This window comes from Ailuropoda melanoleuca, chromosome 16 (genome assembly GCF_002007445.2).
Source record: "Ailuropoda melanoleuca isolate Jingjing chromosome 16, ASM200744v2, whole genome shotgun sequence".
NCBI classification, from domain to species: Eukaryota; Metazoa; Chordata; class Mammalia; order Carnivora; family Ursidae; genus Ailuropoda; species Ailuropoda melanoleuca.
The window spans coordinates 38,641,989-38,714,077 of NC_048233.1; the positions used below are offsets into that span (position 1 = coordinate 38,641,989).

Sequence of the window (72,089 nt, forward strand, 5' to 3'; positions counted from 1 at the left end):
ACTAGGTATTTACCCAAAGAATACAAAAAGTATTGATTAAAAGAGATACATGCCCTCTGATGTTTACAGCAGCATTATCTACCATAGCCAAATTATGGAAAGAGCCCAAGTGTCCAGACACTGATGAATGGATAAAGAAGATGTAGCATATAAATACGATGGAAAATTATTTAGCCATAAAAAAGAATTAAATCTTGCCATTTGCAATGGCATGGATGGAGCTAGACAGAGTATTATGCTAAGCAAAATAAGTCAGTCAGAGAAGGACAAATAGCATATGATTTCACTCATATTTGGAATTTAAGAAACAAAACAAATGAGCAAAGGAAATAGAAAGAGAGAGAGAAGCAAACCGAGAAACAGACTCTTAACTATAGAGAACAAACTGATGGCTACCAGAAGGGAGTTGGGCATGGGGACAGATTAAATAGGTGATGGGCAATAAGGAGTGCACTTGTGATGAGCACATAGTGTTGTATGGAAGTGTTGCATCACTACATTGTACACCCCAAACTAATGTTACACTGCATGTTAACTAACCAGAATTTAAATTAAAACTTTAATAAAATGGAAAAAATCCCCCCTCTGGTTTCTGGTCCTAATTCCAACAGCAGTTGGTTTAGCTTAAGAACAGTGGACTAGTCAGTTCACTACTTTTATCACACTGTTGGAAAAAATAGAGATAATAACATACCCTTAATGGAGTAAGGTTAATTGCAAAACAAAAGTAATTTGTTTGTGTACGAATTCCGTATATCTGATAGGAACTAGCTTAACTAGCTTATGATCTGTAACAAGTCAATTGATTCTTCTTGGTTTAGTCTAAACAAGATGCTGAGCACAGGGTAGTCTCCCAGATTTCTCCCAAACATATTTTGTTACTCTTTTGTCTCTTCATTATTTTAAAAATTTCTTCTTTTAATAATCTTCTACAGTATTTATGCTTTGGAATCATCATCTATCATTCAATGATTCCAGAGCCTTATTAGTGGCTTTTCTGTATGCAATTTTTCCCCTTTTGCGATGACTTGCAGCTGCTATACTTCCTTGAGCAAAATTAAAGTGGTGCCAGGAATAGCCTGAAATCCTATGCATGTAGGATAAATAGATGATGATAGATGATAGATAGATAGATAGATAGATAGATAGATAGATATAGATGATAGAGATGAAAAATCTCCACTCTACTTATAATCAAAGACTTGCAAGCTAAAACCAGATGATGATACTACTCTACACCTATTTATATGGAGATAAACTATGTTAAACTGTAATAACCAGTGCTGGCAAGATTTGGTGAGACTTATATGCCCTTTTACATTGTTGGTAGCATTATATGTTGGTACAATACTTTTGGGAATATGAAATACAAAATCTCTCTTTTGGAAATTTATCTTAAACCATGCTTCAAAAGAAGAGAAAAAAACTATGTGTGAAAATGTATATTCCAGGGTAGTTTTCAAGACGCTAGCACTAGGATCAACCTAAAGATCTAATAATTGGAGAATAGCTGCTACATTTCAGTAGAAACACATGACAATATTATCTAATGATGAAAATGATAATTACAGAGAGGCAGAAACAAAATATCCATGATACATAGTTTAGTAAAAATATCAGAATATACAATTACTATAAATTCATTAGATTGTATGAAAATATGCACATAATAGGGGTTTATATGAAATTAAAAGCTGAAAAAAACAGTTGTTAGGGTGGTAAGATAATGGACAATTGCTTTGATTTTTACATTTAAAAACATGCTTTTTATATTTTCAATTAAAAAAATATTTTTGGGGTAGATAATGTATGAGCCACATGGCACCTTTTTGCTTCAAACTCAACAATTAATTAAACCCAATTCCAATAAAGAATATACACCTTTCTTTTCCCATTCTATTTCTGCCGTGCATGTTCTGTAACAAAACTAAATCTGGTCTAAAAAGCCATTTCAAGAAGGAGTCTTAGTTGCCCAGATGGAGAATGGAAATGGCTCAAGTAGTCTGATTTTCCTATTAGCTATTCTGCCTTTTGCCTGTCCTCTGTCTACTGGTTTTTCAATCCCAAATTCATGGCCTAGGAAACTTGGCTGGAGGAAGTGCTCACTGAGGCCACTGGGAAGGTTGAAAGATAGAGCTTCTCTGCATTGAAAGTTCCCTAGTAGAGAAGCCTTCCACTCCCCACCGCACTCTACCCCCTTTCCCCCAAAAAAAGTGTTTTGAGGAAAGTGAGTGTCTTAAAGGATGTTATGCTTTTGTGAAGTGAGAAGAAAGAAAGGGGTATCAAGGATATTCTCTCTTCATTTCTCACCCTAGCTGCAAACTTTGTGCTCTCCCTGAGTAAATCTTTGTAGACACAGGGTGTTTAGTCTTTTAGATAATGAGAACTTTTTTAAAAAAAATTTTGTTCTATAACAAAAATATAAAAGAATGTTAGAGATTTTGCTTCATCTCTGAAAAATTCTAAAGAGCTGCACAATTAGGCTAAACTTTCTACATATTTGGTCTTCCTTGGAGATGAGGCCATGAACTAAATAAGCTCTCAAATTAATTTCAGCTTAAGATCCCGGCATTTAGATAGGAAATTCCCCACCAGAGAAAATGAGAATACTCCAAACTCACTGCCACCCATAAATCAGGAATGCTCTACCCAACAGCCCACCTGATAGCTATAGCTGCCCCCTCCCCATTCAATCCCAAAGGAATCTCAACCTTTTGTCCAGAATCTGATAAAGGAGGAGGTCAAACAGATTATGGATTAATAAAGTGACAAAGTACTCGACCTCCTAAATATTTCATCTCAGCCCAGTCATGACCTTCTTTTGTGAATTTGAGAAGGTACTTTTGATTCTTCTTCCTGGGCTTAGTTCCCTCTGCTGTGCAATGAAAGATCTGGAACAGTTGCCTGGTAAGATTTCTCACATCTGGTGGGATGGGAGAAGATTGAGAAGGACTGTCGAGTCTAGCTTTTCCTTGGAGACCTGAATTGCTGCCTTCTGCCTTGTTTTGAGAGAAGAATGATGTAGGATACTCAAATAACTCAGGTCTCAGGAAAAACTGGTTTTCTTTCTCAAGCAGTTGAAAACTATGTGTCTAATACAGTTAAGCAAGTCACCTTATGATAAAGGCTTAAGTGTTGATATGCATGGGCTCTGGTTTGAGCCAGTACCTGTTAAAAGGCTTTGGGCACCCTTTTTTCTTCTTTTGTCTTCTTCTTTATCTATTTTGATTCTGGGGAGAGCTCCTGGCCAGTTTGTATGAATTTTATCATCTTTTCTAGTCTTTTCCTACTTGGTACCCATATGCCAGGCTGGGCCTTAGAGAGGGAGAGTGAGTAATGAGGGCCCCAGGGAGCTAAACTGCACTCATGGGGGGAAGTGGCAGTAGTCAGTTATCTGGACCCCCGATACCCTTGCCACTATTACAGTCTGGATAAGTGGGGAGTAAAGGGTGGGCACTGCGGGCCTGTAAATGCTTCTGCTAGCCAGAGACTAGCCTAGGGCCTCCTCAGGTTTGGCAGAACTTTATCTTCACTATATATTTGCTTGCATATATAGTCCTACCTACGTTCTCTCACATATGAGCCTCATTTCTAGAATCACAGAATTCTATAGAGCATAAAAGATCACACAGATCATTTTATTTCAATCTCCAACCTGAAGTTTGAGCTCCACACAGCATCTCCCATAAGCGTCCCAGCCTGTTACAACTTCTTCAGGAATTCTCTTCCACCAGCTAGCTATTACAGAACTGATTTAAAGTTTGTTTGTCTCCACCCTGCCTAAAATCCTGATACAAAATTACCTATGTTATGATTTCCACAAGCACCTAAAAAGCTTTAGCATTTCTCATTGTAAAAACAAAGCAAAACCAAAAGCAACAAGCAAAAACAAACACAAACTCCCTTGACTCCATATCCCCTAAACCTATGGCTCCATTTTCTCAATCTCTTTCATAGCAAAACTTCTCAATGAAGTTATCTGTGGTTGCTTTTTATACATTCTCTCATCATAATCTAACTAGCTGAAACTTCTCTTCTCAATATTTTTGACTACTTGCAAAACCAAAGTTGCAAAATCCAACGTAACTTCTCTGTTTCTTCTAAGTTGAATTTTCAGTGGCACTCAACACAACTGATTTCTCTGTCCTTGAAACACTCTTTTCTTGGCTTTTGTGATACAAAAATTACCTGATTTTCTTCCTTACTCAATGGTTGGTGCTCCTGTTTCTCTTGCTGGCTCATTTTCAACTTGAACTAGAAGTGCTAGGGTGAAAGAATTGGAAAGAAAAGGTTAAGATGGCGGAGGAGTAGGGTCCCCTTTTTCAGCTAGTCCCCTGAGTCGAGCTGGATAGGTACCAGACCATCCTGAACAACCACAGAATCAGCATGAGATGCAGGAAGATACATCTGGATCTCTACAAATGAACATCTCCAGCGATGAGTATCGATGTACAAAGTGGGGAGCTGTGAACCCGCACAGATATCGGAAGATAAACGGAAGGGGGAGGGAGCTGCCATGTGCGGGTGCAGGGAAACAGTAGCCACCTGCACTGGGGAGCGGGCGGACTCGTGGACCGGCACCCACAAGAGAGCAGACTAAGACCGTGAGCCGAGTAACGCGTGAGACCAGTCTGAAAACCGGAGCTCGGGAGTGCGCGAACCACACTGAAATGGAGCTCCGAAGCACACGGGGCCCGCTGGCGGCTGGCAGCGTTAGAAACACAAGGACAGGGACGTGCCGGCCCTGGAAGTGAGGGTTGGGATGCCGGCTGTGGGGCACACATCCCAGGACGCTGCAGGGTTTAGCAGCACCAACAAAAACAGAGTTAAAGTGGCCAGAACATCAGTGGAGAACCATCTGCGATTCCTCTATTCTGAGACAGAGGCTGAGATTCAGCTACTGTTGTTCTGACTCTCAGAAGAGACACAGCAAACCGCGAGGGAAAGCCGCCAGAGAACAAAAGCCTGGAAATACTGGCTCACAGTGTGCCCATCCCCATCCCCCCACGCAGGGGACACAGAGACTCTACCCAAACAGGGTTGCCTGAGTATCGGCACAGCAGGCCCTTCCCCCAGAAGGCAGGCTGAAAAATCAAGGAGCCCACATCCCCGGAGCGCCTGAGTGGCGCAGTCACCAAGCACCTGTCTTCGGATTAGGGTGTGATCACAACGCTCCGTAAGGAGTCCTTCATCGGGCTTCTCCACCGGGAACCTGCTTCTTCCTCTCCCACTCCTCTGCTTGGGTTCCCTTTCTTGCTGACTGTCTCTCTCTCTCTCAAATAAATAAATAAACTCTTTAAGGAAGAAGCCCACATCCCTAAGATCTCTATAAAACAAGGGCGCACGGCCTGGGTCCCAGTCAACACTTGGGCTCTGGACAACCCTGCAATCTCTCTTCATCAGAATGACGAGAAGGAGAAATCCCCCCCAGCAAAGAAAAGACAATGAGTCTGTGGCCTCTGCCACAGAACTATGGACATGGATATAACCATATTATCAGAAATGGAGTTCAGAGTAACAATGGTCAAGATGATGTGTAGACTTGAAAAAAGTATTAACAAAAATATTAATGAGAATATAGGATCTCTAAGGGTGGAAATGAGAGCAAATATGGCAGAAATTAAAAATTCTATGGATCAAATGCAGTTAAAAGTAGATNAATGAGAGCGAATCTGACAGAAATTAAAAACTCAGTGGGCCAAATACAGTCAAAACTAGAGGCTCTGACGGCCAGGGTCACCGAGGCAGAGGAACGCGTTAGCGAATTGGAGGATGGGTTAGTAGAAGAGAAAGCTAAAATAGAAACTTGGCTCAAAAAAATCCAATCTCAAGAATGTAGGTTATGGGAGATTACTGACTCAATGAAATGTTCCAATGCCAGAATCATTGACATCCCCAAGGGGGTGGAGGAAAACAGAGGTCTAGAAANGGAGAAAAACAGAGGTCTAGAAGAGATATTTGAACAAATTGTAGCTGAAAACTTCCCTAATCTAGCAAGGGAAACAAGCATTCGTGTCCAAGAGGCAGAGAGGAACCCTCCCAAGCTCAACCACGACAAACCTACACCACATCACGTCATAGTACAAATCACAAATATTAGATCCGAGGATACAGTATTGAAAGCGGGGCCAGGGCAAAGAAATTTCTCACATACCAAGGCAAAAGTGTCAGGATTATGTCAGACCTGTCTACACAGACCTGGAATGAGAGAAAGTGTTGGGGGGGCATTTTTAAAGCACTTTCACNGGGGGCATTTTTAAAGCTCTTTCAGAGAAAAACATGCAGCCAAGGATCCTTTATCCAGCAAGGCTGTCATTCAGAATTGATGGAGAGATAAGGAACTTCCAGAATCGCCGGTCATTGACCAATTTCGTAACCACGAAACCAGCCCTCAGGAGATATTAAGGGGGGTCTTTAAAAGTAAAAAGGCCCCAAGAGTGATACAGAACAGAAAGTCAAAATCGATAANGCCCCAAGAGTGATACAGAGCAGCAAGTCACAACCGATACAAAGACTTTAAAGAGAAATGGCATCATTAAAATCATATCTGTCAATAATCTCTATCAATCTGAATGGCCTAAATGCTCCCATAAAACGCCACAGGGTTGCAGATTGGATAAAAAGACATGACCCATTCATTTCCTGTCTACAAGGGACTCATCTTGAACCTAAAGATACATCCAGACTGAAATTAAAGGGATGGAGTACCATCTTCCACGCAAATGGACCTCAAAAGAAAGCTGGAGTAGCAATTCTCATATCAGATAGACTGGATTTTAAACTAGAGGCCATAGAGAGAGATACAGAAGGGCACTATATTATTCTTAAAGGATGTATCCAACAAGTGGATATGACAATTATAAATATCTATGTCCCCAACAGGGGAGCAGCAAGATATATAAGCCAACTCTTAACCAAAATAAAGAGACATATAGATAAGAACACAGTAATAGTAGGGGACCTCAACACCCCACTATCAGAAATAGACAGAACACCCTGGCAAAAACTAAGCAAAGAATCAAAGGCTTTGAATGCCATACTCGACGAGTTGGACCTCATAGATATATATAGAACACTACACCCCAGAACCAAAGAATACTCATTCTATTCTAATGCCCATGGAACATTCTCAAGAATAGACCATGTTCTGGGTCACAAAACAGGTCTCAACTGATACCAAAAGACTGAAATTATTCCCTGCTATTCTCAGACCACATTTTATGAAATTGGAACTCAACCACAGNAAATTGGAACTCAACCACAAGGAAAAATTTGGAAGAAACTCAAACACTTGGAGACTAAGAACCATCCTGCTCAGGAATGACTCGATAAACCAGGAAATCAAAAATCAATTTAAACAATTTATGGAGACCAACGAGAATGAAAACACAACGGTCCAAAACCTATGGGATACTGCAAAGGCAGTCCTAAGGGGGAAATACATAGCCATCCAAGCCTCACTCAAAAGAATAGAAAAATCTAAAATGCAGTTTTTATATTCTCACCTCAAGAAGTTGGAACAGCAACATAAAAACAGGCCTAATCCACGCATGAGAAAGTAGTTGATCAAGATTAGAGCAGAGATCAATGAATTAGAAAACAGGAGCACAGTAGAGCAGATCAACAGGACTAGAAGCTGGTTCTTTGAAAGAATAAATAAAATTGACAAACCACTGGCAAGACTCATCCAAAAGAATAAAGAAGGACCCAAATTAATAAAATTATGAATGAAAAGGGAGAGGTCACAACCAACACCAATGAAATTGGAATGATTATTAGAAACTTTTATTGACAGCTTTATGCCAATAAATTAAGCAATCTGGAAGAGAAGGAGCCCTCCTGGAAACCTATAAACTACCAAGACTGAAACAGGAAGAAATTGATTTCTTAAACAGGCCAATTAATTATGAACAGATTGAAACAGTGATTAAAAACCTTCCAAAAAACAAAACGCCAGGGCCTGATGGATTTCCTGGGGAATTCTACCAAACATTCAAAGAAGAAATAGTACCTATTCTCCTAAAGCTATTTCAAAAAATAGAAACAGACGGAAAGCTACCAAACTCATTCTATGAGGCCAATATTACCTTGATCCCCAAACCAAGCAAAGACCCCATCAAAAAGAATTACAGACCGATTTCCCTAATGAATATGGACGCCAAAATTCTCAACAAGATCCTTGCTAATAGAATGCAACAGTACATTAAAAGGATTATCCATCACGACCAAGTGGGATTCATCCCTAGGATGCAAGGGTGGTTCAACATTCGCAAATCTATCAGTGTGATAGATTTTATCAACAAGAAAAAAGCCAAAAATCATATGATCCTCTCAATAGATGCCAAAAAAGCATTTGACAAAATACAGCATCCTTTCCTGATTAAAACCCTTCAGAGTGTAGGGATAGAGGGTACATTCCTCAATCTCATAAAAACCATCTAGGAAAAGCCTACAGCAAATATCATTCTCAATGGAGAAAAGCTGGAAGCCTTTCCCTTAAGATCAGGAACACGACAAGGATGCCCCCTCTCGCCACTATTATTCAACATAGTGTTAGAAGTCCTTGCAACAGCAATCAGAGAACAAAAAGGGATAAAATGTATCCAAATCAGCAAAGAAGAAGTCGAACTGTCTCTCTTCGCAGATGACATGATACTTTATATGGAAAACCCAAAAGAATCCACCCCCGAACTACTAGAAGTTATAGAATAATTCAGTAATGTGGCAGGATACAAAATCAATGCTCAGAAATCAATTGCATTTCTATACACAAACAATGAGACTGAATAAAGAGAAATTAGGGAATCCATCCCATTTACAATAGTACCAAAAACCATACGTTACCTTGGAATTAACTTAACCAGAGACGTAAAGGATCTATATTCTAGAAACTACAAATCACTCTTGAAAGACATTGAAGAAGACACAAAAAGATGGAAAAATTTTCCATGCTCATGGATCAGAAAAATTAGCATAGTTAAAATGTCCATGGTCTCCAGAGCAATCTACACTCTCAATGCTATCCCGATCAAAATAACAATGACATTTTTCAAAGAGCTGGAACAAACAGCCCTTAAATTTGTGTGGAACTAGAAAAGGCCCCGAATCGCCAAGGAATTGTTGAAAAGGAAAAACAAAGCTGGGGGCATCACAATGCTGGATTTCAAGCTGTACTACAAAGCTGTGATCACAAAGACAGCATGGGACTGGCACAAAAACAGACACATAGACCAATGGAACAGAATAGAGAACCCAGATATGGACCCTCAGCTCTTTGGGCAACTGATCTTTGATAAAGCAGGAAAAAACATCCAGTGGAAAAAAGACAGTCTCTTCAATAAATGGTGCTGAGAAAATTGGACAGCTACATGCAAAAGAATGAAACTTGACCACTTTTTCACACCATACACAAAGATAAACTCTAAATGGATGAAAGACCTAAATGTGAGACAGGAATCCACCAAAATCCTAGAGGAGAGCATAGGCAGCAACCTTAGGACATCGGCCACAGCAACTTTTTCATGTCACATCTCCAAAGGCAAGAGCAACAAAAGATAAAATGAACTTGTGGGACTTCATCAAGATAAAAAGCTTCTGCACAGCCAAGGAAACAGTCAAAAAAACTAAGAGGCAGCCCACAGAATGGGAGAATATATTTGTAAATGATGCTACAGATAAAAGACTGGTATCCAAGATCTACAAAGAACTTCTCAAACTCAATACACGAGAAACAAATAAACAAACCATAAAATGGGTAGAATATATGAACAGAGACTTTTCCAATGAAGACATACAAATGGCTAACAGACACATGAAAAAAGTTCAAAATCACTAGCTATCAGGGAAATTCAAATCAAAACCACACTAAGATACCACGTTACGCCAGTTAGAATGGCAAAAATTAACAAGACAAGAAACAACAATTGCTGGAGAGGATGTGGAGAAAGGGGATCCTTCCTACATTGTTGGTGGGAATGCAGTTTGGTGCAGCCACTCTGGAAAACAGTGTGGAGCTCCCTTAAAAAGTTAAAAATTGAGCTACCCTATGACCCAGCCATTGCACTACTGGGTATTTACCCCAAAGACACAGATGTAGTGAAGAGAAGGACCATATGCACCCCAAGGTTCATAGCAGTATTGTCCACAATAGCTAAATCGTGGAAAGAGCCAAGATGCCCTTCAACAGATGACTGGATTAAGAAGATGTGGTCTATATATACAATAGAATATTACTCAGCTTCAGAAAGAACGATTTCTCAACATTTGCTGCAACATGGACGGCACTGGAGGAGATAATGCTAAGTGAAATAAGTCAAGCAGAGAAAGACAATTATCATGATTTCTCTCAACTATGGAACATAAGAACTAGGAAGATTGGTAGGGGAAAAAAGGGATAAGGAAATGGGGTAATCAGAAGGGGGAATGAAGCATGAGAGTATGGACTATGAGAAACAAACTGAGGGCCTCAGAGGGGAGGGGGTGGGAGAATGGGATAGACCGGTGATGGGTAGTAAGGAGGGCATGTATTGCATGGTGTACCGCGTGTTATACGCAACTAATGAATCATCGAACTTTACATCAGAAACCGGGGATGTACTGTATGGTGACTAACATAATATAATAAAAAAACATAAAAAAAATATCCAGTTCATAGTGAACAGTAAATAAACATACTTTTAAAATAACCTCATAACAGTGATCATTTGACCATCTTGTTTCTTCTGAGAAAACTAAGTCTGTGTCATCACCAGAAAATAGTTCCTTAACCTATTGTGGTCCACATGGAGATGATGTTATTTTTAAAAATCTGGGTACTAGCAAACATTTCTATAAGTGCTCTAATCTCCCATCTGAGAAAACCCCTGGAAAAGTAGCTTCAGAGAGAATCAAATCAAGAAATCCTTCATCCTAGGCAAAGGGTCCACATGACTCAGCAGTGAATAGGGAGGCAGGTTATACAGATGTTTTTAAGGACAGCACAAATAAAACCTCTTTCCAATATTCAAATATGGCTGCACTCACACACTGGGTATAAAGATTCCTTGAACTGTAGAAAGATTTCTGACCTTGGAACTGAGGTTCCAAATTGAAAAATATATATTATTGCTAGATTATTTTCTCACAGTCTGTGCTAAGCGTTAATGTCACTAGCCAGAAGCTTGACATCTATAGATGGAACAGCATGTTTTTGTTTAAGGGCTATTAAGAGGATCATAATAGAGCTCCTTAAAATAAAATATTCACCTCCTTTTTCCTGAAGCTAATGCTGGAAATTTCTTCATTGAGATTTTATTTATTCATACTGTGCATGCAAAGTTAAAATGCAAGGAGTTCTGGGAAGCAAGGAATATAATAACAACTGTCATTTCATATCAACAAACCACAGACTGGGTTTGTTGGAACCTGTCTAAAAGAAGTGCTACTTGAGAACAGCTCCTTACACAGTGAGACATACAAGAAGTACTTGGCATATTGACTTGAAGAACCTCAATGATCTGGAAAAGAACAGAATTTCACTGTTTTTGGAAGACACATGTTAAGTTGATCAGAATGAGCAATTCAGGGCTCTGTACTAGCATGAAATCCCTGACGTTCTGGGAATGCATTGGTTCAGGAAAAAGAGGCGAGAATCAAAAACAAAGGTAGAAAGGTATTAGAAACAAGTTCACCTGGTTTAGAATTTTGCCCAGCAAGTGCCTGAATCTTGCATCCTTTACATTTTATGTAACCCACGGTCCTGACAGGTGGACAGAATTGGAGAGCACTGTAAGAGCAGAAAAATTAATGTTCTGGAAATCATAGGAATGGGGTGTTGGTTGAGATGACATATTGAGACACAGGGAACTCAAAATATCTTCTTGATGTCCTTTTGATGTAGGAAAAGATGTAAGTGTTTGAAGCCAATGGCCAAGAAAGAATTCTTGAGATGTCTTTGGTGCAAAAAGGTGGTTTTATTAAAGCACAGGTACAGCACCCGTGGGCAGAAAGAGCTGCACCGGGGTCATGAGGAGGGGATCATTATATACTTTCAAGTTAGGAGGGGGTTAGGGATAACCTAAATAGCCAAGGAATTTTGGAAGCAAGGTTTCCAGGACCTTGAGGGAGCTAGGTATTGTGGGGAAAAGTCACTTATTACTGTCTAATAAAACCTGAGTCATGAGACCCTTCAGATGTATATGGGTGGGTCATATGCTTGGGGGATGATTGCCAACATGTATCTTGGGGGGCAGAGATAAAAGAAGTTTCCAAAGGAATTTTTATGTTACAGTAGACTTACAGGATCCTGGAAGCTGGACTAAGATTGCTTTTTGCCCTTAGCAAAGTATTAACATCAAGGCAGCTGAGTCCCCAGAGAAATGTCACACTGCCTGTTGCAAGGACTTGTCAATGTTCTGTAGGCAGTAAGGAAATTTAGTAATTTTTCTTCTCTACCTTTGTTTCCCAGATCATTTAATTCTACCCTTTCCAGACTAGGGCAATGCTACAATGTTACTATCTGCTTCCTTGACGTTTCATGCCCAAAGAAATGCAAACTCCTCTCTAGAGGCTAAAGAAGGTAACAGGATATATGAAAATTAAGATAGTCTTGTAGACATATCTGGGACCGAGTCATTAAGTCCTAGGTCTGTTTCTCACTAGATGTATGATCTTTGGAAGTTTTTAAGCCTTCCTTATCTCAATTTCCTGATCCACAAAATGGCATCTAATAATACCTCTCTGGCATGGTTTTAAGAAGTTATTTAAGTAATTTATGTGCTGTGCTAAGCACACATTGGTTGTGATTAAGCTTCTGTGTTATTCATTATGTAATTTTAATCCCTTAATGTTCCCAAGGAAGAGAAAAGTCCACTCTGAGGGCAGATTAGAACATATTAGAGAAGTAAAAACCAGATCAAGGAGGGAGAGATAGAGATGGATAGGGGAAGAATGATCTCACTCTGAGAATAGAGTTTTAGGAGCGCTCAAACACAAGGAAAGTACAGAGCAAAGGTAACATAGAGAGGAAGAGATGAAGGGAAGTAATAAGTGGCCCAGGAGCTAATCAGAATCAAGGGGGCCCTAGCTCTCCTCTTCCCTGATGGTGAAACCCTGTAGGTGCTCTGGCTTGTTCACTGGATGTCTCAGTAAACCTTAAAGCAGAAGGAAAGAGCAACAACAATCTCTCTTTCTGGGAAGACCCTTTGTCTATCTAGGTGCCAGTATTAGGAAAAGAAATATATTAGTGCATGTGCCAGGATCCTTCCAGGCTAAGATTTCAAAATCCTTTTCTAGATTCTTACAAGTTTGGGCTGCTTTGAATCCAAATAAAGAGAAATTTTGAAAAGTTTTGATTCTTGGCATATAAATATTTGACCAATTATACAGACCATTTCAAACCCAATTACACAGTTATTTTTCACTATTTTCTCTTACTGTTCTAAATATTTTTCCTGCGGGTATTATGTAAATAAAGGTTTCTCAGATCTAACCATTCAGAAGAGCAACTAGATTTAAACAGCCAATGTGTGGGCAGCTGAGCCTGCAAGCCCAGGAGACAGCTGAATTGATGCTTTGAATTCCTTAGAGGTCAGCCAGAAGCAAATTTTTGACTCATTATCTTAGAAATTTCCTTATATGTATGTATGTATTGACCAAAATACTTTTCACGTACCCCTCAGCTTGCTTAAACTTTAGACAGGTTTCTTCCAGAGTATAGACCGTTTCTTTCTCTGATCTCTTGTCTTAGGGTATTTACTTTACAAAACTTGAAATTGCAAATTCTTTCTCTGCCTCTTTAAAATGGATATAACTCTCCTCCCAGCCTTTTGCCTGTCTTTCTCAAGGACCTGGGAACTATCTCCATGAAATGCAAACATTGAAGGAGACAGTATTCCTATTTCTCAGTCTGTGGGAGGATAGGAGCCTAATTTAGATGGACAACTATTAGCAAATACAGATGGCCCCATCACAGAGAAGAACATTTGCAAACTTGGGAATAGTTCAATGTACTTGACACATCCCATTGATCAATCTCCTCCATACAGTCCTCTAGTACTTTTCAACTACCTCACCCTAGTGTTTTATTTATTTATTTATTTATTTATTTATTTATTTATTTTGAAGGTTAATTGACATACAATATTATATTAGTTTCAGATGTACAACATGCTGATTTGACAATTCTATACATTACTCAATGATCACCACAAAAGTATATTCACCATGTGTCACCATATAATATTATTATAATATTACTGAGTATATTCCCTATACTGTTTTTCATTTCCAGGTATTTATTTTATAACGTAAATTTGTACCTCTTAACTCTCTTAATCTATTTTTCCCATCCCCTATCCACCTCCCCCTGGCAACCACTGATTTGTTGTCTGCATGTAAGAGTCTGTTTTTTTGTTTTGTTTTGTTTTTTATTCATTAGTTTTGTTTTTTAGATTCCACATATAAGTGAAATCATATAGTATTTGTGCTTTATTTAAAACTTTCCTGCCTTTTCATTCAGTAGAGTTCAGTCTCTCTCCCCTACTGGGACTGTAAATCTAGTATAAAAGTTGAAAGAAAAAACTATAGTTACAATAATTTGTTAATGGATACACAATATAAAAAGATGTTCCAGAGATGAGTTAAGAGGATGGGCATAGGAAATGAAAGTTGGCTTGGGTAAAGACATAACAATCCTATTTCTACTATGTTTTCAATGTGTGAATTTGGGAAAGGTTTTGATCCCTTTTTTCCCCCCAAATTTACCACAGAAATAATAATATTCTTTGCAAAATGTGAGGATTTAGTTAGAACATGAGGATTTAGTTATGAATGAAGCTCAGCACTAATTAAACATATCTTCTATCTTCAGTCATATATTTCTAACTTGTTCACCATTCTAAATTTTTATTTTTAATTTTTATTTATTTATTTTTGATGTACAGCGCGATGATTCATTAGTTGCATATAACACTCAGTGCATCATGCAATACGTGCCCTCCTTACTACCCATCACCAGCCTATCCCATTCCCCCACCCCCCTCCCCTCTGAAGCCCTCAGTTTGTTTCTCATAGTCCATAGTCTTTCATGGTTCATTCCCCCTTCTGATTACCCCCCCTTTCTTTATCCCTTTCTTCTCCTACCGATCTTCCTAGTTCTTATGTTCCATAGTTGAGAGAAATCATATGATAATTGTCTTTCTCTGCTTGACTTATTTCACTTAGCATTATCTCCTCCAGTGCCATCCATGTTGCAGCAAATGTTGAGAAATCGTTCTTTCTGATAGCCGAGTAATATTCCATTGTATATATGGACCACATCTTCTTAATCCAGTCATCTGTTGAAGGACATCTTGGCTCTTTCCATGATTTAGCTATTGTGGACAATACTGCTATGACCATTGGGGTGCATATGGCCCTTCTCTTCACTACGTCTGTGTCTTTGGGGTAAATACCCAGTAGTGCAATGGCTGGGTCATAGGGTACCTCAATTTTTAACTTTTTAAGGGACCTCCACACTGTTTTCCGGAGTGGCTGTACCAACTTGCATTCCCACCAACAATGTAGGAGGGATCCCCTTTCCCCACATCCTCTCTAACAATTGTTGTTTCCTGCCTTGTCAATTTTTGCCATTCTAACTGGCGTAACATGGTATCTTAGTGTGGTTTTGATTTGAATTTCCCTGATGACTAATGATTTTGAACTTTTTTCATGTGTCTGTTAGCCATTTGTATGTCTTCATTGGAAAAGTGTCTGTTCATATCTTCTGGCCATTTTTTGATTTGTTTATTTGTTTCTTGTGTATTGAGTTTGAGAAGTTCTTTGTAGATCTTGGATACCAGTCTTTTATCTGTAGTGTCATTTGCAAATATCTTCTCCCATTCCGTGGGCATCCCTAGTTTTTGATGTAGAGTTCCAAGATTCATTACTTGTGTATAACACCCAGTGCACCATGCAATACGTGCCTTCCTTAATACCCATCACCAGCTGGTGATGGGTTCTAAGCTGGCTTCTTAATCATGACGACAAATTTGATATTCTAGGATGACAGTCCACCACCCCCTATCAACTCCTTATGTAATTTTGTGGACCCTCATCTTATGCCTCTAGAGGTTCCCTTCTTTTATTTTTAAGATGGATATTAACACAAAGAACAATTTGTGGGAATAGAGAAAATTTGTTGATGTGGCAAAGTAAAAGGTTAATAACGGAAGTAAAATCCTTGATAAAGGGACAATAAATGATCCAGAGCACAAGTGGTTTTGTCCATAGGTAGGAAGAAGGGCCCCTTATCTGTTGTAAATAAGAGGTAAGGTAAAGAGAGTAGGGACTTAGGCAGCTAGCTTGGTAGATTTTATGGCTGGAATATGAGAGACTTTCTAACTGATCGCTGCAAAGTTTTTGATGAAATATGAGATGAAATTGTGAGCAGAGTCTGCCTATCTATCTATCATCTATCTATCTATCTATCTATCTATCATCTATCTATCTATCATCATCTGTGTGTATATATGGTGTGTGCTTTTAGTGGTGAGGGATTTTGATGATACAAGAACACAAAACTCAGGTACATCAAGTGGAAGACTAATTTACTAAGAAAATGCAGTAAGATTAACTGGTGATACATTTGCCCATTTGAGATTTGGGGACTAATTTGAACAAGTATGTGATTATCTCCAGTAATAGTGAGCTGCTTAAGCACATGTGTGGGGCAGAAAGATATTTGGTATTATTTTTTTAATTTAAATTCAATTAGCCAACATCATTAGTTTTTGATGTAGTGTTGAATGATTCATTAGTTGCATATAACACCCAGTGCTCATCACATCACGTGCCCTCCTTAATGCCTATCGCCCAGTTACCCCATCCCCCCACTGACCTCCCTTCCTCAACCCTTAGTTTGTTTCTGAGAATCAAGAGTCTCTCTCTCATGGTTTGTCTCCCTCTCTGATGTTTTCCCATTTAGTTTTGGTATTAAATGGGGTTTGTTTTTTTCCACGAATATGCAGTGACAAAGGAAAAAAAAGGTAAAAAATTAAAGCATTTTAGCAAAATAAATAAATCACAGAAACAAGGCTATATAAGGAATTAAGTGGGGGAATATGCAGAGGATTACGGCTAGGGCAAAGGCAGTAAAGCCATTAGTCTGGATCTGAAGAACTGCTTCTGCTTCTGTAGGAACACTAGGGTAAGCAAGTTATAAATTTTGGAGATAGTGGTAAGATAGAGGAAGGCCTGAAATTCAGATTTTGCAGATATAAGTATTGAGATGACAAAGTGATGGGTATTATTTCGAGAGCAGGAAGCTAAGATGGGGTAAAAGATTCAGTCTCTGGCACAGTAGAAGACAAAGTCTAGAGTGCTGAATTAGCATGGTAAGGATTTTTTGTTTTGTTTTTTGTTTTCCTTTAATATGATTAATTTTATTTATTTATTTTGTTATGTTCAATTAGTCAACATATAATACATCATTAGTTTTTGATATAGTGTTCAAAGATTCATTAGTTGCATATAACACCTAGTGCTCATCACCACACATGCCCTCCTTAATATTTAGAATTTAAAGAAAATTTAATGAAAAAAAATCAGCCCAAGATAATCAGTCAAGTTATAACACTAATGTGCTGTTGGAGGAAATGCCTACTTGCATTTGATCAGAGAAGCTGTTGCCTCCAGAACAGGATCATATCTGGTCACATATCCTATGCCCAGCTTAAACCAGACTCCGCTCCTGTCAATGTCTCAGCCAGCTTGGAAGTCCACATGCTAACCCAACCCACACTTTCACACTATAAAACTTGCCCATGTTTGCCTGCTTTGTTCTGACACATATGACTTGCAACCTCAGACTCAGGATAACTACTTTTTAATGCTGTCCAAGTCCATCCCCACCTGGCCTTTCCTTCTAACTCAAGACAACTAACTACATTCAATTGACTGAAGACTGGTCTCTCTTCCCTTGACTGTTAACCAAGCACTGGATGACTAAGTTCAACTACCTATCTGAATAACCGGTAAAACCACGTGGTGGCAGCTATACTTTGAGATCCACTGACAAATTATTCATACCCAGGGAAAATGATTCAGCTTTTTTAGATAGTATTGAGAATCCTGTATTAGGGCAAATTTGGGAAGAATTCTTTTGAAAATTAATATTTGTAGTGAAATATATGTTGCAATAAGAAATGATGAATTATGTATATTATTTTTCCAATACATGCATATTTATTTCCAGTTATTAAGGAATGGGTTATGAAAATAACGGCTAAAATTTTCATATTTTACTTATTAATTTAGATCTGATCACAGTGTCCATTTTGGCTCCTGCTGTCCAGATCACCGCATAATCTCCAAAGGATAATGGACAAAGCAGCTGGTAGAGAATTGAAGCAGGGAATCCTGTATGTCAGGCAAAAGGCGCATGATACCCAGGGTGTAGAAGAAAAGGGACTGCCATGCCTCTGGGACATGATTTTAGGACAAAACAAAGAAAAAACCCTTTCCTATCTTCAACCTCCAAATACTCCTGACTTATGAACTGCAAAAGATTCTATGAATTATGGGATAAAGTTTATCCTTGAAACAAAGTGAAGATGGGATAAACTTGCGTGGTGTATTTGCACACATAAAATATAATGAAGAAAGAAAAGTTGCCACCAGGGGCTTGACTTCCACAGAAGCGGGCATCAGATTTCTTTTTAGGGTATTTGTAAAGTGTCAGAAGGATTTCCTCAAAATAGGTAAATAAGTAAAATAATAAAAACAAACCTTTTTACTGTGGTTGATGACCAAAATGTTACCATTAGTGATTTCTTTCTTCTGCTGTTTCTAAAAATAAAACGTCAACAACTTTGGAAAACATGACATAGTGGCTTTGTTGACAGGTAGTAACATCATGAGGGGGAGAGAGTTAATTGGATCCCATCCAAAGGAAAAAAAGCTAAAGACTGGTCAGTGCAGAATGAAATATGAAATGACTTTATTTCACAATATTGATCAGAAAGTATTAGCAGAGAACATTAATAAGTGTATGAATGAATAGGAAGCAGAAGGAGAAAGTGGTCCCACATTTTACTGATTTTGAAAGACAAGGTTGGTCACAAAGGAGCCTAAAGTCCTGGGTTTATGAAGAGGCACTTCGTACCAAAGAAACCCAAAACAAACAAACAAAAAACAAAACCTAAAACCAGAGTTAAGTGGGTATTGGAGATAAGCATCACTTACTTCATCATTTTTGCCCAGATTGTGCCTCAATCCTGCCCCACATGTCTCAGGGGCAGGCCATCTGAAGATTATTGTTAACTGCAAATAAAGTAATTGTCTGAAGCTCAGAAGTCATTGATGAGGAGATAGTTTAAGCCATGAAGAGTGGGAAATATGCTCCTAATGTCCTACCATATCCCTATCCATGCTGCTTTCAGATGGTGGACTCAGCTTCTCCGACATAAAATAACGGCTTTATGCCTGAGGTTAAGTAAGTGCAGCACTTGTGTGGTATAACCCAACTATGTCACTACTAGCTGTTTAACTTTGCTGATATTGTTTGATCTTTTAAACTATAATTGTTCCACCTGTAAGCTGAGTAAATTTGGGGGAAATAATATGTCTTACATTTGATTGAATTAGCTTATACATAAAGAGCTGGAAACAGGATTTCTGACCTATTGCAATTGTTAATGAATCCCAGGAAGAGGAAGAAGGGTATTTCAGAGGAGTAGACTAGAGTGTGTTAGGGAAGAGGTAATATGAGGCCATATTGTACAAAGAGCTGTCTCTAGACCTGGAGATAGTGTCTAGACTTGAGAACAGTGAGAAGATGACAGGATTCAAGGGGAAGCTAAGCCTCTTAGAAAGAAAGAAGAGAGGGAGTGAAGGGGAAAAGGAAGTACCTCAAGGAGTAGGTTAGGAGGAGACAAAATCATCAGAGGATCAGGAGGAACATTTTCATGCTCTTGAATTCTCTTAGTGGAGAAAGTATCCTGGAGTTTTGAGTCAATAGGTGAAACGATCAGAGATCAAGTGATACTCATTAAAAGAAGATGTACCACAACTTCCCAACTCTGGGAATTGACATTTTCACCTATTTTCCTTGTAACTCTAAATATGTTGCTGATAGCATTATCTGAACAAAGGACTCTGATGCCGCACCATTCAAAAGACTAGTTGGTTTAGGCTGAACTGAGGAACCCAGGGGACTGGCTCAATAATCTATATTCTTAGGAGTTAACAGCTTGAAGCTACAGTCTAGACTAAGTTGCTAAGAAGCTTGAACTTTAAGAAGACATTAGGGATTTTCTCATGTGTGACCTTTGCAACTTGTAAACTGAAGCAATCAACTTGAACTCCTACATGTGCTTTCCTGCTATTCTGCTGGGAACTGAAGAGAGACAGGGTTGGAAAAGAGAATTTAGAATCTTCTCCCTCAGGAACATGCAGGCCATATGTACCCTCATAGAATTCACTTAGGATCTGAAAAGAGAATCACAGCTAACCTCCAGATTATCCTTTCATGTGTGTATGAGATGATTTTACTTATTTGACTGGGTTTAACATTAATCAATATTAATATTAATCAAATGAGGTAATTTTTTAACATTTTAAAATAACTCTAATACTAATTTATATCTTATACAACAAATAGATGGTCATGGTAAGGTATATAAGCAGAATGTAAGTTTCAGTAGCTTTCCTGTGATCTCTCCTATTCTTATGTTACCTCAAAGATCAGAGAGCCAGAAAGGGAGAAGTTGTTGTTAAAGATATTTGGTCTAGGGGCGCCTGGGTGGCACAGCGGTTAAGCGTCTGCCTTCGGCTCAGGGCGTGATCCCGGCGTTACGGGATCGAGCCCACATCAGGCTCCTCCTCTATGAGCCTGCTTCTTCCTCTCCCACTCCCCCTGCCTGTGTTCCCTCACTCGCTGGCTGTCTCTATCTCTGTCAAATAAATAAATAAAATCTTCATAAAAAAAAAAGATATTTGGTCTAATTATACTTGGTAACTTCTTGTATGAATTATATTTCAGGGTAATCAAAGAAACCCTAATTGATATGAGAACTTAATTTTATTCAGATTAATTCCAGCTAATAAATCCAGAAGGAATAAGAAAATAAGAGAATTACCAGTTTGAAACTTCTAATAAAATAACTACTTCAGGCAATTGTCATCAGTGGTTTGTAAATATATTTAAGTAAAAGAAGGTTGGAGAACTTTACAGTGAAGAGATACAAGTGTCATCACCTGGACCTACTGATCAATCTTGTCATCAAAAAAGTGGGACAACCAGACATCATGCTTCTCTTAATGTAAGGCAACATGAAGATCACAACTCCATTTATGAAGATTTTCAGAAAGGACTTAAGTCAAAGTATGGGATCAAAGGACAAGGTAAATAACACAACTATGAAGCAAATAGGCTCAATCCAGAGTGTAGATATTCCACAGGAATACTGTATGGACTTCTTCAACAACTCAATGGCAGTCACAATTTTCAGATATGCTCAGGAGCTATGAAGACTCCTCCTTGGCAGTGGAGTAAGCTTGTTGTAGCCTACCTGACAGCCCTGGTTCTCCTTTTGAGTGGGATGATCTCCTGAATCTATCATTTTTGCTAGCGTTTACCTCTGCTCTCAGGAGTATTCCTTGTCTATTACCCTGAATGGCCACATCTGAGATAAGCAATGGAGGATATGTCCTTCTTAGCATCTTCACAGCTTTCACTGCCTACTTTTTTATTGAGTTTCAACATGTAGAATTTTCTTTAGGGATTGATCAAACAATGGTTTTTGCAGGGCAGCCTTCTGACTAGAAGGAGGTAGGTAATCATAGCCTGAAATCTTGAATAGCCTTGATTTTTAAGTCTGAAGACCCTATTACCCTTTTTTTTAAAAGATTTATTTATTTGAGAGAGAGAGAGAGAGAGAGAGAACATGAGCAGGAAGGACAGAGGGAAATGAAGAGAATCTCAAGCAGACTCCATGCTGAGCATGCTCTGCACTCCCCTCATCCCTATTTAATTGGGCCACTTTGAGGCTATCTGAATCAATGAATTTGAGTGAGAAAGTAACACTCAAAACCTTGCCTTGCCAGTATGTTTTTGCATTTTGGTGTGAAAGGAATTTAGTCTTATCTCCTATTACGGCCTTTGCATCAAAGCCAGTGCTTATAACTGTATCAGTTTCAGATACAGAAGCAATCAACATTTCACTTCTGTAAGACTCTAAATTACACGACTCTCAGTTAATATAGATCAACTGTAGGCAAAAATTAACTCTGTATACTGTATTTCTTTCCATTTCTGCTTGTGGGCAGGAATTCTAGCCATAATTTATCTCTCATCAGACTTTGCTAAAACAGAAAGGCGCAGTCAACACCCACCAACATCCCGTATTTTCACTATCATTTCCTCTAATGTTATGTCGTCAATAAGCATGTGGGCTGCCTTTCAAGGTACCATGTATGAAAATTTGATCAAATAATTTATTATAACTTAACCAGAGTGTTGGATTTTCCAGTATTCAGGGTTGGTTTTTTTTTTTTAAGTAGGCTCCACACCCAGCATGAAGCCTAAAATAGGGCTCAAATTCACAACCCTGAGATCAAGACCTGAGCTGAGATCAAGAGTTGGCATGTAACCAACTGAGCTACCTATGTGCCCCTTGTATTCAGTTTCTAAATCCCTACTACCTGTTGCTCAACTGCTTGCACCAAACCCCACATATTATAGGTTTTGTTACATGAAGCACTTCACTTCCTGGAATCAAATTCTATATTCTTTAGGATAAAATTTATTTATAAGTATCTGAGACCAAAATGATAATAGCTTAAGAAACACAGAATTTTATTTTTGTCATATAAAAGTCTGGAGGTATTCAGGGTTGCTATTATGGCTTTATTTCCCAAAGTCTTCAGCATGCCAGCAACTTACATTTGAGTGGCCTCCATTCCCAAAGTCAAGTGGTAGACAGCATGAGTATCCCAGCTCCTGCAATATAAATGCTGTCTAGCAAGCAATACAGAGAAAGGGATAAGAAAGAAGTGGAAAAAGGCAAGAGACAGTACTCTTTCAAGAATGACTCCTTAAAACTTTCACATTATACCTCATTAGTCTGAGTTTAATCATGTGGTCACACATGGCTGCAAGAAAGACTGGTTAAAGAATTATTCTGCAAATACATGTGCTTGGATAAAGAACTGTAATAATTCTGTGGTGAGGCAAAAAAGGATAATAGATATTTGATGACAATGAGCAATCTCTGTAGTACTATTAATATAAAATGAGAAAAGATAACCAGAAAACTATAGAATAAAATCTATCATTACTGATGTAAAAATTCTGAGTAAACTATTAGTGAATGGAACATAGCAATGTATCAAACTAAAATTCAGTATGACCAAACAAGGATTATTGCCAAAATATAAGGATGGGTTCATATCAGGAATGCTAAGTGAAATAAGTCAAGCAGAGAAAGACAATTATCATATGGTTTCACATATGGAACATAAGGAATAGCAGGACATTAGGAGAAGGCAGGGAAAAATGAAGAGGGGGATATCAGAGGAGGAAATGAACCATGAGAGACTATGGACTCTGGGAAACAAACTGAGGGCTTCAGAGGGGAGAGGGATGGGGGGATGGGTTAGCCCGGCGATGGGTATTAAGGAGGGCACATATTGCATGAAGCACTGGGTGTTTTACGCAAACAATGAATCATGGAACACTACATCAAAAGCTAATGATGTACTGTATGGTGACTAACATAACATAATAAAATAAAATAAAAAAATAAAATAAAAATTTTTTTAAAAAAAGAAGTTTACTACCAAAAACATTACAACAAGATGGCCTAATGTGTCCCTCAGGTTGACTAGTCTTGAGATGGGGTTTTTTTTTCCCTGACGCTAGACCCCTGACTTCTCTTTCCTCAGAGCATTTACTTTAGAAAACTTGTTTCCATAAATCATTTCTCTACCTCTTTGAGATGTAATCTTTTAAAAGGCTTGTTGCCAATTTTACAGCTCAGGAATGTTGTTCTGAAAGAACTGGGAAACATCTTTTTGAAATGTAATCATCAAGAATGATAAGCACCTTGGATCTCCCAGATTCTATGGGGAGAGTAGGAGCCAAACTTCAAGGGCACATTAGTCTAAGTTGTAAAACTACCGCTTGTCATGAAGATACAAGAGAGTTTACTTTTCCTATAGGTAAAGCCAATTAGCAAACACAGATGGCCTAGGATCTCCCCACTCACCATAATTCTTAAAACCCTACCATCTTTTGTTCCAGTGGAGTTTAGTTCAGACTCAGTTCTGGCCTTTCTACTTTACTGCAATAGCCTTGAACACAGTCTTCTTTGCTTTTTTATCTAGTGCAATTCTTGCTTTGACAATATCAAAGAATCAAAGTAAAACTGTGGCAATAGTAGTAGATGCTGAAAAAAGTAATTTGTAAAATTCTGTACCCATTGCTAATAAATAGCAATAGAAAGAAACTGCTAAAATAAAATATTATAGGAAATATTATCTAAAAAGTGAAATACTAAAAAAATTCAGTTAAATTTAAGAATAACCCAGGGATGCTCATTGATACCATTATTGAATATTTTAGAAGTTTTCAAAAAAATGTTCACAAATTTTAAAAAAGAATGAAATTACTATATGGATATTAGAAATAAACACTATAAAATGTATTTTTTTCTTGGTTGTATAATTGCATGTCTAGGAAACTTAAGAGATTATTATAGAAAAAGAAAAAAGAGTTAATAAGAGATTTTGGTACAGTGGCTCATTGCATCCATCTGGGTTCAGCTGAAACTACAGAAAGGAATTTGCTATAGGAAAAATTTTTTAAAAATTTTTTTTATTGATTTATTTGAGAGAGAGAGTGAGCATGAGAGGGGGAAGGGTCAGAGGGGGTAAAGGAGAAGCAGGCTCCCCACTGAGCAGGGAGACCAACATGGCTCTTGATCCCAGGACCCTGAGATCATGACCCAAGCTGAAGGTAGATGCTAAACCGACTGAGCCACCCAGGTGCCCTGCTTATGAAAATGTTTAAGAAGGACTGGAGGAACAGGCACTAGGATGATCTTCTAGTTAACAATCTATGCAGATCCACTCCTTTGTCCCAATTGGAAAAGCTGCTGCCACTGGTACAGAAAGCCAAGGAATTAGGAAAGTTCTACTGCTGCAGTTGACTAAAGAGCCATGCTACTTTCAACCTAGTCAAAAGCTATCTCTACTATTGTAGAAGCTACTAAATCAGGGTGTCTTCACCACAGCTGCTGTCTGCAAAGCCATGCCATCTCTATCATGACGTAGGTCAGAAAAAAGGAAAACCCACATCTTGACATTGTTCTCCTAGGATTAAGGTCCAAATTATTATTTTGTATGAGTATGTCTGAAACTTAAGAAACCTTCTTTTTTTTATAATAATATTTTTGTTATATTACGTTAGTCACCATACACTACATCTCTAGTTTTTGATGTAAAGTTCCATGATTCATTACTTGCATATAACACCCAGTGCACCATGCAATATGTGCCCTCCTTAATACCCATCACCAGCCTATCCCTAGATCCAATGGAGTCTACAAATATAGTTGTTACCTTTCTAGTTTCTGCATACTAGAATAGGATAGGAAGGGATTCAAGCAAATGCAATCCGTAGTATCTTCTATACTGGGTACAACAGTAATTATTTAAAACTTGCCATCTTTTCTCTGTACTATTAGTAAGACAAAAATGGTAAAACAACCCATTTATAATAGTGACAGAAATTTTTTATACTTAAGTACATTTAAGAAGAATGGCATAGGACCTACATAATGATAATCTGAAATTTTATTTAGGGATATAAACAATGTCTGAACAAATTCAACATATTCTTATTGTGACAGTATTCTTACTGGGATGACTTATTATCATTAAAAGTCTACTATCCCCAAACTAGTTTCTAAATTTGATGCCATTTCAGTTGTAATCCCAAAATTGTATTTCTTTGAAGTTGAAAAAAGGATACTGAAGCTCCTATAACAGAATTGAGAAGGAATGATGGTGGTGGGGGGAAAGATATTGATCTTGTCAAATACCCACATAATATTTTAATAAAAAGAGATAAATAGAACATCGTTAAAATTAAAAACCCATAAATATATTTTAGATTTAATGTGACTCGATTGCTATTTTAGTTCAGTCAGAAAAGGAGTCATTTATTAATGTTGCTGTCACAAGTTGTTATCCATCATAACTTATTGAAGTTAGACATCTATTTCACACCAAGTACAAACATGAATTCCAAATGATTACAGACTTAAATGTAAAAAGTTAAAAATTACAGGCTAATAAGAAGGACATCTAAGAAACTTCTTAAAATCAAAGTTGAAGTAGACCTTTACCGAGATGGGCAAAGAGACTTATTAATGTTTAAAGAAAATAAATTGTGTATGAATATATAAAAACAAAAACTTTGGCTTGGCAAAAGATACCATAAAAAAAGACAAGAGCAAATAATAGAGCTGAAAAAACACTTGCTGCATAGAATACAAATGGTTAACGTACCTGAAATGTAAAGTGCTCTAAAACATTAATAAAAACAGCAAATAAGCCAAAAGTAAAACGGGCTATGGAAAAGATCTTCACAAAAGATCAAATGCAAATGGTCAACTAATATGTGAAAAGATGTTAATATTGCCTAGTAGTCAGAAGAAACTGAAATAAAAATATCAATATATAATAAACTGAAACACATTGCAGCTCAGTAGGGGTTAAAGGGCACCCTTACTCTGCTGGTGGAGATGTAAAGTATACCTGGTAAACAATATGGCAACATCAATTAAAATTAGAAATACATATACACTTTACAATTCTATTTCTGGGAATCAATTCTAGATAATAAAAACATTAAATTTCGTATTATGTACTGAAAAAATGTTTATTGTAGCATTTTTTTGTAGCGGTTAAAAAATGGAAGCAAACAGAGTTTTAGAGGGGAGGGAGGTGTGGGAATGGGCTAGCCCTGTGAAGGGTATCAAGGAGGGCACATATTGCATGGAGCACTGGGTGTTATATGCAAACAATGAATCATGGAACACTACATCAAAAACTAATGATGTACTGTATGGAGACTAACATATCATAATAAAAAATTAAAAAAAAACTATAATCATTAGTATAGCAAAAAAAATGGAAGCAAAGTTGTTTCCATATTTTGGCTAAGCAAAATATGTCAGACTGAGAAAGACAAATACCATATGATTTCACTTATACATGGTCTAAAAACAAAACAAATGAATAAACAAATACACAAAAAGCAGAATCAGACCTGTAAATACAAAGAATTGATGGTTGCTGGAGGGAAGATGGGTCAGGGGATGGGCAAAATGGGTGAAGGGGAGTGGGAGATACAGGCTTCCAGATACGGAAGGAATAAATCCAGGAATAAAAGGCACAGCATAAGGAATATGTACATGATATTGTAAGAGTGTTGCATTATGACAGATGGTAGCTACACTTGTGGTGAGCCTAACATAAGGTATAAAGAAGCTGAATCGCTATGTCGTACACCTGAAACTAACATAACATTGTATGTCCACTATATACATATAAAATTTTTTTTAAATGGAAGCAAAGTGAATCCATATGTAGGGAAATGGCTTGAGAAACTATGACACATTCACAAGATGGGATTTAATGCTGACACCAAAAAAATGAAATAGAGCTATGCCATTTGAATGTGTAGTAAGTTTCATAAATTATTAATGAATGAGAAAAGAAAAATGTGTATTATATTATATATAGTTTTTAAACAGAGATGGAAAAGCTTCTATATATATATACATATATGACAGAATATGCATGCAGAAATTTGAACATGAGTATATAAGTCAAAGAAAGCTAAGAAAGATTTATATTTTGTGGTTAACTTGGGTTACCTTAAGTGGAGAATAAGTAGGAGAAGATGTTGAAAGGGTGGCAAGCCCCTTCCCCCACCCCCCAAAATCACCAGTAAACAGACTGTATGATATGATCCCATTCAGGTATTTATATAAAATGATGTCTGGATAAATTAATATATATATGTAAAAATTATTTTAAAAAACACTACACAGAAATTAAATCTACATTCCTTAGTTAAGAAAAAATAAAATTCATCCCTACAAATATTCCCTAGATTATTGGAGATAAAAATTCATCCATTACTATCATTTCTTCTATGTGTAATTCTTTCCTTCTCTGATTCTGATTTTAGCTTTCAGGCCATGTTAATTTGAATTCTAGGCCTTGACAGAGCATCATGGAAGAATATAAGATAGGAGACGTTACTAGCTTTCTTCCATTAGGGAGACAGCATGCTAAGTAAGGTAGACATTGTAGCTTTCGAGAAATTGGAGGTTCTTTGTTTTCCAGGTCCTCCAAATTCTTCACGACGTCGTTATTCCAATTATTCAGATGATAGAATTCCCTGACAAACATATAATTCTCCCATAAGCAACCTGCTGTGATAGTAAACTCATGGAATCTTAATCTCTGAGTTATTTTGTATAGCCTCTGCTCTATATCTATAAAATGAAAGATATCCTTTCAGCATAGGGAAAGAAAGGCCCTGAAGTTCATTCTGTGCCTTAAGGTCAAAAATCAAGAAATGAAATAATTATCTTGACAACAGAAGACCCGTGGTCTTGGCATTCCTCTTTCTCTTGGACTTGCTTAATTTTAGCACTTTCTCCCTATTCAGAGGCTTAGCACAATGTCCACAGTCTCAGGTAATCATGGGTGTTAAGGGTGGCAATTACATACCATGAGCAGAAAAAAATGAAAGGGCAACTCACTTCATTGTATATTTTAGCACAATAACTAATTCTACATATCCTCACTTCCCTAAGAGTTGTTGTCTACAAATCAATCTCCAGGTCCAATTTTAAAACTAATTTGCTTTTTTTGAAAGCAACAGAAACTGCCTGTGGATGACCTCATTAAAGGCAGAAGAGGAACTTTTGGGGAAAAAAGGATGATTCACAAAACAGAAGAAGAAGGGTAGCATACTAATTACTTTCTTTTCTCAAATCTTAACCAAATAACTAATTCTAAACACTCTGCATTTCACTAAAGTTCAGTTGACTTAATTTCACCTTTGAAACCTGTATCAGTTACCATTCTTTGGTTGTATTCTGATAGTAAATAATTATAAAAAGGATCTGTGAGCCTTGTAGATTTAATGGAGAGGGCAGTTCAGTGACTGAGAGCACGGACTCTGTTCAAACTGCATAGGTTAAATTCTAGCTCCACTATTTCCTTGCTGTGAGTCACGGGACAGGCAAAACATCTTCATTTCCTCACCAGTAAAGGAAAACTAACAATAAACCTATCTCATACCTGTTGAGATGATTACATAGGATAATAAAGGTAAGGTACTGTATTAGTTTTCTATTGCTGCTATAACAAATTATCACAAACTTAGTGACTAAAAATGGCAGAAGTATATTATTTCAGAGATCTTTATTTCAGAATCTGGATGGGCTCAACTGATTCCACTGTTTGGATCGCACAAGGACCAAATCAAGCCAGCAGGCCTTACCTGAAGGATCTGGAGGTTTTTGGCAGAAGTCAGTTCTATGAATTCCACAAACTGAGGTTCTTGTTTCTTTGCTGGCTCTTGGCTGGAAATTGTTCTCAGTTTCTAGAAGCCACACACAGTCTCTGGCTCATGGCCCTTATCCATGATTAAAGCCAACAATGGTCAGTTGAATTCTTCTTGTGCTTATATTATCTCTGACCTTCCATCTGGCTTGGTGTTCCTGACTACCACTGGAGAACTTTCCCTGCTTTTAAGGATTCATGTGATTAGGCTGAGCCCACCTGGGTAAAGGATACTCTCCCTGTTTTAAGGTCTATAATTTTACACATCTGCCAAATCTCTTATACCATATATTTATAGTTTCCAAGGATTTAGGAGGACCTCTTTGGGAGGCCAGACTGCCTATCACAGGAACTTAGCACGCTTCTTGATATGAGTTAAGAAATGTAACAAATTAGCTATTGTTACTATATTTGTTAAAAATTTGACCTCAGGAAGGACAATGGCTAGGGGAGCCAGATTTCATGGTCTCTTTAGGCACAATGGTCAGATTGACTGTTCCAAATGCTGTCTTTTCTTGTTGTTTATTCCTGCTAAGTAGTTGAATTTCCTAGAGTAAGATTCTTTGGGTCTCGGTTTTAATCCTTACGTCAGTGTACTGTTAGAAGAAAGGGATAGAAAAGTTAGCCTATCCTAGGTTATTGGATCACCCAGTATTACAGACATGAATTTGAGAGAACTAGTTTTTCTAAGGATTTGGGTGTAATTATTTGAAGAAGTGTGAAGGATTAGTGAGCAACCAATAGCTATGGTGTCCAGATAAATATGAAAAATAAATCAACATTTTTATAAAATGAGCCCCTAAAAAAGAAGGCTATCTGATTCATTTCTCCTTTTCTGAATAAGAATGAAGCCTAATCATCTTGATATATTAGTTTTCTGTCCTCTTAATAAGCATTTTCAAGGAAATAAATGTCACTATGTTCTCTGTAGCATCTAGCATCATGGACAACCAAGAAACTCTCCTTAAAATCCATTATTTGATCATGTATCATAATAGTTGTTTCCCTTTAGTCATGATTTGTGTCTACTACAAGAAAGAATGAAAGTATTTTCTGAACATTCTTCCCATAGCTGCCTTCACCTCTTTGTTCTGCAGGCTATAAATGAGGGGATTTAGCATGGGAGTGACCACACTGTACTGTAAGGAGAACATCATCTCCAGAGGGGAGCCCGAAGTTGGCAAGAGATAGCTGAGGAAACCTGAGCCATAGAACAAGGTCACAGTAGTGAGGTGGGAGGAGCAGGTGGAGAAGGCCTTGCCTCTGCCTGAGGTGGAGCTGATGCTCAGGATGGTGGAGACAATTCGGGCATAGGAGAAAAAAATCATAAGGAAGGTTCCAAAGAAATGTAGGACAGAGGAGCAGAGCAGGAGTGTGAAGTTGGTGGAGGTATCAGAGCAAGAGAGAGGGAAGAGAGAAGACAGCTCACAGCTGAAGTGGGGAATAGTCTGGTCCTCACAATAATCTAAATTGAGAGCCAAGAGGATATTGATGAGAGCATCAGCAAAGGCCAGGCCCCAGGAACCCCACACCATCCCAACACAGAGCTGGTTGCTCATCACCTGGCCATAAAGCAGAGGGGACGTGATGGCTACATAACGGTCATAGGCCATCACAGCCAGCAGACAGGCCTCAGTACCCCCTGTGGCAAACACAAAGAAGGCCTGAGCCAGGCAGCTCTCTACAAAGATGGTTTTGCTTTCAGAAAGTAGATTCTCCAGCATCTTGGGGACTGTGACAGATGAGTGGCAGAGGTCCAGGAAGGAGAGTTGTCTCAAAAAGAAGTACATGGGCATGTGGAGGTGGGAATCAGCCCTAGTCACCAGCAGCATCAAGAAATTTCCCATCAGAGTGAAGAGATAAATCAGAAGGAATAGCGCAAAGAGTATGTCCTGAATATTGGGGTCAATAGATAGTCCAAGAAGAATGAACTCACTGATAGCACTGTAGTTTTTCATTGCCATAAAGAGAAGTGCTCTCTCTGGAAAACAAGAAGATCCACCACAAGTCTTTCAATGCCTGTCAGTACCCCACCACCTAGATCTTATTCTACATGACTATCTTTTCATTGCTGTCCTACAATTAATTGGGGACACAATAACTTGTCCCACAAGTTAATTTCTTGGTCATCATCTTGCCATTGATATTTTAAATAAGCCAAGATCCTATTTTTGATTATAATCTTTTTTGGAGCTATAATGTTTTTAGGTAGTTTAGAGTGATACATTTGAAAAGAAGTTTCCTGCTATGAGGAGAAGGTGTGAATTATTTCACTCCTGAAAATTTCAGGAGTGAATTACTCGAGAAATTGAGGTAGGATTAAGTCTAGATTAAAAGGACTTATATAGAAGCAGGGATACTTTGTTCTCTGTCTAGGAGAGATGGTCAAGAGTGCAAGAAGTGAGTTTCCATTTGACTGCTTCCATTTGTTTTCAATAAAGTTTAAATGAAATTATTGGTTGTGCATGTGTATGTGCGTGAGCATACCCACATGTACACAATAAATTATAAAGGCATTGATAATGATACAAGTACATGCACAATCAGGGTCATAGGGGCTAAGGTGAAGTGTAAGAAACTATTACAGGAGGACAATAAGACATCAAGGAATTAGAAACTGGATGTGGAATTAGATTATTCTGGATTTTTCTAATTTTAAATTCCCTTCATTTTATTCAAAGGCATCATATTATAAGGGAAGAAGAAAGGGGGGGTAAACAGATGGGGGAATGAACCATGAGAGACTATGGACTCTGGGAAACAAACTGAGGGCTTCAGAGGGGAGGGGAGTGGGGGAATGGGATGGGCTGGTGATGGGTATTAAGGAGGGCATGTATTGCGGTGCACTGGGTGTTATATGCAAGTAATGAATCATGGAACTTCACATCAAAAACCAGGGATGTACTGTATGGTGACTAACATAATATAATAAAAAATTATTATAAAAAATAAAAAATAAAATACATTCACAAAATAATAATACATTTTTAAAAACTGGTAGCCTAGATCATGATGCCCAGTGATATTTTAGGTGGGTTTTTCTGGGCAATGCTATGACTATAATCAGTCATGAGAAGCTGGTCCCAGTTAATAAGACAATGCTTTGATTAGATCACCATGCTAACCTAAAAATCACATACCAGGAATATATGTAGTCACCACCCCTGTCTAGGCCATCATTGCAGGTTTTAAGACCCCCACGTGGTTATCTAAACTCTCTCTTCATACTTTGAAACTTGCGCATATATCCCCATATTGGCCTGATATTTTAGACTTCACCTGAGTCTCATATAACCATTCAATCGTCTTACCTCAAACTGGAAGTGCTTCCTGGCCCTTGTTATTCTAATTCAACACTATTTCATTTACTCCATCAATGAAGACTGAGGGAACTATCCTGTTGTGGATTCACTGACTGAACAGCTAAGCATCCCAACCCATGTAAGGAACAAAACCTAATTATCTGAATTCTCGGTTGGTAGTACAATGTTTTGTGGCAACAATACTTTCAGATCCAGTAAGTAATAAAACTCTTCAGCTTGTGAAGTCAACATTAAGAATACTGTTTTAAGGGAGAAGTAGGAAATAATACATTTGGAAGTTTACATTTATGATGGATTCAACACTAGCAATGTAAAATAATAAACTGTGCACAATATGTAGATTTTTATTTATAATTACTTAGGGTCAGAATATAGAGATGATCTCTTAAATTCTTCCTCTTTCACTCTTTAGATATAGCAGTACTGTGCATGGGGCCTCTCAATGCTCATCCTGAGATCACCCCATCACCTCCAGAGTAAAGCAAGTGAACCCAACTAAGGGTTCACAGTAGCCAGGAGTGAGGCTTGTGTTGTATGATTTCAGAGCCAGTACATATAAAATAAAATTCCCTTACTCTTGGCTACAACAAACATAGTCCAACTAACTAGATCCAGAGATTCCATGAACTATAGAGAGAATCTGAACCTTGGATCAAGGCAGTACCTTGCAAAGAAACAACCATTGTGATTAAAGTCAATGCTAAGGGTTTGATGTCACAGTAAATTTCTTCTTTAAAGTTATTTAGAGGTTCTCAGAACAATCTTTTAAAAATAAAATTAAGGAGTGATGTGAGTAAGATGGTAGAATAAGAGGTCCCAGCCCTTGTCCCCCTAAGGAAACACAAATTTAACAACCATCCACGGATGAAAATACCTTTATGAAAGATCAGGAATCCAGGTGACAGGTTACAGGACCCTGGTGGAATATAGAAATGAGAAAAAACACATTTGAAAGGGTAAGAAATACCTTTACACGTGTCAACGTTCTCATAACTCAGCACAGAGAACCGCAAAAAAAAAAAAAAAAAAAGATATCATTGACCCACAAGTTCTCCCACAGGGAAGAGAGAAAGCAAGCATACCCACAGATGCCAGTCTCAGATTTACCTGCCCACAGACCCCAGCACCACCTGCCCGCAACCCCAGCAAAGGGCACAAGGCCAACCCACATACCCCATCAGCCAGCCTGCTCATGGTCCCTATCAACCAGCCTACCCAGAATCTCTGGCCTGGCTGACAGTGAAGGACTTTCCTTGCTAAAGTTTCCTGTTGAAGAAAAATGTGCACTCCAATATTCGTTGCCACATTATTCACAGTATCCAAGACATGGTATCAACCTAAGAGTCCATCACAGATTAATGGATAAAGAAAATGTCATATATACATGTAATAGAATATTAGGAAATCCTGCCATTTGCCACAACATGGATGAACTTGGAGGACTATATCCTAAGTAAAATAAGCCAGATGCAGAAGGAAAAATACTACATTATAACACTTATATGAGGAATTTAAAATAGTCAAACTCATAGAAGCAGAAAGTAGAATATGGGTACCAGGGACTGAGAAAAGGAGAAAATAGGAAGGTATTAGACAAAGGATTCAAAATTAGTTATACAAGATAAATAAGTCCTAACAATCTACCATATACCATGGTGACATTAATTAGTAATACTGTATTATATACTTAAAAGGTGGCTCACAGGGTAGATCTTAAATGATCTTATCACACACAAAAAGTCACAATAATAAATAAAGAGGGGGGAGGAAACTTTTGGAGGTGATGGGTATGTTTATGGCATAGATTGTAATGGTGGTCTCACAGATGTATACTTATCTTCAAACTCAGAAAGTTTACACATTAAATATGTTCAGCTTTGTGTCAATGTCATCTCAACCAGGTGCTTTAAAATTTATATTAAAACTGACATTTTTTATTGTGGCTCATTTCTGAAACATGACCATTATTGATTTATTTCTTCAATCTCTATTTCAAAATTTAAAGTAAATAGCTCTGAGAACATAATAGAATAGGTTTGTTTCTAGATATTAATACCATTATATGGAGGAAATTAGTTGGCTCTTGCCCAAACTAAAAGCTTCCTGAGAAGTGTTAATTTCAGAGTCAAAGGGTATAATAAATAGCCCATAAGGGTTACTCAGAATGTGATAGTGAAAAACATGAACAAATGAATGAATGAATGAGTGAGAGACTTCTGAAAGAAAGAAAGGAAGGAAGGAAGGAAGGAAGGAAGGAAGGAAGGCAGAAAGACAGACAGACAAGGCAGTCTATGTAACCAAGATACAAGCTTCTAAATGGTCTATATTAGTTGACGTCCCTTACTTTATTAGGGGCACTTGGCATTGTGGGGAAATATAAAATAAGTGCCAAAGATAACCATCACCTTTTTTCTATATGTGTCCTGGTTTTGCTTTATGTCCCGCTCCTTGACTGATGAGATACCTCACACGCTCTGGGGTGGGTTAAGGGAGGTCTTTGGTCTGGTTTGGTTTCAAAAAGCTTTACTAAACAAACCTGGAAATCAATAGTATTATTACATAAATTAGACTGCAGTAATTTTTCCCAAGGATTTTATATACAAATCACAATGATTCCTATTAAGCAACCAATTGACGAGATTTTAAACGGTACTTCTTCACATGAGTGGACTAGCTGTATACATCACACAGTAACTAAGATCACCTCTGGAGTTTCCAGTTCCAGCTTTCCAAGAAGAGCACCAAATGACAAAGCTTACTACCTCACATCTGTGGTACCCTATAGCAGTCACATTTGTCCTAGAAGCATGGACAACATGAGGTACCAAAAGAATGACACTGTAACAATTCTTTAGGGCTGAAATACTATCTTAGAGGGCAAGGAAGCACTACGTACATTTCAAAAGGCTTCAAATCCCATTTATTAAAACACAAACTCAGTATTATACATTTATTAAATTACTGTTATTTATCTCAGGTCTGTCAATGGGATTGTGATTATGTAAGAGAATATCCTTATTCATAGGAGGTGAATGCTTAAGTACTCATGAGTGAGGTGTTACAGTGCCATAACTTACTTTCAAATGATTCAGCAGATCAAATTAGATAATTAGATAGATATATACACAATACAATACATACATATAGATAAATTTAGAAAGTATATGTAGCAAAATGCTAACAATTTGTGGATATAGCTGAAAGTTACACTATCATATTACTCTTCCAACTTTCCTATGTTTTTACAATTTTTCAAAATGAAAAATGTTTTTAAAATTCTTGAATAACCACCCCCCCCAACACAAATTTAATAACGAAGTTTTACTTAGACTTTTCCACTGTGGAAGATCAAATTAAAGCTAAATGATGTTTCTTAAAATACAAAAATTTATAAAAAACAGTTACAGTGTATTTCTCTTAGTTACAAGGCCATTGTGTTTCAATATAAGTCTGATAGTAAAATGTTATTCTTGGTTAAAACACACTCCCTCTAAACCCACTAAACACACTCCAAAATAAACAAATTATGTACTGTATGGTGACTAACATAATATAATAAAAAAAATCATTAAAAAAAGAATAATATCCATTGTTATTATTATCATTATTTTTGTATTATTTGATCTAGTTTTGTTTCTCTGAATAAACTAAAACATTCTGGGATATAGACATAGTCTCTAAGTACTGTATAAAATAAAGTGAAAGGCAGCGTGATATTAGAAATATAATTTGTTTTCTCCTGTTCTTGAATAAACCTCTTTGGGTTAAAAAAAAAACAAATTATGTGTTCAAATATATAATTAAGACAACTATTTATGTGCTTTTGCTTTTGTTAAGTGAAAACTGAATTCTTACCTCCATAAGAAACAAGAATATATAGAATTTGACCAACATATGTAATATATATGCTAGGTAAAGTGACCAAAATCAAAAAGCAACTGAGGAATCATACTTCAAATCCCTATAATTGAAGCAACAGAGAACATACATTCTGTTAATCCAATGCAAAATCAGCTGGTTAGGGGAGAAATCCAACCAGTAATTTGCTCTGCACATATCAACCAAGTAGCTGGCCCAATTTCTTTAATGTTCAGGCGTGATGAGTGTCCAGGCTACAGTGCTTGTTATGTTAGCCCTCTCTGCCAACATGGTTGTGCCTTGAGATCCTTAATCAACAGCATTAGAGCCATATTTTCATAGTCAAAATGATGCAAAAAAAAAAAAAAAGCAACTAAAGTCAAACACAGAAATGGAAAACACATCTTGAATTACTGAATTGTTTGGCTTCCCTGATGACTTTAAAATATTTTAAATGACTTAATTGTTAGGTATAGATTTGCAGAATAGAAGAAAATGTTGAACTCGAAACTTATAAAAAAAATGTTTGTGTAGTTGCTCCACAAATATAGATCTGAGTTTTACAGTGCTGTGATTTTTTTGCAAGTATCCAATTGATTTTCTTTTGTTTATTGCTTTATGTTGACATCTGAAATCACGCACATTGCCAGCAACGGATGAGTTTATCCTGACAATAATTCTAATTTCTGTTGTGAGGGAATTAGAAGTCTATTTATGCAAATGTACTATATGCTATATATATATATATATATACATTCAGTTTTTACTTTTTTTATTTCTTGGTTTTCATACACACATATGAAGACAGTGGTAAGATCTCTGCTTAAGAAAGCAAGACCCACGAAATATACTTATTGTTGCGATGTATGCATTTCTTTAAGATATTTTATAATACTGGTATTTAAGGAAATGCTGACAACTCATAAAATTACATAAAACACTTGATACAAACTCTGTGTTTTACTTTTTAACTGCAAAACCACAACTCCCTGGAGTATGCCTCAGGGCATAAATAAGATTTTAATCTACTAAGATTAGAAATAATGTGCTTGATGTTCTTACCTGCTCAGGTAATCTCAGTGGCCCAACCTTTCCAGATCCTGATAAAATGCAGGCTCTATGCCAAGAGGCAAGGAGAAGCAGCAGAGGCAGACCTCCTTGGAGGCAGACATATGTGGGGCCCTACCCCAGATCTACTATTTTCTAGATATGCAAGCTTAAAAAGAAATTTCACCTTTTTAATTTCACATTTCCCAACTGCACAGTGGGGATAACAGTACCCACTTTGCAGTGTTATAATAATTTAATTAATTTACATAAAATAAAAGCTTTAACAAACTCAGTTTCAATTTATTTAAAATGCTTAATATTTCAAAGGATGAGGAAAAGAAGTACATCTGAGAAGCTGGCCAGAACATCTTAGGGGAACAGATAAAAACTAGTCATTCTGGAGGAAATAGCATTGCAGAAGAGCTCTAAGACAGTAAAAAAGAGTTTAGATGAAAGGTATCAAGAATACATGTCTAAGAAAGCCATAAAGACACAGAAGGCAAGAGAGAAGGAAGAAGAAAGTAGCTCATGGAGCTGGTCAGAAGGAACAAAAACATCAGACAATTTAGGAAGGACATTATTATGCTCTTGGCTTGTATCCTGGAGCTCAGAGTTAATAAGTGAAGCTATACTCACTCAGGTGATCCCCATAAAGAGAGGAGGTACTGCAACTACTCTGTGAATAGGTATAATTTTCAGTCTAAAAAGCTGGATGAGAAAAAAGAAGTATGTTTACCCAGGCTCCAAAAGACCCTGTAGATAAGTCTTCAGAAACTTTTTCTAATTTCTGCTTGAGAATCATCTCATTTGAGAAATCTCTTTCATCTATCTTAATCCTGATCATAGAGTCATTTGTCCACTTAACTTCCTTTATGATAAATATCTTGCTGTTTGCACTGTCCAAACAATGGATCCTCCCATGTAACCAATCAGAGGTAGGCAGCTGGGTTTTGTCAGCTGATGATGGGTTGTAGAATTGAATGGGGACACTAAGAGGCAGCTGGTTAATGTTAGAAAGTCCCTAGGGTCACACTAGAAGTTTGACATTGGACTCATTAACTAAAAAAAAGAACTTTTGGGAGGGCAACAGGGGACTTTATTATGCAACATCGCTGGAAATTCTGGGTTGAAGCAATCACTTTGAACTACTGAATGACGAATCCTACCATTCTTTTTTTATTTAGTACATCGTTAGTTTTTGATATAATGTTCAATGATTCATTAGTTGCATATAACACCCAGTGCTCATCATATCACCTGCCCTCCTTAATACCCATCACCCAGTTACCCCATCTCCCCACCCACCTCCCTAACCGCAATCCTCAGTTTGTTTCCTGGAGTCAAGAGTCTCTCATGGTTTGTTTCCCTCTCTGATTTCTTCTCATTCAGTTTTCCCTTCCTTCCCAAATCCTACCATTCTGATGAGAGTTCCATAGGAACAGAGAGGGAAAACAAAATTTGGTCCCCGTGTAGGAAGCCAGGATTTTCCCACTGGCCAAATACAAGGTGGATGAACCCTCCTGAGATGTACTATGGAAACTGAGAAGTCACTGAGTTTATCTCCTGATCATCTTCCCATGTGTATATGAAATATGTTTGTAAATACAAGTAAGCTGAATATCAGAATAGTTAAATGAGTAAAAACAAGACAAACTTGCTTTTCATTAGTCTTTCATTATGCAAGCAATTATGAAACAATCTTCGGCCATATCATTAGATACTATACCACCTTTCTAGATATAATGATTTAGCAGACATGCTCAAATGCATTTTTCTATACATATATGAGATCCATATGTATGCTCCAGCTAGTTTTCATCATTTAATTATATACCTTGGAGTTCTTTTCATGCCTACATGCATACCCAACTTTTTCCTCTTTATGCCTATGTGATATTCGTAATACAGATCTGCCAAAATTTACTTAGCCATTCTCCCATTGACGATTATTCAAGCTGATTCCAAGTCAAATCTATTATAATTAGTGCTATACTGAGCAAAAAATTATTGCACCAATGTCTTGGGTATGTATGCTAGTAACTTTGTAGTCTAGAACACTCTATTGCAATTGCTGCATCAATAGCAAAGAGATATAAATTTGAAATCTGGTTTGATAGTTTACATATTTCAATTCTCAGTTATATCAGCTTATTGCTGTGTACTGACTATGTGAGGTATCTATTTGACTATGTGGACTCAACAAGACTCCAAATCAATGCAAATTTCATGCTAAATAACATGTAAAGGGGAATGTAAGAACAAACAAGATCAGAGCCATGCATGTAAGTCATTCAGCCTCTCAAAGGAGACTTCCTCATCTCTGGGGGAGAACAGGAAAGTTGTATGTCTACAGTTGCAGCACAAAATTATTTTGAGAAGACATGTAATCTAAAGCCAATAAATTTAAATTAGCACACTGACAGGAAAAGTAAGTCAAAATAATTTTTGTATTTTTGTCATAATAATAATCTTCACAACTAGTGCTGGCACAAATCAACTCCAATTGCAATGAAGATTTCCAATGAAAACCAAACAAGTGTTTCTTATTTGACACATCCTTCTACTACAAACACGTAACACTGACAGACAAGTACAAAAAGAATTTGCCACTTATTTGAAATCCGATCTTGTGATATTCCATTTTATGAACATGTCACAATTTATCCATTGTTCTGTTGATTTGTTTTGGAATTGTTTCCACTTTTTGGCTAATATGCATAAAGCTGCTATGAACATTTTTATAAAAATCTTTTATGTAGACATACACGCTAATTTTCCTTGAATATTACTTAAAGAAGAATTGCTGCGACATAGTGTAACTGTATGTTTAGTCTTAGTAGAAACTGGCAAACTATTCTCCAAAGTGTAACACTTTGAATGCTCAGCACCAATGGTATAAGGGTTTCAGCTGCTTCACATTCTTGTCAATATTTTGTATTGTTAGTCTTTTTTTTTAATTTTAGCAAATCAGATTCAGGTGAAGTAGAAATTCATTGTGGTTTTTTTTTTTTTGGTTTCTACTTAATTCTTTTTTTAATCTTTCTTTCTTTCTCTTTCTTCCTTTTTCTTTCTTTCTTTCTTTCTTTCTTTCTTTCTTTCTGTCTGTCTGTCTTTCTTTCTTTCTTTCTTTCTTTCTTTCATGTTCAGTTAGCCAACATATAGTATACCATTAGTTTTTGATGTAGTGTTCAACGATCCATTAGTTGGTTTAATTGTGTTTTACCAAGCATGTTGGGGACCTTTCCATATGTTTACTGGCCATTTGGATATCCTGCCTGGTAAAGATATAAAATTTTTCCATTTGTTTCTATTAAGAATATACATTCCAGGGACGCCTGGGTCGCTCAGTAGTTAAGCGTCTGCCTTCGGCTCAGGTCATGACCTGGCATTCTGGGATCAAGCCCCACATTGGGCTCCCTGATCAGCTGGAAGCCTGCTTCTCCCTCTCCTACTACCCCTGCTTGTGTCCCTCTCTCGCTGGCTCTCTTTCTGTCAAATAAATTAATAAAATCTTTTTTAAAAAAAGAATATATATTCCGAGTCAATTCATTCATTTACCTTTCTAAAATGTGTCTTTTGATTAACAGAAATTTTGACTTTTGATGAAGTACAATTAGTCATTTTATATTTTTATAAGTAGTGCTTCTTGTTTTCTGTTCAAAAAATCTTTGCCCATTCCAGGATAATGAATATAACTCTCCCAGGTTTTCTTCTAAAAGCTTTATTATTTCACTAATCACAAATAGGATAACATCTAAAACTGAATTTCTATATGGTGTGAAGTATGTCATATCATATGGGATATTCAAACAAATCAGTACATTCATTTCTACTTAATTTATATTAGCATATTTGTTATAAACCAAAAGCGTTACATATGGTTCAATTTCTATTCCAATTATCAATTTGTTTATTATGCCAATACCACACTTTCTTAATTACAACTGTTTTACAAGTCTTGAAATCTGACAAATTACACTAGAGTTATTCTTTAAGATTGTCTTGACTATTGTGGACCTTTAAATTTCTTTTATTTTAATTTAAATTTTGTTAGTTAACATACAGTGCAATACTGGTTTTGGAGTAGAATTCAGTGATTCATCACTTACATACAAGACCCAGCGCTCATCACAAGTGTCCTCCTTAATACACATCACCCATCTAGCCCATCCCCTACCCACCTCCCTCCACCAACACTCAGTTTGTTCTCTAGCATTAAGAGTTACTTAAGGCTTCCTTCTCTCTCTCCTTTTTTTTCTGTTCCCCCTTCCCATATGGGCATTTATTTTCTTTCTTAAATTCCACATGAGTGAGATCGTATGGTATTTGTCTTTCTCTGAGTGACTTATTTCACCTAGCATAATACACTCTAGTTCCATCCATGTCATTGCAAATGGCAAGGTTCCATTCTTTTTGATGGCTGAATAATATTCCATTGCATTCCATTTTGTGTGTGTGTGTGTGTGTGACATCTTCTTTATCCATTCATCAGTCAATGGACATGTGGGCTCTCTCCATAGTTTGGTTTTTTTTTTTTCTTTAAACCACCTTTTTTTTCCAGATTTTATTTATTTGTTTGACGGAGAGAGACAGCCAGCAAGAGAGGGAACACAAGCAGGGGGAGTGGGAGAGGAAGAAGCAGGCTCCTAGAGGAGGAGCCTGATGTGGGGCTCAATCCCAGAGCACCGGGATCACGCCCTGAGCCGAAGGCAGACGCTTAATGCCTGAGCCACCCAGGCGCCCCCATAGTTTGGTTATTGTTGATAATGCTGCTATAAATATCAGGGTGCATGAACCCCTTCAAAATCTATATTTTTGTATCTTTTGGATACACTACCTAATAGTGTAATTGCTGGATGGTAGGGTAGTGCTATTCTTAACTTTTTAAAAAATGTTTTATTTAAATCCAATTTAGTTAACATATAGTGCATTATTAGTTTCAGGGGTAGAATTTAGTGATTCATCAGTTGCATATAACACCCCCACTGCTCATTATATCAAGTGCCCTTCTTAATTCTCATCACCCAATTAACCCATCCCCCACCTCCCATCTAGCAACTCTGTTCACTATAGTTAAGAGTCTCTTATGGTTTGCTTCCTCTCTGTTTTCATCTTATTTTATTGTTCCTTCCCTTCCTCCGTGTTCATCTGTTTCTTAAATTCCACATATGAGTGAAATCATATGGTATCTGTATTTCTCTGATTGACTTATTTCACTTAGCGTAATACCCTCTAGTTCCATCCACATGGTTGCAAATGACAAGAGTTCACTTTTTGATGGCTGAGTAATATTCCAGTGTGTGTGTGTGTGTGTGTGTGTGTGTGTGTGTGTACCACATCTTCTTTATCAGTTCATCCGTTGATGGACATCTGGGCTCTTTCCATAGTTTGGCTATTGTGGACATTGCTGCTATAAACATTGAGGTGCATGTGCCTCTTCAAATCATTATGTTTGTATCCTTCTTATAAATACTTAGTAGTGCAATTCCTGAGTCATAGGGTAGTTCTATTTTTAACTTTTTGAGAAGCCTCCATACTGTTTTCCAGAGTAGCTGCACCAGTGTGCATTCCCACGAACAGTGTAAGAGGTTTCCCCTTTATCAGCATCCTTGACAACATCTGTTGTTCCCTGAGTTGTTCATTTTAGCCAGTCTGACCAGTGTGATATGGTATCTCATTGTGGTTTTGATTTGTATTTCCCTGATGTCAAGTGATGTAGAGCATTTTTTCATGGGTCTATGGGCCATTTGTATGTCTTCTTTGGAAAAAGTCTATTCATGTCTTCTGCTCATTTCTTGACTGTTTTTTTTTTATTTTGGGGGTGTTGACCTCAAAAAGTTCTTTATATATTTTGGACACTAGCCCTTTATCTGATATGTCATTTGAGAATATCTTCTCCCATTCCAAAGGCTGCCTTTTAATTTTGTTGTTTCCTTTGCTTTTTATCCAAAAGCTTTTTATCCTGATGAAATCCTGATGGCTCATTTCTGCTTTTGTTTCCCTTACCTTTGGAGATGTGTCTAGCAAGAAGTTGCTGCAGCCAAGGTCCAAGAGGTTGCCGTCTGTGTTCTCCTCTAGGATTTTGATGAATCCTGTCTCACTTTAAATCTTTCATCCATTTTGAATTCTTTTTGTATATGGTATAAGAAAGTGGTCCTGTTTCATTCTTCTGCATGTGACTGTCCAATTTTCCCAACACCATTTATTGAAGAGACTTTTTTCCGTTGGATAGTCTCTCCTGCTTTGTTGAAAATTAGTTGACCATAGAGTTGTGGGTCCATTTCTGGGTCTTCTTTTCTATTCCATTGATGTATGTGTCTGTTTTTGTACCAGTACCATACTGTCTTGATGATTATAGCTTTGTAATACAGCTTGACAGCTAGCATTGTGATGCCACCAGCTTTGGTTTTCTTTTTCAATAACCCTTTGGCTATTCAAGGTCTTTTGTGGTTCCATACAAATTTTTGGATTATTTGTTCCAGGTCTTTGAAAGATGTTGATGGTATTTTGATAGGGATTACATTGAATGTGTAGATTGCTTTGGGTAGCACATACATTTTAAAAATATTTGTTCTCCGAATCCATGAGCATGGGATGTTTTTCCATTTCTTTGTGTCTTCCTCAATTTCTTTCATAAGTGTTCTATAGTTTTCAGAGTACAGATCCTTTACCTCTTTGGTTAAATTTATTCCTAGATATCTTATGGCTTTTGGTGCAATTGTAAATGGGATCAGTTCCTTGATTTCTCTTTCTGCTGCCTCATTGTTAGTATATAGAAATGCAACTGACTTCTGTGCTTTGATTTTATATCCTGAGACTTTGCTGAATTTTCTGTATCAGTTCTAGCAATTTTGGGGTGGAGTCTTTTGGGTTTTCTACATATAGTATCAGGTCAGGTAGACAGTAAAGAGTGAAAGTTTGACTTCTTCTTTGCTGATTTGGATACATTTTATTTCTTTTTATTGTGTGATTACTGAGGCTAGGACATCCATTACTATGTTGAACAACAATGGAGAGAGTGGGCATCCCTGTTGTGCTCTTGACCTTAGTGGAAAAGCTCTCAGTTTTTCCCCATTGAGGATGATATTCTCTGTGGGTTTTTTGTACATGGCTTTTATGATAGTGAGGTATGTTTCTTCTATCCCTACACAGCAGAGTTTTTTTTTTAAAGATTTTTATTTATTTATTTGACACAGAGAGAGCCAGTGAGAGAGACAGCCAGTAAGAGAGAGACAAGCAGGGGGAGTGGGAGAGGAAGAAGCAGGCCTCCAGCAGAGGAGCCTGATGTGGGGCTCGATCCCAGAATGCCAGGACCACCCCCTGAGCTGAAGGCAGATGCTTAATGACTGAGCCACCCAGGAGCCCCTGAGAGTTTCTATCAAGAAATGATACTATATTTTGTCAAATGCCTTTCCTGCATCTCTTGAGAGGATCATATAGTACTTGTCCCTTCTTTTTTAATGTGGTGTATCACATTGATTGATTTTTGGATGTTGAACCACCCTTGCACCCCAGGAATAAATCCCACTTTGTCGTGGTGAATAATGCTTTTAAAGTACTGTTGGATCTTGTTAGTTAGTATCTTGGTGAGAATTTTTGCATCCATATTCATCAGGGATATTGGTCTGTAATTCTCCTTTTTAGTGGGGTCTTTGGTTTTGGGATCATGTTATGCTGGCCTCATAGAATAAGTTCAGAAGTTTTAATTCCATTTCTATTTTTTGAAATGGTTTCAGAATAGGTATTAATTCTTCTTTAAATGTTTGGTAGAATTCCCTAGGAGGCCATCTGGCCCCAGATTCTTGTTTTTTTGGGGAGATTTTGATTATTGATTCAATTTGTTTGCTGGTTATGGGTCTGTTCAGATTTTCTATTTCTTCCTGTTTCAGTTTTGGTAGTTTATATGTAACTAGGAATGTATCCATTTCTTCCAGATTGCCTAATTTGTTGGCATATAATTGCTCATAATATTCTCTTATAATTGTTTGTATTTCTGCAGTGTTGGTTGTGAACTCTCCTTTTTCATTCATTTATTTATTTGGGTCCTTTCTCTTTTCTTTTTGGTAAGTCTGGTTAGTGGTTTATCAATCTTAATTCCTTCATAGAACAAGCTCCTAGTTTTGCTGATTGTTCTACTGGGTTTTTGAATTTCTATATCATTGTTTTATGATCTAATCTTTATTATTTCCCTTTTTCTGTTGGCCTTAGGCTTCATTTGTTGTTCTTTTTCTGGCTTCTTTAGGTGTAAGGTTAGGTTGCGTATTTGAGATTTTTCTTGCTTCTTAAGGTAGGCCTGTATTGCTATTAATTTCTCTCTTAGGACTGCTTTTGCTGCATCCCAAAGGTTTTGGACCATCATGTTTTCATTTTCATTTGTTTCCATGCATTTTTAAATTTCTTCTTTGAGTTCCTGGTTGACCCATTCATTATTTAGTAGCATGTTATTTAAGCTCCATGTAATTGTGGTCCTTCCAAATTTTTTCTTATTGTTGACTTCAAGTTTCATAGTGTTGTGGTCAGAAAAGATGCATGGTATGATCTCTCTTTTTGTACTTGTTGAGTCCTGATTTGTGACTGAATATGTGACCTATTTTGGAGAATGTTCCATGTGCACTTGAAAATAATGTGTGTTCTACTGCTTTAGGATGAAATGCTCTCAATATATTTGTGAAGTCCATCTGGTTCATTGTGTCATTCAAAGCCCTTGTTTCCTTGTTGACCTTCTGCTTAGATGACCTGTCCATTGCTGTGAGTGGGGTGTTAAAGTCCCCTACTATTACTGTATTACTACCAATGAGTCTTTAAGTTTGTTATTAATTGATTTATATATTTGACTGTTCCCAAATGAGGGGCATAAATATTTACAATTGTTACATCTTCTTGTTGGATAGACCCCTTTATTATGATATAGTGTCCTTCTTCATCTCTTATTACAGTCTTTGGTTTAAAATCTTGACAGAAACATAGAAGACACTAGAAAACTCTACTGTAGAAATAAAGAACTAAAATCTAGTCAGGCCATAATTAAAAATGCTATTATCAAGATGCAGTCCCAAGTGGAGGTCACAAAAACAAGGGTGAATGAAGCAGATGAGTGAATCAGTGATATAGAAGATAATATGGAAAATTAGGAAGCTGAAAGGAAGAGGGAAAGAAAACTATTAGATCACAAACATAGATTTGGGAACTCAGCAGGGAACTCAGCAATTCCATAAAGTGAAATAATATCCAGATAATAGGGGTCCCAGAAGAAGAAGAGTGAGAACAAGGGGCAGAAGGTTTATTTGAACAAATTATAGCTGAGAACTTCCCTAATCTAGGGAAGGAAACAGGCATTTACGTCCAACAGGCACAGAGAACTCCCCTCGAAATCAACACTTTGACATATTATAGTGAAACTTGCAAATTACAAAGATAAAGAGAAAATCCTGAAAGCAGCTCAGGACAAGAGGCTCTTAACATACAAGGGTAGACACATAAGGCTAGCAGCAGACCTGTCCACAGAGACCTGGCAGGCCAGAAAGGACTGGCATGATATATTCAAGGTGCTAAATGGGAAAAATATGCAGCTAAGAATACTTTACCCAGCAGGACTGTCATTCAGAATAGAAGGAGAGATAAAGAGTTTCCAAGACACAAAACTAAAGGAGTTTGTGAACACTAAATCAGCCCTGCAAGAAATATTAAAGGGACCCTTTGAGAAGAAAGAGAGATCAAAAGTAACAAAGACCAGAAAGGAACAGAGACAATCTATAGAAACAGTGATTTTATAGGTAATACAATTGCACTAAATTCATATCTTTCAATAATTACTCTGAATGTAAATGGACTAAATACTTCAATCAAAAGATGTAGGTATCAGAATGGATTTTTAAAAAAAGATCCATTGATATGCTGCTTACAGGAGACTCATTTTAGACCCAAAGACAACTCCAGATTGAAAGTGAGGGGGTAGAGAACCATTTATCATGCTAATGGACATCAAAATAAAGCTGGAATATCCACCCTTATATCAGACAGACTAGATTTTAAGCCCATTTTTAATTGGACTATTTCCTTTTTTTGCTATAGAGTTGTATAAGTTCCTTATATATTTTGGATAACCCCTAATCAAATATGTGATTTACAACTATTTTTTCCCATTCTGTAGTTGCATTCTCATTTTATAGATTGTTTCTTTTGCTATGAAGAAGCTCTTTACTCCCGCCTGCTTAAATATTTTAGCTTTTGCTGCCTGTGGTTCTGATGTCTTATTCAAGAATTCATTTTCTTTTTTTTTTTCATCAGGGAAATACAAATCAAAACTACAATGAGATATCACCTCACGCTTGTCAAATGGCTAAAATCAACAACAGGAGAAACAACAGGTGTTGGCCAGGAGGTGAAGAAAGAGGAACCCTCTTATACTGTTGGTGGGAATGCAAATTTGTGCAGCCACTCTGGAAAACAGTATGGAGGGCACCTGGGGGCTCAGTCAGTTAGGCGTCTGCCTTCAGCTCAGGTTATGATCCCAGAGTCCCGGGGTCGAGTCCCACAGCAGGCTCCCTGCTCAGCAGGGAGTCTGCTTCTCCCTCTGCCTTTCACCTTGTTTGTGCTCTCTCTCACTCTCTCAAACAAATAAATAAAATCTTTTTAAAAAAACAGTATGGAGATTCCTTAAAAATGAAAAATAGAACTACTCTATGATCCAGCAATTGCACTACTGGGAATTTACCCAAAGGATACAAAAAATACTAATTTAAAGGGACACATGCACCCTGTCGTTAATAGCAACATTATCTATAATAGCCAAACTTTGGAATTGGCCCAAGTGTCCATTGGCCGATGAATGGTTAAGGAAGAGGTAGTGTGTGTGTGTGTGTGTGTGTGTATAATGGAATGTTACTCAGCCTTTAAAAAGAATAAAATCTTGACATTTGCAATTATGTGGAAGGAGGTAGAGAGTATTACGCCTTGTGAAATAAGTAAAAAATAAATACTATATAATTTCACTCATAAGGGGAATTTAAGAAATAAAACAAAGGAGCATAGGGCAAAAAGAGAGAGAGAGAGAGGCTGACTAAGGAACAGACTCTTAACTATAGAGAAAAAACTGATAGTACCAGAGGGGAGGTTGGTGGGAGGATGGGTTAAATAGGTGATGGTGATTCAGAAGTGCACTTGTGATGAGCATCAGGTATTGTATATGTGTTGAATCACTAAATTGTACACCTGAAACTAATATTACACTGTATGTTAACTAACAAATTCAAATAAAAACTTTTTTATGTTCCATAGATGAGTGAAATCATATGATAATTGTGTTTTTCTGCTTGACTTATTTCACTTAGCATTATCTCCTCCAGTGCCGTCCATGTTGCAGCAAATGTTGAGAAATCCTTCTTTTTGATAGCTGAGTAATATTCCATTGTATATATGGACCATATCTTCTTAATCCAGTCATCTGTTGAAGGGCATCTCGGTCCTTCCACGATTTAGCTATTGTGGACAATGCTGCTATGAACATTGGGGTGCATATGGCCCTTCTCTTCACTACATCTGTATCTTTGGGGTAAATACCCAGTAGTGCAATTGCTGGATCATAGGGTAGCTCAATTTTTAATTTCTTAAGGGACGGAACATAAGAAGTAGGAAGATTGGTAGGAGAAGAAAGGGATAAATAAAGGGGGGGGTAATCAGAAGGGGGAATGAAGCATGAGAGACTATGGACTCTGAGAAACAAACTGAGGGCTTCAGAGGGGAGGAGGTGGGGGAATGGGATAGGCTGGTGATGGGTAGTAAGAAGGGCATGTATTGCATGGTGCACCGGGTGTTATATGCAAGTAGTGAATCATGGAACTTTACATCAAAAACCAGGGATGTACTGTATGGTGACTAACATAATATAATAAAAAAATATTATTATAAAAATAAATAAATAAATAAATAAATAAAAACTTTTTAAAAAGGAGTTAGTTTTCAATACCAATATCAANTAAATAAATAAATAAATAAAAACTTTTTAAAAAGGAGTTAGTTTTCAATACCAATATCAAGGATCTTTGATCCTATGTTTTCTTTGATGAATTTTATGGTTTCACATCTTACATTTAAGTCTTTGATCCATTTCAAATTAATTTTTGTTAGTGGTATAAGAGAGTGGTCCAGTTTCATTCTTTTGCATGTGGATATCTAATCTTCCTGGCACCATTTATTGAAGAAATAATCCTTTCTGCTGTTTTGTGTTCTTGCCACCTTTGCCAAATATTAGTTCACCATATACATGTGAATTATTCTGGGCTTTCCATTCTGTTCCACTGATTTTTGTCCCTGTTTCAATGCCAGTGCCATACTGCTTTGATTACTATAGCTTTGTAGTACAGTTTCAAATCAGGAAGTGTGAAGCCTCCAGTTTTGTTCTTCTTTCTCAAGACTGCTTTGACTATTTGGGGCCCTTTCTTGTTCCACAGGCATTTTAGGGTAGTTCTTTCTCTTTCTCTGAAAAATACCATTAGAGTTTTAATAAGGATTGCATTGCATCTGATCACTTTGTGTAGTTTGGACATCTTAACAATATTAATTCTTCCAGTCCAAGAACACAACACAGCATATCTTTCCATTTACTTATGTCTTCTTCAATTTATTCACCAAAGTTTTATAGTTTTTTTCCTAATCTAATTTTATTTATTTATTTATTTATTTATTTATTTATTTATTTTATTATGTTTAGTTAACCAGCATATAGTACATCATAAGTTTTTGTTGTAGTGTTCAACTATAAGATTTTATATTATAGTTTTCAATTTACACATCTTTCATCTCCTTGGTTAAATGGATTCTGTTATGTTGGGGAACATTCCTTCAATACCAAATTTATTTAGAGCTTTTTTTAATAATGAAAGAATGTTGTATTTTGTCAAATGACAAATGCTTTTTCTACATCTACTGAAATGATTGTGAGATCACAATGAAGATTTATTCTTCATTGTGTTGTTATGGTGTGTCGCATTGATTGATTTGCAGATGCTGAACCATTTTTTCATATGAGGGATGACTTCCACTTGATCACGGCATACGATCTTTTTAGCGTGCTCTTGAATTCAGTTTGCTCGTGTTTTTTGAGGATTTTTGCATCTATGTTCATAAGGGATAGGCACTTGTAATTTTCCTTCTTGAAGTGTCCCTGTCTAGCTTTGGTATCAAGGTAATGCTGCCCTCATAAAATGCATTTGGAAGAGTCCCTTCCTCTTCAAATTCTTTGTAGAGTTTGAGAAGAATTGCTATTAATTCTTTAATCGTTTGATAGAATTCACCTGTAAAGCTATCTGGTCCTGGGATTTTATTTGTTGGGAGATTATTGATTACTGATTCAATCTTTTCTCATTATTGGTCTTTTCATATTTTCTATTACTTCACAATTCAGTCTTGGTAACTTGTGTGTTTCTAGGAATATATCCATTTCATCTAAATTATTTAATATGCTGGCATATAATTATTCACATAGTCTCTCATGATTCTTATATTTCTGTGATAGCAGTTGTAATGTCTCCTTTTTCATTTATGAGTCAGCTCTTTCTTTTAAGCCTAGCAAAAGTTGGTCAGTTTTGTCTTTTCAAAAAACTAACACTCAGTTTTGTTTATCTTTTCTATTGTCTTCCTAGTCTTTATTTCATTTATTTCTGATCTTATTTTGTCCTTTCTTTTCTATTTATTTGACAGGTAAGTTTAAGTTGTTTGAGACCTTTCTTTTTTTTCTCAATATAGGTGCTTATAAATTTTCCTCGCAGAAGAGCTTTTGCTGCATCCCATAAGGTATGGTATGTTGTGTTTCCCTTTTTGTTTGTCTCAGAATTTTTATTTCCGTTTAGCATTCTTTGTGAGGCATGCCTAGTAGTGACAAAATTCCCTCAGCCTTTTTTTTCTCTAGGAAAGTTTTTATCCCTCCTTCATTTCTGAAGAACATATATAATATATATACCACCTCTTCTTTATATATATATATATATATATATATATATATATATGAATATTACCTATAAAAAAGAACAAAATCTCACCAACAGCACCGACATGGATGGAGCTAGACTGTATTATGCTAAGTAAAACAAGTCAGTTAGAGAAAAACAATACTGTATAATTTCACTCATGTGAAATTTAAGAAACAAAACAGATAAACATGGGGGGGGGGAAGAAGAGAGAGGCAAACCACAAAGCACACTCTTAAGTATAGAGAACAAATTGAGGGTTGCTGGAGGGCAGATAGGCAGGGGGATGAGTTAAATGGATGACAGGTATTAAGGAGGCACTTATTGAGATGAGCACTTGGTATTAAATGTAAGTGATGAATCTCAAAATTCTACTTCTGAAACTAAACTAATATTACACTGTATGTTAACTAACTGGATGTTAAATAAAAACCTGAAACAAAACAAAATTGAAGAAAAATAAAATAACATAGTTCTAAGTTGGCTGTACTTTGGGATTAGTGGCAGAGACAAATGCAAATTTAGTAGAGGAATACAACTTCAATTCAAGTTTCAAAGTATTTCCCCAGATAAAGTTCTAAAGACAATGAGCCACAGATATTAAAAAATCAAATGCAGAGATTTCACTATAAGTAAGGATCAAAAAGCAGAAATACCAAGATATTTGATACTTGGATTATTAGTCACAGAATACAAAATAGATGGATTAAACACATTTATATAAATAAGAGAACTGGATAATGTAATAAAGAAGTAAGACTTATAGAGCACAATAAAATCAATTTGAAAAAGAAAAAAAAACCCCAGAAATTGCAGAAATGTCACACACACACACACACACACACACCTCAAAGTTTCATTGATGGATTAAGCAACTGTTTAGATACAGTTTTAGAGAAAATTGATAAATTGTATTATTAAATCAAATAAATTGTCCAGATTGCCATTCTAAGAAAAAATAGAATAAAAATATCAGGAAGAGGATAAGAGACATGAATGATATGAGAAGATAAAATATGCCTAGATCAGAGTCGCATGAGTTCACAAGAGGTTGAAGAAGGAAAATCTTAAAATCTCGTTTAGGAAGTTACACCAACAGATTAACTAAAATAAAATATAAATCTAGTCATATCATATCCATTCACCTGTTGATGGACATCTGGGTTCTTTCCATATTTTGGCTATTATGGACATTGCTACTATAAATATTGGGATGCAGGTGCCCCTTCAAATCACTATGTTTAATCCTTTGGATAAATGAATGGATAAAGATGTGACATATATATACAATGGAGTATTACTCAACTATCAAGAAATGAAATCTTACCATTTGCAACGATGTGGTTGGAACTAGAGGGTATTATGCTAAGCGAAATAAGTCAGTCAGGGAAAGACAATTATCATATGATTTCACTCGTATGTGGAATTTAAGAAACAAAACAGATGATCATAGGAGAAGGGAGAGAAAAATAAAATAAGATGAAATTAGAGAGGGAGACAAACCATAAGAGACTCTTAACTATAGGAAACAAACTGAGGGTTGTTGGAGGGGAGGTAGGTTGGGGGATGGAATAAACGTGTTGGGCATTAAGGAGGGCACTTGATGTAATGAGCAATGGGTGTTGTATGCAACTGATGAATCACTAAATTCTACCCTTGAAATTAATAATACACTATATGTTAATTAATTGAATTTAAATAATTTTTTTTAAAAAGAGAATAAATCTAGCCATATAATAATAAACTTCAAAACACCAAATGCACAGAGTATAACAAAGCAACTAGAAAATAAATGACCATTACTCCAAAGATACAGACGTAGTGAAGAGAAGGGCCATATGCACCCCAATGTTCATAGCAGCATTGTCCACAATAGCTAAATCGTGGAAGGAGCCGAGATGCCCTTCAACAGATGACTGGATTAAGAAGATGTGGTCCATATATACAATGGAATATTACTCAGCCATCAAAAAGAACGATTTCTCAACATTTGCTGCAACATGGACGGGACTGGAGGAGATAATGCTAAGCAAAATAAGTCAAGCAGAGAAAGACAATTATCCTATGGTTTCACTCATTTATGGAACATAAGAACTAGGATGATTGGTAGGGGAAGAAAGGGATAAAGAAGGGGGGGGTAAACAGATGGGGGAATGAACCATGAGAGACTATGGACTCTGGGAAACAAACTGAGGGCTTCAGAGGGGAGGGGGGTGGGGGAATGGGATAGGCTGGTGATGGGTATTAAGGAGGGCACGTATTGCATGGTGCACTGGGTGTTATATGCAAGTAATGAATCATGGAACTTTACATCAAAAACTAGGGATGTACTGTATGGTGACTAACATAATATAATAAAAAAATAAATGACCAATTATCTACATAAGAACAGTAATTAAATTAGAGCTTGCATTATTTATAACAAGGTGAAAGCCATGGTGAGCTGAGAGAAATTATATATCTAGATTTCCATACTCAATGCAACTGTCTTTCAAATGAGAGTTAAATAAAGGCAATTTCTGACAAATAAAAAGAGAACCTAAAATCTAGTTTCTCACTAAAGGTCCTATCTAAAAAGTATGCATGGAGCAATAGGGAACTAACTCCAGGTGAAAGATTTGAGATGCAGGAAGGAATGGTGTATTGATTATCAATGATCATCATGAAGTAGGGTTGTTGCTACATAATAAATAATGGAGAAAATGTGTGACACTCAGCTGATCCTTGACACTGTGGTTATAGGAGCTACATCTTGATAAGGACATAGAAACAGAGGTCTCATATGACTCAGGGATGAAGTTCTGGTTCACTTTACAGAAATGTAAGCCAATGAAGGGAACATTTAATGGGTGTTAGAGAAGGGAGAGGAATATGTTATGGTCTAGGGACTAACTACAGCAGCAAGAGCTGTAATTCCCACTAGACTTATCCCTGTAGACTGTGGCAGACACAGAGATAAATTGCCCATATTCCATTTCAACAAGACCTACTGTACAGATGTAGGGAGTATAGTTAACACACACCTTCCAGTGCAGGGAACCACCTTGCCCAAGGTCATGCCCTTCCAGGGACAGACTACACCACTGATTGAAGTGGTGGCATAAGCCTGGCTGTCTTGGCCCGGTGTGGTACAAATCTGATGGCCAAAATCTGATACTCACTCCCAGGCCTCCTGTGGATTGTCTAAACCTTCATCAGGCTTGCATCACAGTTTAACTCCTCCTTCTGCCCAATCATGCTTACCCTCTCATTGTCACAGGTATTAATCTCCAATAAACTACCTTGCTCCCTAAATTCTAACTCAGCATCCACTTCCGGAGAATTCAAATTGTGATAGTTTTCCCCCAAGAAATTGTGACCCAAATAATTCTTAAAGGGTTTTGGAACAATGGAATTAAGTTAGCGTAAGAAGTATATAAATCTGAGGGGTATAATGCTTACGCTGTAGTGGGCATTGTCACATACCTCTTAAGAACCCTTTGGATTCCTGCTACCTGTTCTCTGCACCTTTTTCTCAGCTTTTATGTGCTTTCTTTATAATGGCTTGCATCACTAATCTTTGAAGGATTCCCCTTGGGTCACATAAGCCATTTCACTCAGATACATAGACAGCCGGAATTACTGGATTTTATATTCCAGTTTTTCTCACTTCTTAAACAATTTCTCTCAGGCTCACTTCTTTAATAAATCACATTTACATGAATACTTATCTCAAGGTCTGCTTCTGGAGAAGGAACTTAAATTATGCAAGCCATAATTTGGACTTGATGGACCCACCCTGCTTCCAACACAGTATCTGGTGGGTAAAATGGCATAGTCTAACAAAAACATAACAAGAATATCCTTGAAATATAAATGGAACAGAAATGCAAAATGTTGCATAGCACTGAAACAATACGTCTTCCAATCTCTAGATATAGTTCCGATTAACTGCATACAGTTACTGGGAATTAAATGTGCTCTGTACAAGATGGAGGACAAGAAATTTATTAAAACTTGAAGTGAGTGTGTGGGGTGGGGTTACCCTATTCTTGGAGAACGCTAAGAACAAATGAAACTTGCCAACTTTCTAGCCAATAACTTTACAGGAGTTTCTGGAACAAGCATGTCAGGAAATCATAAACAAAACCTCATTAGGAGGCACTGAGACAATCTGCTCACTGACTCACTGACAGGAAGGAGTTTCAATTAATCATCACCTAATAGCACGACCAAGCAAGAGCCACAAAAGGAGATGAAGGCTGGTTGCGAACTGGAGATTGGAGTAGGGGTAGGGAGATACAAACTGACAAGGAATTTGCACAGATAACCAAAATAAACAAATAAACAAACAACAACAAAAAAAACCCAAAACCACCAAATCCTGCCTATTAAATGAGCCTGCCTACCAAAATTCCAAAACACATGAAAAAAGCTATTACTAAAAATCTAGCCAACAAAATCATCAATTCACTACTATTTTGGAAGCTTATAACAAAGACTTTAGCATACATGTTTTTAGGATGTTAAAAGGAATAAATGAATAACAGTTTAAATATTAGAAAGAATTTTCTGAAAAATTAAGGCAAAATGAAACAAAATCAATATTATTAGATATCTCTAAAATTATTAGATAATAAATTATTAGATATCTCTAAAATTATTATTATTATTAATATATTATTAATATATTATTATTATTAATTATAGATAATAGATAATAAATTATTAGATATCTCTAAAATTATTATTATTAATAATTATTAGATATCTCTAAAATTATTCTCATTAAAATTAAAACTGTAATGGATGGAATAATCTCTATACTACATTGGTTATACATTAATGGGTGATTTTGAAGATAGTACTACGAAATTCCCTCAGAACACAACATAGAAAAATAAAAAATAAAAAAAGAAAGAGCATTTAAGAGACACAGAAAATAGGTTAAGATATTGCACATATTATAGAGCCCTAATGAGACTGTCCAAAAATTCCAAAAGGCAAATGAATAATAAGGGAATAAATATTTGAATAACCAGAGAATTTTCCATAAAGATATATTTTATTCATTTTGGAAAGTGTATTATTAACACCAAACAGGATAAATAAACATAAATTTATAGTAAATCATATTCTGGTGACTCTGAACATCAAAGATCTTTTTTTTTAACATTGCAGTCTTTTTTTTTTTTTTTAAGATTTTTTTTATTTTTTATTCATGTGACAGAGAGACAGCCAGTGAGAAAGGGAACACAGCAGGGGGAGTGGGAGAGGAAGAAATAGGCTCATAGCAGAGGAGCCTGATGTGGGACTCGATCCCAGAACGCCGGGATCACGCCCTGAGCCGAAGGCAGACGCTTAACGACTGTGCTACCCAGGCGCCCCAACATTGCAGTCATTTTAAAAGTATGGTTCAGTGACATTAAGTAAATTCATGTAGTTGTGCAACCGTCACCACATCACTCATCTCCAGAACTTTTTCGTCTTATCAAACTGAAACTATATACCCATTAAAAAATAATTCCCCATTCTTCTTTCTCCCTGTCCCTGGCAACTGACATTATACCTTCTGTCCCTATGAATTTGACTTTTCTAGGTACCTTTTAAGAGTGGAATCATACAATATTTGTCCTTCTGTTACTGGCTTATTTCACTGAGCATAATGTCCTCAAGGTCCATCCATGTTGTTGTATGTGTCAGAATTTCCTCCCTTTTTAAGGCTGAATAATTTTCTATTGTATGTATATCGACATTTTATTTATTCATTTGTGGACAAATAATTGGGTTGTTTTGAACTTTTGGCTATTGTGAATAATGCTGCTATGTACATGGGTGTAAAAATATCTGTTCAAGTACCTACTTTCAATTCTTTTGGGTATATAACCAGAAGTGGGATTGCTGGATCATAGGATAACTCTATGTTTAATTCTTTTGAGCAACTGCCATCCATATTATTTGCCATAGTGACTGCACTATTTTACATTCCCACCAACAGTGCATAAGGGTTCCCTTTTCTCCACATCCTTGCCAACACTTATTATTTCTTGTTTTTTTTTAATTTTAATTTTAAGTGGGACTTGAATTCACAACCCAAAGATCAACAGTCACATGCTCTACCAACTAAGCCAGCCAGCTGTATTTTTGATACTAGTCATTCCAACAGGTATGAGATGATACCTCACTGTGGCTGTGATTATGCATTTCTGGTCTAATGTGTCATCAAAGGCCAATGTCATTTGTGTGTCATTTGTGACAACATGGATGTACCTTGAGGGCATTATGCTAGATGAAATAAGTCAGAGAGAAAAAGACAAATACTTCATACAGTGATTCTCTTTATATGATGGTTGTAAACGGCAAGACAAATTTATAGTGGAAAAAGCAGTTCAGTGGTTAATAAGTGTGGAAAAAGAATTGATTGGAAATGATATGAAGTAGTCTGCTTGGGTGTTGGTAATGCTTTATATCTGAGTAGGTCTTTGAGTTACACACCAGCTTGCATTTATCAAAATTCACAAAATAATACTCTTAACATTTCAGCATGTAGATTAAACCTCAAAAGAAAAAGAGAAGTTGTAGTCAAATTTTGAACTCATAAGAACTAGGAAGATCGGTAGGAGAAGAAAGGGATAAAGAAAGGGGGAGTAATCAGAAGGGGGAATGAAGCATGAGAAACTATGGACTCTGAGAAACAAACTGAGGGCTTCAGAGGGGAGAGGGTGGGGGAATGGGATAGGCTGGCGATGGGTAGTAAGGAGGGCACGATTGCATGGTGCACTGAGTGTTATACGCAACTAATGAATCATCGAACTTTACATCAAAAAAAATTAAAAATTAAAAAAAATTTTGAACTCTAGTTAATGATATACATACTGAAGTATTTAGGATGAAATATACTGATTAGGGTGAAGTGTACAGATGTAACTAACATTTTTTGAAATGTGTTTTAAAAAGGTGGATTGATGAATGGATAGATGGATAGGTAGATGATAAGGCATGTCAAAATATTAATAGTAAAATTTAGATGTGGTTAAGTAAATGTTCACTGTAGAATTCTTTCAACTTTGTAGTATGAAATTTTTTATTTTAAAATTAAATGAATGCTGAAAAAGCTTGAAAAAATATTAGAATAAGTAAAAAAATACCAAATTTTTAAAATTAAATGAAAATAGACAAAAACTGAAAATCACTAAAATTGATTCATGAACAAATATGAAACCCAAATATACCACTAATTAATTATTAAAAGAATTAAATTGGTAATCAAAATTGTCCTTCCTTAATAACAACAAAAAGACAAGAAGTCCTCAAAATTTTAAAGGAAAATTTTATAAAACCTTCAAGGAAATGGTAGTTCTTTTTTTATGCAAATATATTAAGAAAATACAAAGACGTTATTCACAACTAATGAATCATTGAACATTATATCAAAAACTAATGATGTACTATATGTTGGCTAACTGAATTTAAATAAAAAAGAAAAATACAAAGGTGAAAGAAAGTGTACTAGTGATGCTAAGATCAGATGTCTAAAACAGACATATATATAGGCAAAAAGTAGATTAGTGACTGCCTATGGCAGGGGCTAGGGGGAAAGAATAGAGAGTAACTATGCATGGGTATCGAATTTATTTGAAGTGATGAAAATGTTTTGAGATTGGGTTGTAGTGAGGGCTGCACAACTCTGTAAATGTGCTAGAGCCCACTGAATTTTATGCTCGGTTTTGTTTTCTCCCTTCAGAGATTCTCATTTATTATGAAATGGCTTTACAAAATTCTAAAAATATGCAAGCTTCTCAGTTTCCACCATATGCATAAGACCATTTAAAACACAACCCTGGGGCGCCTGGGTGGTGCAGTCCTTAAGCGTCTGCCTTTGGCTCAGGGCGCGATCCCGGCATCAGGCTTCTCCGCTAGGAGCCTGCTTCTTCCTCTCCCACTCCCCCTGCTTGTTTTCCCTCTCTCGCTGTCTCTCTGTCAAATAAATAAATAAAATCTTTAAAAATAAATAAATAAATAAATAAAACACAACCCTGTTGCCACTAACTGTTCTGTGTCCAGCACTGGCTGAACCTCAGAACTATGGGCACATACACATAGGCTTAAGATCAGAATTGCCTTTCGGAAACTCTCAAGTGAAAAGTCGGTAATCAAGTACCCTAGCTCAAAGGAAATGAGTGGCAGGAATTTGCCTATTTAAAAAAAATTGAGTCCAATCCATTTGGGCTAAAGCCCAAATCGATTTTTTTAATGTTAAATTAGCCACCATACAGTACATCATTAGTTTTTGATGTAGTGTTCAATGATTCATTAGTTGCATATAACACCCAGTGCTCATTACAACACAAATAGCCCAAATCTTTTGATTCCAACTGTTTAAAGATCAGGACCTGGATTTGGAGAGGGAGGTCAAGACTGTCCTTCACCAAGGCAAATGTAGGCAACTATACTTTGCAGCATGCTTGGAGTCTCCCCCCAAGGTGGGCTCTGCCCAAGGGCCTAAAAGGGTTTTTTCCTAATGTCAACCATCCCTGGGCTGGCTCTGTGCAGGTACCACTGGGGTTCAGACAAGGACCCAAAGTTCCAGGGCAGACCCACCTCACCTGTGGGTAGCACTGCCCCACTAGGGGCTCAGTGGCCTCCTACCGCTGCAGCTCCTCAGCAGAGTCCTGCTCCTCACCACAAAAGGTTGAGCTTTTCCAGGCCAGCAGTAGTGCCCGAGCTTCTCTGGCAGCAGCCCTTCCCTGGGGGTGCCCCCTGTGCCTGGGACAAGGTGTTGGACTTGGTCCATACCCCACTACTGTGACCTGAATTGTATGCTTTGAATAGGTGACCTTCTGATGTGTCAAACATAATCTCAATAAAGCTTCTGAAAAGACAAGACCAGGTGAATGTAAGAAAAATATACTATCTCATTTATGAACATAAATGGGAAATTCCTAAGTTAAATATTGGCGAAAGTTAATTCAGTCTTTACTACTCCACCTAAATAGGGTGATTTCGGTAATGCAAAAATTCAACACCAGAACACCTACTGATACAATTTAGTAGTTTAAAAAAACCATAAAATTTAGGATTGTTTGTTCTAGCTCTGTGAAAAATGCTGGTGGTATTTTGATAGGAATTGCATTAAATGTGTGGATACTTTGGGTAGTATAGGCATTTTAACAATATTTGTTCTTCCAGTCCATGAGCATGGAACGTTCTTCCATTTCTTTGTGTCATCTTCAATTTCTTTCATCAGTGTTTTATAGTTTTCAGAGTACAGATCTTTAACCTCTTTGGTGAGGGTTATTCTTAAGTACCTTATAGTGCAATGGTTAATGGGATTGATTCCTTGATTTCTCTTTCTGCTGCTTCATTATTGGTATATAGAAATACAACAGATTTCTGTACATTGATTTTGTATCCTGCAACTTCACTGAATTTGTGTATCAGTTCTAGCAATTTTTTGCTGGAGTCTTTTGGGTTTTCTATATTGAGTACCATGTCATCTGCAAATAGTAAAAGTTTAATTTCTTCCCTGCCAATTTGGATGCCTTCTTTTTTCTTTTTGTTGCCTGATTGCTGTGGCTAGGACTTCCAGTGCTATGTCGAATATTAGTGGTGAGAGTGGACATCCCCTACAATCCAGAAATCACACTACTGGGTATTTACCCCCAAAATACAAAAACCCTAATTCAAAGGGATACATGCATTGCTATGTTTACTACAGCACTATTTACAATACCCAAAGTATGGAAGCAACCCAAGTATCCATTGATAGATGAATGGATAAATAAGATGTGGTATACACATAGACTGGAATATTATTCAGCCATAAAAAATGAAATCTTGCCATTTGCAACAACATGAATGGAGCTAGAGAGTATAATGTTAAGCAAAATAAGTCAGCCAGAGAAAGACAAATACTATATGATTTCACTCATATGTGGAATTTAAGAAACAAAACAAATGAGCAAAGGGAAAAGAGAAAAGAGAGAGACGGCAACCAAGAAACAGACCCTTAACTATAGAGAACAAATTGATGGTTACCAGAGGAGTGGGGGTGGGGAGATCGGTGAAATAGTTGATGGAGATTAAGGAATGCACTTGTTGTGAGGTGCACTGAGTGTTGTTTGTAAGTGTAGAATCACTGAATTTTAAACCTGAAACTAATACTACACTGTATGTTAATTAACTGGAATTTAAATTAAAAAAATAAAACCATATGACTATTTCAATGAATTTATTTTTTATCCAGTATGTATTTATTGCATGCCTTATGTGACAGACACTATATATTAGTAAATGAAAGAAAAGAGTCCTGGTCCTCAATGGAAACAGAAAAAGCATTTGATAAAACTTTTCACCAATTCTTAGCAAAATATAATTAGAATTCTTAAGTTGGTATTGATCAAAAACAGAACAAACACCATTCTTAATGTTGAAACATAAGCTTTCTCACTGAACTAAATAAAAAGATGTTTGTACAAGAGGTTCTTGCCACTGAATTAACTTTAAAAATGAAATACATATACAACTCAGCACCAAAATAACAAAATGATTTAAAAAATGGGCAGAGGACATTTTTCTAAAGAAGACATACAGATGGCAACAGACATATAAAAAGATGCCAAAATCACTAATAATCAGGGAAAGGCAAATCAAAACCACGACAAGATAACCACCTTACATCTGTCAGAATGACTAAAATAAAAAGAAATAACAAGTGTTGTCAAGGATGTGGAGAAAAAAGAATCCTTGTGCACTGCTGGTAGGCATATAAACTGGTACAGCCACTATTGAAATGAGGAAAAAAATTAAAAATGGAAATACCATACTTTCCAATAATTCCATTACTGGATTATCTACCCAAAGAAAATGAAAACGCTAGTTCAAAAAGATATATAAATCTACCATTTACATCGACATGGATGGAACTGGAGGGTATTATGCTAAGTGAAATAAGTCAATCAGAGAAAGACAACTATCATATGGTGTCACTCATATGTGGAACATAAGGGATAGTGCAGAGGACAATAGGGTAAGGGAGGGAAAACTGAATGGGAAGAAATCAGAGAGGGAGACAAACCATATGAGACTGTTGACTCCAGAAAACAAACTGAGAGTTGCAGAAAGAGAGGTCAATGGGGGGATGGGGTAACTGGGTGATGGGCATTAAGGAGGGTACGTGATGTAATGAGCACTGGGTATTATACGCAACTAACGAATCATTGAACATTATATCAAAAACTAATGATGTACTATATGCTGGCTAATTGAATTTAAATAAAAAAATATATATGTAATTTAAAAAAAATAAAGACATATGTACCCCTATGTTTATAGCAGCATTATTTACAATAGTCAAGATATGGAAGCAACCTAAGTGTCCGTCAACAGATGAATAGAGTGTGTTTGTATGCGTGCATGTGCGTATTCAACATAAAAAGGATGAGATCATGCCATTTGGGACAACATGGATGGAACCAGAGGGTATTATGTTAAGTGAAACTGATCAGACTGAGAAAGACAAATACCAGATTTATTCTTTTGTGGACTCTTAAAAAAAGCAACAAACAACAAATAAAAAGCAGAATCAGACCTATATGTACTGAGTAGAAACTGGTGGTTGCCAGAGGGGAGACAGGGTTAGGGGATGGGCAAAATGGGTGTAAGGGAGAGGGGATATGGGATATGGGATTCCAGTTATGGAAGGAATAAGTCATGGGAATAAAAGGCACAGCATAGGGAATATGTCAGTGGTATTATGATAGTGTTTTATGGTGATAGGTGGCAGCTAAACTTGTGGTGAGCGTAGCATAACATATAGAGAAGTTGAATCAATGTGTTGTACACCTGAAATAAACATAGCATTGTGTGTCAACTATACTCAAATAAAAAATTAATTTAAAAATAATAAAAAATAAAAATGAGAAATATAAAAATTAGAAATAGAAAATAGTAAAAGAAACAAAATTATTTGCTTTTATTTAAGATGATAATTAAAATGTAATTTTAAAATCCAATCTAAAAACAAGCCATTATAACTAGGAAGACAGTTCAACAAAGTCAACAGATACAAGCTCTGTATATAAAATATCACAACATTCCTACGTACTAGAAATAACCAAGTATCTCTGGGAAACAAACTGAGGGCTTCAGAGGGGAGGGGATGGGGGACTGGGATAGGCTGGTGATGGGTATTAAGGAGGGCACGTATTGCATGGTCCACTGGGTGTTGTTTGCAAATAATGAATCATGGAACATTGCATCAAAAACTAAGGATATACTGTATGGTGACTAACATAACATACTAAAAAATTATTTAAAAAAATAAATAAAAAATTGGTTTTCACCTAAAAAAAAAAAAAGAAATAACCAAGTAGAAAATGTAATTGCTGCAACATGGACGGCACTAGAGGAGATAATGCTAAATGAAATAAGTCAGGCAGAGAAAGACAATTATCCTATGGTTTCTCTCATCTATGGAACATAAGAACTAGGAAGATCAGTAGGAGAAGAAAGAGATAAAGAAAGGGGGGGTAATCAGAAGGGGGAATGAAGCATGAGAGAATATGGACTCTGAGAAACAAACTGAGGGCTTCAGAGGGGAGGGGGTGGGGGAATGGGATAGGCTGGTGACGGGTAGTAAGGAGGGCACGTATTGCATGGTGCGCTGGGTGTTATACGCAACTAATGAATCATCAAACTTTACATCAGAAACCGGGGATGTACTGTATGGTGACTAACATAATATAATAAAAAAATATTATAATAAAAAAAGAAAATGTAATTGAATTTTTAATTCATAATAGAAACAAAAAATAGATGGTATCTGATAATATATCTGACAAAATTTATGTGTGACCTTTATCAAAATGAGTTTCACCAATGGCAACAGAATAGCCTTTGTGAATGAAAATGTTGTTGAACCTTTGCATAACCACCATGTCCAGCCATGGCCACACTGTTAGAGAATTCATGGACCAGAGCTAGGCTCACCAGGAGGGAAAAGATTGGTATTTACATGGTAGACTATTCTACTCATAATCATTTCAAACTGCTCTGGCAGTGGAATCCCTCTGGTGAAAATTCATTCTATATATTTTCCCAGTTTATCTGCTCATAATTTACCCAATCAAAATACATTTATTGTACAACATGCATGTTTGAAGCTATTTTATATTCCTGAAAAAGTAGCGAAGATTGCCAGAAAAAGGCCCTTGATCTCTTTGAGTCTATATTTTCTGCTATGAGGAGTGCAAAATGAAGGGTAAGTAAGTAAAGTAAGTAAGTAAAAACTAAAAGGTAATTTCAGAAAGAAATAATATTTAATTTTTGACCATGATAATTTTAAACTCCCAAATCTCCTTCTCAGTAATTCTCCAATTGTGTTTCATGATCTAAGGGGTCTTTGCTGAAATTCTGTTGATTTCTTTCTAGAGTTTGTTATAGACACTGGGCAGCACTTACTGTCTCACATTCCACCATTTCTGTAGCATTATTAGGGCTGAGTGGCAGAGCTACTTATCTAACAGTAGCTCCCTCTCACAGCTGGAAATTACCATTAGGTAAATGGTTTGAAGCTACATAAACAACTGTTATCTGTAGTCTCTATTGGACATGCCTAGGTCCAATAAACAATTTCAAATATCCCAGATGTCCTTGGATGTCTGCAATTTAATTGCAGTTTTAATACATATCTCTTAGGTCTTTTCCTTGCAAATGACAGAATCTAATTCTGACTTACTTGAGGGAAATAAAAGAAAGCAACAATAGTAAAGCATTAAAAGGGAAATTCATGAACTGGGTCTGGGGTAGCTCGCAGCACCAAAGGTACAGTCAGTGTGTCAGGTGGTAAAGAAAACAGGCTTTGGGATAAGTCTGTTTGGTTCCAAATTCCACCCCCACCACTTACCTCTCTGAGTCCACTTCCGCTTCTCTGAAACAAGGATAATTAAAGTATTTACCTAAAGCATTTTCTGTGACATTTAAATGGGCTAATGTATGTAAAATTCTTGGCACAGTGCCTGACGATGCAAATATCTAATCACATGCTCTTAATATAATTCATGTTCATCAGGGGGCACCTGGGTGGCTCAGTCCATTAAGCGTCCACCTTCAGCTCAGGTCATGATCTCAGGGTCCTGAGATCGAGCCCTGCATCAGGCTCCCTGCTCAGTGAGGAGTCTGCTTCTCCCTCTTCCTCTTCCCTGGCTTGTGTGTGCTCTCTCTCTGGCTTGTGCTCTCTCACTCACTCTCTCTCTTTCTCAAATAAATAAATAAATAAAATCTTTTTTAAAAAAAGATATAGGTTTAATTCATGTTTATCAATCTGCCTTGAAAGTATAGAATCTAGGATAACAGTAGTGATCTTATCAGCAGGGGCACTGGGATAGGCTAGCAGAGTGCTGCAAACAGACTTACCTCTGCCTCTCAATCTATTCTGAAGATTAAAATTCCTAACAGAATGGATGGTCTGGAACTGACCATATGCTCATTCCTATACCAGTCACTGTGCCTGAAAGAATGAGTAAGTAATGAGTGGGGGAGGAAAGAGGATTTGGGGACATCATGATTAATAGTCTCTCTGGAACTATACCGAATACATGGAAATTTAGTTACTGGAAAAATGGTAAAGATAACATAAGCAAGCAATAACAAAGCCTACCATATTGTCTGTAATAAATTAAATATTTTTGTAAGAAATATTGTAAGACAAGAGGTTCATCCATCCATTTTCTTCTGACTAGGAAAGAACTACTATCATACCAGGAAAATAAATTCACATTTTCTTAACCATTTTAAAGAAAAGATGTAAGGTATGCTGCAGATCCTGATATCAGAAAATTCTCTTTAATATTCAGACACTACTTATTGCAATTCCATTCAGTTTCTCCCCTCATCATTCTGATTTTGTAGTCTATTAATTGTAACACTAGACACATTTTCTCAAAATTCTTCTTACAGCTGCCTTCACCTCTTTGTTCTTCAGGCTGTAGATGAGGGGATTCAGCATAGGAGTGACCACACTATACTGCAAGGAGAAGAGTAACTCTTGAGTGGATCCTGAGGTTGGCATGAGATAACGGAGTAACCCTGAGCCATAAAAGAAGCTCACTGCAGTGAGGTGGGAGGAGCAGGTGGAGAAGGCCTTGCTTCTGCCTGTGGTAGAGCTAATGCTCAGGATGGTGGATAAAATGCGAACATAGGAGAAAAATATCAGGAGGAAATTTCCAAAGAAATGCAGGAGGCTGGAGCAGAGCAGGGCAGTAAAACTTGCAGACACATCAGAGCAAGACAAAGGGTAGAGAGACGGCAGCTCACAGCTGAAGTGGTGTATATTTTGAGCCTCACAGAAGTCTAAATTGAGAGCTACAAGGATATTGATAAGAGCATCCAGAAAAGCCAAGCTCCATGAGCCCCACACCAGCCCCATACATAGCTGTCTGTTCATCATCTGGCTATACAGCAGAGGGGAGCTGATGGCAACATAGCGGTCATAGGCCATGACAGTAAGCAGGCAGGATTCAGTGCCCCCAGTGGCAAACACAAAGAAGACCTGAGCCAGGCAGCCCTCTACTGAGATGGCTTTCTTCTCAGACAGAAGGTTCTCCAACAACTTGGGCACAGTGACAGAGGAGTGACAGAGATCCAGGAAGGACAACTGTCCCAGGAAGAAGTACATGGGTGTGTGGAGGTGAGAATCAGCCCTGATCACCAGCAGCAGCATCAGGTTCCCCATCAGGGTCAGGAGGTAAATAACAAGGAACAGCACAAAGAGCAGAGCCTGAATCTGGGGGTCCGCAGACAGCCCGAGGAGGATGAACTCAGACACAACACTGTGGTTTCTCATCGCCTTCACTATTTTCTTTGGAATGTAAGAAATAAATCAGATAAAGCCTCTTCTCATGTCTAACAAATATTCAAGGGTTTCAACATTCTCTATTCACAAAGTTTCATGCCTGCTCAAAAATTTATGTTCTGAAATGATAAACTTCCTTAAGTCTCTAGATTTCCTAAAATCAGCAATTATGTTTTCTATAGGATTCTAACCTTTGATCAACTCCCTGTCCACTTTTATTGTTCTTTCTTTAATGTCTTAGGATGCATTTTGTTATTGTTGTTTTATTATTGAAGCAACTGGAGGATATTTTGTAAACTCTTGATAATAATCCAGTAGAGGGGGAAATTGCCGGAGGAATAAGATAAAATTGCAGAAGTAGTATCTCCGAGAGCAGCTGGGCTGCAGAGCAGAAGCAGAGCATGCCCTTAGGTGGGAGCAAGTTTAATTCATCCATCAAACATGCATAGATGTGATGTTGGGAAGGAAGCAGTTCCCATGTAATGGCTTTTTTTTTCAATAAATATTTAAATGGGGTCGTTAATGCAAACTGAAGAGGAGTGGTGGCTGGACATTTGCAGAGTGAGGACAAAGGGAATGAGTTAGAAAGAAGGCAGCATAGAGATATCCCAGAGGCTATATAACTCATCAAAGAAACTGCTGACCAATATGGGAACATACGCTGGCCATATTCTCTATCGCCAGTTTGTGTCATCTATTCAGATTCAGCTCTTGTCTGTGCCCTCATGCCATTTGCAAATATAGACTACCCACTAACTTTCCAGAGCTTAGCCTTTTTTTTTTTTTCCTACTTTGGGCTGACAACCCATATTATAACCGTAGACTCAGAATAACTCTTCAACACCACGGACTATACCATCTTGTCCCTTGATGTCCTCCTCTATCTCTTGCGTTCATACTGCAAGATGGGCACATTCAATTTCTCAAAGGACTTATGATTTCTCTCCCATTATTTATCCAAACAACACCGAGGATTAAAGCTATTCTTAGGAAGCAAGTCTACATTACCTGTCTTTCTCACCTAGCTGAGCAATAACTAGCACAGAATTAAAGAAAAACTTCTTCAAATCCAGTGATCCAGAAGACAAATTGGAATGTCATTGTGAGAATTTGGTGTTAAGGTAGAGTTTGAAAATTTCTTTTGGATATAGACCTCTCCCTTGATTTCTGAAAGAGGAGATAGAAGGCTCAATTGTGTGTATTATTTCTAAAAACCTAAATACTTCCAGTCATGTAGGGATTGCATTTTCCATGCTAACACTTTTTTTCTTTTGCTCACCACTATAGCTCTAGCTCTAGCAACCCGGATTCATCCTGAGAATATTACATCATTGGCAGAAGATGCTGGAAAAGCGAGGAATCAAACCATGAAATGCAGACAGAGAACCACCATTATAATTTTGGAGGGCAGCAAACAGAACGGTCCCTCATCTCCAAATGGGGCCCCACTTACTAGCACTAGAAATTCCTTAAACTTTGGGGAAATTTTCTCTCTTAGAAATAAAGGCCAAAGGACATTTTCATGAAAGACAAATCTGGAAACTGTACTCTATCAGGGGCTGCACTTCCTCAAAGGTATAGATTTACTGTATTAGAGTTATTTGAGGAGACACATAAGTAAATAAAATCACTTATATTTTTACCTGGTGCTGCGATTTCATTATTCTCAATGCTTTGGTTATTCAGGCTGTTAGTCCATACTTAGAATGGAAACAGCTCTGAAAACATTACCACTCTTTTTCAGTTATTATCACAATTAGATGGAGTTAGCTGACTAGGTAATTTCCAAAGAAAAGCTGCCTAAGAGGAGATTTTTTTTAAAGATGAGACACAAGTAATGAATCATGGAACTTTACATCAAAAATTAGGGAGGTACTGTATGGTGACTAACATAATATAATAAAAAATATTATTAAAAAATTTAAAAAATAAGGATGAGACACACAAGAGCTCCTAGCATTGTAACTGGCCCAAAGGAATTGCTCAAAAAGTATTATTTAAGAATAAAAATGAATACATGAATGAATGAATGAATGAGTAAGTAAATGAATGAAACTCAGGAGAAGAATAGTCTAGGGCTTTTACTACTCACAGGGAACAGATCTGATTAGGAACCAGTAAGGGATTTGGACACTTGGGGCTTGCATGAAAGCAGATGTATAAAGGGTACTGAAAAATTTTGCCAACTGGAAAGGTTTGCCTCAATGCAGTGTTTCATGCCCTGTTCTGAACTTACACATATCTCAGGGTACATAATGGTAGAGAATACCTATAATTAAAGATGTAATTAGTTTCTGGACCCTGTGCATTTGGAGTACTTGAAGAAGGTTATTTGTGAGTCACAGGATACCCAAAGTCTATCATTGATGTCCTACCCCCTCTCACCTTTTACAGACAGCTCTTAAGTATTAGTCTCCCTGAACTTCCAGGTTTCTGGTAAAATGTGGTGTTTCAGCACCAGAAACAATGAATATAACAAGATATAGAAAAGATCTTGTCTCAGTTGTCCCATATGTAAAATGAATGCTAAAAATAATTACCTTGAAAAGTTGTAATGACTTAAGAATCCTGAATGCTAAAGAATCATTAGATTCTCTTTTCTTTATGCCCAATGCAAGTGTTTAATTTTCCCAAAAGGAGGAAGAGAGGTGATTTTGAGGAGCAGACCAAAACATTTCAGGTCACAGAAATGAGACCATGTCAGAGAGAAACAGGGAGGCCATGACGTCCAGCCCAGGGGAACGAAGATGAGAAGAGAGAACTGAAAGAGAAAGGAAGTGCCTGATTAGGGAAGAACAAGTGGCAGGAAATGAGGCAGAAAGGATTCTACACAGGGAGTAAGGAACAGAGAAACCCATCAGAGAACACAAGAAAAATATTACCATATTTCTGGGTTTTCCTGGTGCAGAATACATCCTGTTTTTCTGAGTTGGTACATATGCCACAGAGTTCAGGAGAAATGTACAAGAAAGAAAATGTGCCACAACTGTCCAATCATGTGAACTGGCATTGCTTTTTCTATTTAAAAGACTCTGTGTGTAGAGAGAAATATGTAAGCTCCGTCCTCTGCAAAGCCTCTGCAAATAAAGACTTCAGAAAACTCTTCTAAACTTTGACAGCATTTTTACACTTCTCCCTTAATGACTCCGGAAAATGACAAAGGAAAACTTGAAAGCTTCAAATTCCTAACAAGTAATAAAGCAACTTCTTTCATATTTCCCCTAGCATAATTACACCATCATTTCTGCACCTATCCCTCTGTATGACTGTTAATATATTGCTAAGAGCACCATCCTGACAAAGGAGGCTCAGGTCTAGCCATTTAGAAGGGATTGTGGGTTAAGGTGGCCAATGAGATGGCAAATTATGATGACCTGAGAGCCCAGGGGACATTGTGGGTCTGTCCTGATTTCTGGAAAGCTCAGCCTGAAGCTTACTTTGGACTCATTACCTAAAAATGGTTACTGAATGATCCCTCTGGGAATTTATGGCTTACCTTTAGATCATCTTCCTTAATTTTGTCATGTTTTTAATTGTTACATGTACTCAATACATAATTATTATATATGACATCATTACTACTGCTACTACTACTACATGGTCAATAGTAATTTAAATTTACCTACATATTTGATATTTGACCTTTTCTTGCTCAATTTTTTTCTACATCTAGAATTGAAAAGTTCAACAGTTAAGATTTCAATGTATGAGTTTAACACAAGTTAGACAAAGCTGAAGAGATATTAGTGAATCAGAAGATAGGACAGAAGAAAATAAGAACTTCCACCTGTGAGCATTTTCTTTCTCCTAGAAGACTCCCTTTAATTTTTCATTTAGTACTAGTAAGCATTTTTTTCACCTTCATTCTTTTTTAAAAAAAGATTTTATTTATTTATTTGTCAGAGAGAGAGAGAGAGAGAGAGTGCACAAGCAGGGGGAGGGGCAGGCAGAGGGAGAAGCACGCTCCCCACTGAGCAGGACCCTGGGATCATGACCGGAGCCAAAGGCAGACGCTTAACCGACTGAGTCACCCAGGTGTCCCTCACCTTCATTCTTTTTTTTTTTTTTTAAAGATTTTACTTATTTATTTGACAGAGACAGAGACAGCCAGCGAGAGAGGGAACACAAGCAGGGGGAATGGGAGAGGAAGAAATAGGCTCATAGCAGAGGAGCCCGACGTGGGGCTCAATCCCATAACGCCAGGATCACGCCCTGAGCCGAAGGCAGACACCCAACGACTGCGCCACCCAGGCGCCCCCCTCACCTTCATTCTTAAATGATGTTTTACTGGACACAGAATCCTAATGGGGAAGTTATTTTTTTATTCAGTACTTTGATATTACTCAGTGTCTTCTATCTTCTTGTTAGTCTAATGCTTCTCTTGAGAAGTCAGTTGTTAATCTAATTGTACTTCTCTGGAGTTAATTTGTGTTTTTTTCCTCTCTCTCTCTCACT

General features: G+C 37.0%; 2 protein-coding genes across 2 annotated transcripts; both read right to left on the reverse strand.

The window, feature by feature from the left end:
* Positions 1–30,635: 30,635 nt before the first annotated feature.
* LOC100481545 (olfactory receptor 8S1) lies at positions 30,636–31,571 on the reverse strand. The gene has a single exon (XM_002929995.3). It carries the CDS (start codon positions 31,569–31,571, stop codon positions 30,636–30,638), a length of 936 nt encoding a protein of 311 aa, XP_002930041.1.
* A 35,136-nt stretch (positions 31,572–66,707) lies between these two features.
* On the reverse strand, positions 66,708–67,625 carry LOC100481795 (olfactory receptor 8S1). The gene has a single exon (XM_011216694.3). The coding sequence runs from the start codon at positions 67,623–67,625 to the stop codon at positions 66,708–66,710; it is 918 nt and encodes a 305-aa protein (XP_011214996.2).
* Positions 67,626–72,089: the final 4,464 nt, after the last annotated feature.

What these genes read in the sequence shown, in the direction of transcription:
- LOC100481545 (XM_002929995.3), bottom strand. Translation starts at nt 31,571, where the DNA reads ATGGCAATGAAAAACTACAGTGCTATCAGTGAGTTCATTCTTCTTGGA.
- LOC100481795 (XM_011216694.3), bottom strand. Translation starts at nt 67,625, where the DNA reads ATGAGAAACCACAGTGTTGTGTCTGAGTTCATCCTCCTCGGGCTGTCT.